Below are 72,089 nucleotides of genomic sequence, written 5' to 3'. Positions count from 1 at the left end.
TTCTCCACCTCCCAAATTAGAATAGAAGCTCATGAGAGAAGAGATTTTACATCGTTTGTTCACTGCAGTACCCCCAACAGAGACAATCCTGCCACATGGTGTATGTTTGGATAATATGGGGTGGATGAATAACAAATGAACCAAAATGCCTCTGATTTGAAAAATCAATAGTCCAAAATTTGATAGAAGACTAAAGGTCACTATTCAGTTTTTAGTTTCACATCAATCTGCTTTTCCAATCCGGAAAAAGAGGCACGTCTCATTCACCACATACTATAATTTCCTATCTGCCGGAAACCAAGCTTCAGACTTTCAGGTGCAAAAATATAAGAAAAAATAATCTTTAACATGATTATACATGACATAAAATCATACAAATGTAAAGACAAAATAAAATATACACTCTTAACCTGTCTCTGTGCAAATAAAACAGAGTAAAGGCAAACAATAAATCTTGGGTCTCAGTATTAACAACAAAGAAAACATTTTTGTCTGTAACATGGTAGAACTTGAAATGTGAAACCTGAACAAAAAAATTAGTGAAGAGACATTGGGAATACTTCCTCATACAGAAATTTTATCTGTGGCAGGTGGTCACCAATTTCTACTAAAATGTTTTAGTAAAGAAGAAATCACTACATTAATGATGAAGCCAACTTAATTATTAATTATGATTATCAGAAATATTTATAATTAAAATGGAATCTGCCTTTTTATTCCTTTCTTCCTGTGGTTTTTCTACCATTATTTTTTTTAAGGAAAAAAGTTTCAGATGTATGAATATCTAACATTTTAACTTTTTAAAGCAGACTTAAATCCTTCCTTTTCTTTTCACTTTAGGTATGAGCTCACAGACTTTTTAAAACTGTAACTCTGTTTTGAACCAACTAGAATCTTTAACATCTCTTTTGTACTAGGCTTTCCAGTATTCACTGCAATAAATTTGTCAATAAGCATTTGAATTCACTAATTCAAACTAGCAATTTTAGTGACCATAGAACTATAAAAATAGCAAACAGCTGTACCAGCATTGGAAATTAAATTCATATGCTATACACCATTCAGATGCTTGAATCAATTTTTTCTGAATGTAAAATAGGTGATACTAGATAAAAAGACGTTTTCATTTCCCGACTTGGAAATTCTACTTACTGAAAGAGACTGCACCACGTCAGGGAAACAGGTCCTGTCAGAATCACATCATTCTGCAGGAGAAAAGCTGCGATAAATGTAAGATAAGGAAAAGTTAGGAGGTCATTATTCCTGACTCTGACTGCTCATTTGAATAAGCACTATTTGTGTAGATATCCTAGAAGACCTTATATACATAAGATTGCGGATGTTAGGAAGGCATGGTAGTAGTACAGGACAGAACCTTTTCTAGGATGTAGTTGTCAGGCCAAACTGGACTCACTGCTTCATCTTTCTTCTCTTCGTAATGAGAAGAAACCACATTGAGCAGATACTCACTTCTATAGACTAACCATGATCCATTGGTTTCCCTTGCCATATACCAGGTTACTGGCTCATTGAACTTGAGTTATAAATCTATATCAACTGCCTTTCTTGGTTAAAGTTTTAAATTCTTAAGTAAGACAAGCCAACAGATAGTGAGGAGATTTAATAAAGCAAAAACTATCTCCATTATTGGGAGAATGATTGAAAAATGAACAGAGAAAAGAGCCAATCTAATAAACTCTTAGAAATATTTTGGGGAAAATTGCTCAAGAGCTACCTATAATAATTACATTATGCCTAGATGGTTTTATAGGTAAGATATATCAATATAGCAAAAGACCCATGATTGTCTAACTCTTTAAACAATTTCGGAATTAATAAGGGATGAAATCCGTCCAATAATTTTCCCATTTGAAATAATCACCAAATCCTTCACAGATAGCTTTCAAAAGCTAATTAAAGACTAATTTTATTTGTGCATAGGTGTGAAAGATATTAAATTGAATATTTCAAAATGAAATCTGTCAAAGTATTTTTTAAAATAATAGAAGATATAATGAATAAGTTGGGATTTTTCCAGAGATGGAAGGATCATTCAACATTAAGAAATCTATTAATTTAATTAACATCATTAACAGGACAAAGAAGAAAAAACTTGGTCTCGTGGTTATCAATATGGAAGAGGACATTACAAGTTTTTAGTATCCATTAGCATTTTGGAAAAGAAAAACACTATAGAAAGTTAATTCCTTAACTTTCTAATAATATTTATGTAAAACATACAACCAAAATCCCACTTAAGAGTGTAACACAAAGTACATTGTATCATTACAGTCAGGAAAATATATGTGTCTCAACTTATTTAAATTTGCATTATTTTGCATATTTTTGCCAAAAGTAATAAAATGATAAATAAGAGGAAGAAACAAAATATTTATTATTTTCAGATGACAACATTATTTACCTGTAAAACACAAATAAAACATCTATTAATCTACAAAAATCATCAAGACCGCTTAGTAAGATTTCTGGATACAAATCAATAGGCAGAAATCAATAATTTACAGTTAGCATATTTTTTAAAAAAGAAGCATTAACATTGGCAAAGATCAATACAAAGTGAAAAATTTTGAAAACCTCAGGTACAATATTTCTTTAAAAAGGCCACAGATCTTTATTGAGGGATAATAAAAATTTTGTATGAACAAATCCAATATCACTCAGATATAAAATATTTTCAAATTAAATAACTGACGTATTCTCAATAAAATCTCTAATTTTTAACTCTATAAAATTATAGTCATATAAAAAAACCAGCTAAAAAATGTATGCCGTGTTATGAACCTAAGAAGCAGCATAAAATAAATGAAAAGTAGTTGGCACTCAAATTATTAAGAATTATATGAGTAATATAGCTATATGATTGAAAGATAATTAAATATTAACAAGTATTAAGAATTTTTGAATATAACTATAGCATCACAATAAAAAAATAAAGTAAGGATTATTGAATGAGTGGCACTGAATTTCATGTCAAGAAGAGAATTGTTTATGACGTTAGGTAAAGATGTAAATGATGTACATTTCAATATTAACTAAGTTTAAAGGGAAACAACAGTCACTGGGAACTCTTGGGAGAGAGGGTGGTGGGGAGGAGAACATTAAGGAAAAGTGCTAATGCATGCTGGGCTTAGTATATAGGTGATGGGTCGTTAGGTGCAGCAAACCCCCATGGCACACACTTACCTATGTAAAAAACATACACAACCTGTACATGTTCCATAGAACTTAAAATAATTTTTTAAAAAAGATACTGGCTTACATTAAATAAAAATTGGTATCTGGGAAAAATAATTAGAAAAAATCATGTTGTAATATTGATATAATTTAGGACGATGAATGATATTTATTCAAATATGAACACAAAAGTGTGAAAACAAAGGCAAATCCCCAAAACTAAAATGTTATAAGACTTTCTACCAAATATTAAATTTATATTCAAAGATTATTTTAAAAATTAAAATATAAACACATTAATAAAAATATTTTCAGTCTATTTGATCACCACTGGTTATTCTATGGATTGTAAATAGTAGTTTAATTAATAAGGTAATTTTTTTTATTAGCAAAGGACATGAATAGGCAATTCACCAGTATGAAGAAAAATGTACAATAGACATTAAAATAGTTAAATTCAGTAGCAAATAAATGTAAGTTCTTCATATTAGTTAAAGTTTTAAGAAAATAATTAAAAGCAAAAAAGAACAAAGTAGCCAGTGATAATGGTAAGTGAAAATTGATATTTGCATTCATATTGGTTTTGTTGTATGTGTACAATCTGTCTATAACATGGTCATATTTTCAAATAACCTGAATAATAATTAGTTTTGAAAAAAAGTTTAAAAATAATTGGAAATTGATGTAAGGGTATTTTTACAGTGTTATTTAGAGTAGTAAAAACTTGGAAAGCCCATAACAACACTTGCTTTGTTGATTACAATGGAGTATATGCTATGGAATACATTTTGAAGAGAAAATATTTCTGGGCAAAAATGGTAGAGTGAAACTGTATTGCAGAGTCTCTTTATCTTCATATCTTACTCGAAACCAAAAAAAAAATAAAACAAACACATGTTCACATGTATGCACACACGCATGCACACACACACACAGTAGCAGGAGTCAAATAATAAAAGTAGCACAATTTCATTTGATAAGCATTGAAAAGTGTTGAATAAAAGAAACATTCTAACTCCTCATCACTCTCCACAAGCAGTTTGGGAGACTAAAATCAAAATATTATAAGGATTTATGAACAGAAATTGACCTCTGCTGTTTCACATACAGTAATCTCCATAACTTGCATTACTTCAAGAGGCAATATTGGAGATCATGAATGCTCTACTAGTGTGGATTCAAGAGTGTCTATAATGAGCAGATGTCAAGAATGTCCATAATGAGCAAATTGCCCCGATGTTAAACCATGACATCTACAGTAGAAACAAGACCTATATTGCTAGTGGTTCTCATTTTAAGCCACTGTTATTTTGGTGATGCATATTACAACATAGTATCTTGGCTTACCCTTTCTTCTATATGGGGGATTCAGGAAGCAAATGACATGTGACCATGTTCTTAACAACTGAATATGATCAGAAATAATTTGTGTAAATTCTCTGTCATTTGCTTAAAGAAATTGTTTGCCTCCCAGTTCTATGTCTTCATAATGTCCTGAAGCAGGATCCTAGATATGGACCTATCATATCATATGAGACATAGTTCACAGAATTTTGTAAAGTAGTAAAATAATAGAGATTTTCTTTAAAAACCACACCAGCAAAGATCACTCATGTTTTCACCTTATGTGATGGAGAAGTATTTTTTTATTTTATTTTGGGGTCTCTTTATCATGTCAGTTAAACTTATACCTTAAGTATCACTACCCTCCACTACATGCAAGGAGCAAAGATAATAAAAGTTAGTAGGAATGGGTTACTAGGAGATTTGATATCAGAGAGCAGGGTAACTACCTAAGGTGGGGTTATTACAAAGCCTTTAAACAAAGCAAAAGTAGCCTGTATGACAATTCTTTTTATTTATTTATTTATCTATCTATCTATCTATCTATCTATTTATTTATTATTATACTTTAAGTTCTAGGGTACATGTGCATAACGTGCAGGTTTGTTACATATGTATACTTGTGCCATATTGGTGTGCTGCACCCATCAACTCGTCTTCTTGATGTTATGTACCTTTCCCAAAACTCCTATACAGATGCATCTGTTGAGGTGACAAAAGGGACTTCGGAAAGAAAAACAATCTTTAGCTTTCTAGCCTCTAGAATGTACTGAGACATTCTAACAGTATTAAAATGAAGCAGACTCAGCAGATCTGAGTATAGGCCCCGTAGGTTTCTGGTTCGTTTATTGGAACTTTGAGAAAAACGAACATCTCTTCAGTCATTCTTGCAGAGGAAAATGAGATATGAAAGAAAAAAATTCAAGGTGGCTCACACTTCTGAGAAACATTAAAAGGCAGAATAAATATTTTTAAAGCATATTATATCCTGCAGGATAAATGAAACCAGAGGATATTATACTCAGAGAATATGGTGATCAAGTTTAGAAGCAACAAGCCAACACCTTTAAATGTGTGAATTTCAAAAAACACAATAAAATAAGCCTACAAATTGTAGCCCAAAATATGACTCTAGAACAAGTATAATGTTAAAGGGATACATGGTAAACACTGAATGCAATTAAGTACAACTAAAACTAACATTTGTGGGATTTATGGATTAGCATAGGGAATGGTTTTAACACTAATGATGATTATTTGAGATTTATGGATCCTTGTGCTTTTTCCCCTTCTTTGTAGTGCTGTTTGATTATTTTAACAATTATTATACTTCTCTTTAATAAACATCATAAAATTATTATTTCAAGATGAAAGAAGAAATCATTTCACAAGAATTATTAGTCAAATAAATCCATACTGGCATTCAGTAATTAAAATATTAAAATTTGAAATTTATATCATTTATTTAAAAATTTAATCAACCTGAAAATTTCTCTATACAGATGCTTATAAATAAAATGAAACTTATATATTTCTTAATATTTATCAAAGCTCATTAGTTTCAAACTTTGGGCCTTCTATTAGCATTCCTAATGTTTCATATCACTCTTTTGGATTTACTCTGGTTTAGTGTTCTGATTTCTATTGCTATGGTTTCCTTTTAATTTGATCTTGAGGTCTTTATCTTAAGAGTCTCGTTGCCTCTTGTAAAGCCCTGACCATAAAATTCAAGAAATTTGGTCATGGGTATTTAGAGTGTGCCTTTCATGTGATACTTCCTAATCCTGGAAGGTTGCCTAATGCAGAAGAATCCAACCCATGGCCAAGTATTCCTTTCACAGGCATTTTGTTTATACCGCCAGGTGCTTGTGGGACTCTCCTCTGACCCTTGGTCAGTTTATTCTTACCAAGACAGCCACTTTCTAAGATAGAGAGCTGGCCTGGAAAGGTCAGGATCAAGTTTGTGCATGTCAAGTGAGACATGTGAGGCAGTGAAACCAAAGTGCATGAAACAGAAGAAATGTATTACTTATAGGTCCTAGAGAGGTTGGGGTGCCAACAGGAGGCTGGCGAGAAGTCTGGAGGTATCCAGATGTTAACCAGTGAGTGGAAAGCAAGAGAGAGTGGACTTGTGTGACTCTTTCTTTCTTAAAGATCATGGGTGTTATTCCTTAGACTTTTCCACTGGAATTACAGATTGTTTAGTTTAAATAAAATTTGCATGCACTTTTTTACATGATTCTGTGTTGAGAACTTTTTTACATGATTCTGGTATTGACCTCTAGATTTTATCATATTTGGCAATGTGAGTGTGTCATATTGTGGGTCAGTAAGGTGAGAAACAAGATGTTTACTAGATTGTTACATTGTAAACAATCAGAGAGGTAATTTTTCAATAGACCTAAGGTGACAGAGTATACCTGGGTTTTAAACAATTTATGTCAAGCCTAAAAATGAATGCTGAGGCAGCAATTTCATTCACCAGTTATGACATCTAATATGCCTTTGGGGGAAAAATGTTTCCACACAGAAAAAGATTTATTGCTCTATATTGATGGTAAGAAGTAACTACCAGAAACTTAATCCTTGTTCAGCTAATCATTGACAACTTAGTTCAGCAGAAATCTTTCGTAAGCCAACCCTTCAGTGTCAAAATGTTGTTTATGAAAGTAAGCAATTAGGAGTCGACTTATTCCATGAAAACACTTCTGAGTGCCAACCAAACAATATCTTACCTGAGGAAGCTGACTTCTGCAGATGTCAACATGCATCTGAACACGTGTCAATCACCAATCCCTGTTTCCATGACTCCCAAAACCCTTTATAAGATGGTCATCCTTTCCTGTTCAGGCAGATGATATCTGATCATCACAATAAGAAATACATTTAGAATAGTTTTAATTTCACATATTGAAAAGTGGTCTCATGAGGACTTCCGGGGCTTCCACCAGATTTGTTTGGAATACACTCAGTGAATTCCAGGAGGCTCTCAGGCCAACAGTTGTGTTCATTGGAAGGCTTATGCCAAAACACCATTTTTTATTTAGATCCACTGTGTGAGACAGTCTCAATAAAGATCCATGCCCTGATTAGTTTTATTGATCTTTTGGTGCAAATTTTATTTCATTATTTTATAATTTGTAAGGTTTTCATATAAGTTAACCTATATTTTTATATAAAAATTTCAAGCATGGATCTGTGTATAAAGTTATTTTGGTTGAAAAGTGCATCACTTGACAAATTAGACCTAGATTTTTCAGGCAGATTCACTAAGCCTTTGGTTTGAAGGTTTACCACTGGAAGGTTGTTTTCTATTAAAATGCTTATCTTCTGTTATTTGCTGTGTTTTTGCTGTTGTTTTTCTATATGCACCAAGTTATAGGGCTTTGGTTTTATCCTTGCTGTTCTTGTTGAACACATATCAAGGAGTCTTTTGTACAGAATGGATGGAGACAGTATCCTAATAAGTCTCCAATCCAATCCAAGCTGACTCTGAGTAATCATAGTTGGAAGACCATTAGGCCAGTGACCAGTCATGAAAAGGTGTTAGTCAAACTGTATCCTAGGTCCCTTACAAAACCTTCATGAGGGCATTCTCTGTTCTATAGATTGGTAAAAGAACTGCAACAGCTGGCAGGTTGTTGATCATAATGACCCCTTTCTGGCATGTGCCGGTTTGGGGAACCCACGACAACATTCTTAAGCACACACACTGATCAAATGTAGTGCTCTGCTTTCTAGTTTTTCACGGGCTTGTCTTTACCCAACTCTCAACCTCCTTCTGAAAGGGACTCTAATTTCTATATAAAATCTCATTTTAATACTAAACCTGCACATTCCTCAATTAATGACCAGAAACTAAGTTGACATAGAACAATGTCCATTACGGAGAAACTTTTTACATGTAAAATGTATTAACTAGTCTGTTTAAAAGGGAATCTATAAAAATTAGAGGGCAGAACAACAAGAATTCAAAAGTTAGAGTTTTTAATTAGAATGCTGAAACCATAAAACAAAGTTTTATCTTCAAATAAACCTCTCTAAAAGATTTGTACCTTTTGAAATTTAACCTTTGTAAATCTCTCACACTTTCAACTCCATTTTACTTAGTCTTCTAAATGAGCTATTCTTTTTTTAGGCTTTCTTCGGGTAAAGAAAGATTGTATTGTAAAATTGCTAGATCAGAAGGCATTGTGAAATTGCAAGACCTTGGTGTACAGACAAGTTAAGAACTATCATCAGTGTTTCCCCAAATTTTAATAACACAGACAAAACATTTGCTCCAAATTTAGGATTGTATTATATATTCACTGCTATAGAGGATAGCTCTTTAGCAATTAGTTCTGTTAACTGTTAGCTGCATAAAGGAGGGAAAATGTTTCATAATAGAAGGATAGGGGAAAGAACATTTAAATGAACCTACTGAGATAAATTTTTTTAAGTTACCTTGAGAGGGTAAGAAAAAATATGTACTACGCAAGGCAATTTCAAAATCAATATGTAGAGTAGATTGAATAAAGATTCAAAATTATAAACTAAATTAAATCTAAATGAAGAATCCATTGCAGGAGAGTTGCTGCAACAGCAAACTTATTAAGACTGTGTGTCTGCAACAAGTTATGCTCTTGGTGTCCAATATGCTCCCTTTTCTATAAATCTGCATGTAAAGAAATATTCCACATTGCTTTGTATGTTTATGCCTCTAAGAACCTCAGAAATATTACCTGCCTATAACCAATCCTCAAGTTATTTTGGCTCAAAAATTCCTACATCAATATTAATTTGGATTATAAACCCACGATGGGGGAACACTGAAGTTTTAACTCACTACAGAAATTCTTTTTTTAAAAGAGCATCTTAACGCTGAGAGTGGCAGAGTATGATGGCCGAATAGAACCCTCCAGCGATTATTCCCATTGCAGGAACACCAAATTGAATAACTGTCCACACAAGAAAACACCTTCTCAAGAACCAAAAATCAGGAAGCGATCGCAACACCTGATTTACACATCATATCAAGGAAAGAGGCAAGAAGAGGGTGGGAAAGAAAGTCTTGATTGCTGACACCAGCCCTCCTCTATTGTAAAGTCCCAGCAAAGTGATTGTGGAACTTTACATTAGAACTCAGTGCTGCTCTGTCACAGTGCAAAGCAACACAGGGCAGAATTCGACCTGTGCCCACAGAGGAAGCATTTGGACTAGCCCTAGTCAGAGAGGAATTATCCATCCCGGCGGCTGGAACCTGAGTTCTGGCTAGCCCCACCGCTGTGGGTTAAATTGCTTTGTAGTCTTAAATAAACCTGAAAAGCAGTCTAGGCAACAAAGGCTGCAATTGCTGGGCTAGTCTTGGTGCTGTGCTGGACTCAGAGCCAGTGGACTTGGGGTACCTGCAATCCAGTGAGATACTACTTGGGGTGGCCAATGGAGTGGTCACGTCACCCCTCCTCCAGTTCCAGGCAGTGTAGCTTGTAGCTCTGGGAATAAAAAGAGTAGTAAAGAGGACTTTATCTTGCAACTTGGGTACCAGCTCAGCAACAGTTAAAAAAAGAACTAACAGTAAAGTAAAGCACCATTTTAGGTCATATCTCCCAGACAACATACATACATATATACATACATACATACATTTATATTTTACTTTAAGTTCCGGGATACATATGCAGAACATGTAGGTTTGTTACATAGGTATATATATGCCATGGTGGTCTGCTGCACCTATTGACCCACCATCTAAATTCTGTCCCCTCACTTCTCACCCCGCAACAGGCACTGAGGTGTGTTTCTCCCCTCCCTGTCCATGTGTTCACATTGTTCAACTCCCACTTACGAGTGAGAACATGTGTTTGGTTTTCTGTTACTGTGTTAGTTTGCTGAGCATAATGGCTTCCAGCTTCATTCATGTCTTTCTAAAGTACATGATTTCATTCCTTTTTATGGCTGTGTAATATTCCATGGTGTATATGTACCACATTTTCTTTATCCAGTCTATCATTGATGGGCGTTAGGGTTGGTTCTGTGACTTTGCTATTGCAAATAGTGCTGCAATAAACATACATGTGCTTGTGTCCCAGACAACATTTCTAGATATATAGAAGGAAATCCACTCTCCCGAATGGAAGGACCCAGCCCTGGCAGAATTCATGACTTGCTGACTGAAGTGCCCTTGGACCTTGAATAAACATCATCAGTAGCCAGGTCGCAGTTGGCACAGACCCTGGCCAAAACCTAGTACAATGCTGGCTTCACATGTGACCTAGCACATTCCAGCTGCGATGGCCACAAGGAGAGACTCCTGCTTGTGGGAAGGAGAGTGAAGGATAAACAGGACTTTGTCTTGCAACTTGGTTACATTTCAGCCACAGAAAAATAAAGCACCAAGCAGATTCCTAAAGCCCCTGATTCCAGGCTTTAGTTCCTGAAGGCATTTCCAGACTCACCCTGGGCTAGAAGGGAACCCACTGCCCTGAAGGAAGAGACCCAGGCCAGGCAGAACTCACCACATACTGGCTAAAGAGCACTTGGGCCTTGAATAAACATCAGCAATAGCCAGGAAATAGTCGCCGCAGGCCTTGGGAAAGACCCAACATGGTTCTGGCTTCAAGTGTGACCAAGCACAGTCCCAGCAGTGGTGGCCGTGGGAGTATTTCCATGATCCTTCCCCCAACTCCAGGCAGCTCAACACACTGAAAGACTCCATTTGTCTGGGGAAATAAGAGAAAATAAAAAGAAGCTCTGCCTAGTAACGCAGGGAATTCTTCTAGAACTTACCCAAGGCTACCAAGGCAGTACCTCTACAGGTCTGCAAGAGTCACAGTATTACTGGGCTTGCGGTGCCCCCTTAACATACATATGGCTGCAGTGACCACAGAGTTAGATTACAACACTTAATTCCCTTTGAATATGTGAAAAGCATTTTCAAGAAGGATGAGTACAGACAAGGCCAGACTGTGAAGATGAGAATGAATGCCTCACTCTTCAATTCTGAGACATCAATGAACATCCACAAGCATCAACACCATCCAGGAAGACAAGATGTCACTAAATGAACCAAATAAGGCACTGTGACCAATTCAGGAGTGACACAGATGTGTGACCTTTCAGACAGATAATTCAAAATAGTTGTTTTAGGGAAACTCAATAAAATCCAAGATAACACAGAGAAGGAAGTCAGAATCCTGTCAGATAAGTTTAACAAAGAGATTGAAATAATTAAAAGGAATCAAACAGAAACGTTGGCTCTGAAAAGTGCAATTGACAAACTGAAGAATGCACCAGAGTCTCTCAACAGCAGAACTGATCAAGCAGAAGAAGGACTTTGTGAGTTCAAAGACAGGCTGATTGAAATAACAGAACAGTCAAAATAAAAAAGCATTAAAAGAAATGAAGCACATCTTCAAGATCTAGGAAATATCCTCCAAAGAGCGAATCTAAGAGTCATTGGCCCTCAAGAGGAGGTAGAGAGAGAGGTAGGAGTAGGAAATTTGTTCAAATAAACAATAATAGAGATAATAGAGAACTTTCCAAACCTAGAGAAAGACGTTACTATTCAAGTACAAGATGTTTATAGAACACCAAGGATATTTAACCGAAATAAGACTACTGAAGGCATTTAGTAATCAAACTTCTAAAGTTCACTGATAAATAAATGATCCTAAAGGCAACAAGAGAAAAGAAAAAATAACCTATGAAGGAGCTGTGATACATCTTGCAGCAGGTTTCTCAGTGGGAACCTTACAGATCAGGAAAGAGTGGTATGATATTTAAAGTGCTGAAGGAAAAAGAAACTTTTTATTCTGAAATCTAATACTTAGCGAAAATACACTTCAGAGGTGAAGGAGAAATAAACACTTTTCCAGACAAGCAAAAGCTGAGAGATTTTCTCAACACCAGACCTGTCCTACAATAAATCCTAAAGGTAGTTCTTCAATCTGAAAGCAAAGGATGTTAACGAGCAATAAGAAGTCATCTGGCATATATGCCATGGAATATTATGCAGAATTAAAAAGGATGAGTTCATGTCCTTTATAGGGACATGGATGAAGGTGGAAATCATTCTAAGCAAACTGTCACAAGGACAGAAAACCAAACACCACATATTCTCACTCATAGGTGGGAACTGAACAATGAGAACACTTGGATACAGGGCACGGAACATCACACGTTGGGGTCTGTCATGGGGTGGGGAGATGGCAGAGGGATAGCTATTGGAGAAATACCTAATGTAAATGACGAGTTAATGGGTGCAGCAAGCCAACAGGGTACATATATACACATGTAACAAACCTGCATGCGGTGCACATGTACCCTAGACTTTTAAGTATAGTTTTAAAAAGTTAAAAAAATCATCTGAAGTTACAAAATTAACTGGTAAGAGTAAGTGTATAGACAAATACAGAATGTTATAAAACTGTAATTGTGGTGTGTTACCTACTCATGTCTTGAATAGAAAGGCTAAAAGATAAACCTATCAAAAATAATAACTACAACAACTTTTCAAGACATAGACAATTTAATAAGACATGAAAAGAAACAGCAAAAAGCTAACAAGTTAGGGGATGCAGACAAAGTAAAGAGTATTTATTAGTTTTCTCTTTGCTCATTTATTAATTTGTTTTTACAATAATACTTGTTGCCAGTTTAAAATAATGGGTTATAAAATGATGTTGTTAAGCCCTTGGTAAACTTAAAATACCTACAACAGATACATGAAAAATAAAAAGGAAGAAATTAAAATGTACTACCCAATAAAATTACTTTCACAGATAGGAAGACAGAAATAAAGGAAAGAAGGGAGGGAGGGAGGGAGGAAGGAAGGGAGGGAGGACCACAAAACTACCAGAAAACAAATAATAAAATGGCAGGAGTATGTCTCTACTTATTAATAATAACATTGAATTTAAATGGCCTAAACTCTCCAGTCAAAATATTAATACATAGATTGACTGAATAGATTTAAAAAACAAGACTTAATAATATATTGCCCACAAGAAACACACTTCACCTATAAAGACACACATAGACTGAAAATAAAGGGGTGGAAAAAGATATTTCATACAAACGGAAACCAGAGAAGAGCAGAAATAGCTATACTTGTATCAGATAAAACAGATTCAAGACAAAAGCTATAAAAAGAGACAAAGAAGTTTATTATGTAATGAAAATGGGATCAATTCAGTGAGAGGATGTAACAATTGTGTGTGTGTGTGTGTGTATATATATATATATACACACATACCCTCAGCACAGGAGCACCCAGCTACATAGTAGAAATATTATTAGAGATTAAGAGAGACCCCAATACAATAATAGTTGGAGCTTCAACATCCAACTTGCGGTATTGAGCAGATCATCCAGACAGAAAATCAACAAAGAAACTTTGGACCTAATCTGCACTATAGACCAAATAGTCCTAATAGATATTTACAGAACATTTCATTCAACAGATGGAGGATATGTATCCCTCTTCTCAGCACATGGATTATTCTCAAGGATAACTCATATGTTAGGCCACAAACAAGTCTTAAAAAAATTCAGGCCCGGCGTGGTGACTCACACCTGTAATCCCAGCACTTGGGGAGGCCGAGGCAGGCAGATCACAAGGTCAAGAGATCAAGACCATTCTGGCCAACATGGTGAAACCCTGTCTCTACTAAAAGTACAAAAATTAGCTGGCCGTGGTGCCACGTGCCTGTGGTCTCTGCTACTCAGGAGGCTGAGGCAGGAGAATGGCGGGAACCTGGGAGGCGGAAGTTGCAGTGAGTAGAGATCAAGCCACTGCACTCCAGCCTGGTGACAGAGTGAGACTCTGTCTTAAAAAAAATAAATAAATAAATAAAATTCAAAAACATTAAAATCATATCAAGTCTCTTCTCTGATCATGATAGAATAACACAGAAAGGCAATAATGAAAAAAACATATTAATAAAATTAAAACAATTGAACTCATGGAGATAGAGAGCTAAATGATGGTTACCAGAGATTGAGAAGGGTAGTGAAGTAGCGGATGGGAATGGGAATGAATAATGGGTAGAAAAATGTAGTCAGATACAATGAATAAGATCTAGATTGTTGGGGGGGGCGGAGCAAGATGGCCGAATAGGAGCAGCTCCAGTCTCCAACTCCCAGTGTGAGCGACACAGAAGACCGGTGATTTCTGCATTTTCAACTGAGGTACTGGGTTCATCTCACTGGGGAGTGCCGGACGATCGGTGCTGGTCACCTGCTGCAGCCTAACCAGCGAGAGCTGAAGCAGGGCGAGGCATTGCCTCACCTGGGAAGTGCAAGGGGGAACGGAGTCCCTTTTCCTAGCCAGGGGAACTGAGACACACAACACCTGGAAAATCGGGTAAATCCCACCCAATACTGCGCTTTAAGCAAACAGGCACACCAGGAGATCACATCCCACACCTGGCCTGGAGGGTCCCACACCCACGGAGCCTCCCTCATTGCTAGCACAGCAGTCTGTGATCTACCGGCAAGGCAGCAGCGAGGCTGGGGGAGGGGCGCCCGCCATTGCTGAGGCTTAAGTAGGTAAACAAAGCTGCTGGGAAGCTCGAACTGGGTGGAGCTCACAGCAGCTCAAGGAAACCTGCCTGTCTCTGTAGACTCCACCTCTGGGGACAGGGCAATAAGAAACGCAGCCGAAACCTGTGCAGAGGCAAACGACTCTGTCTGACAGCTTTGAAGAGAGCAGTGGATCTCCCAACACGGAGGTTGAGATCTGAGAAGGGACAGACTCCCTGCTCAAGTGGGTCCCTGACCCCTGAGTAGCCTAACTGGGAGACATCCCCCACTAGGGGCAGTCTGACACCCCACACCTCACAGGGAGGAGTACACCCCTGAGAAGAAGCTTCCAAAGCAAGAATCAGACAGGTACACTCGCTGTTCAGAAATATTCTATCTTCTGCAGCCTCTGCTGCTGATACCCAGGCAAACAGGGTCTGGAGTGGACCTCAAGCAATCTCCAACAGACCTACAGCTGAGGGTCCTGACTGTTAGAAGGAAAACTATCAAACAGGAAGGACACCTACACCAAAACCCCATCAGTACATCACCATCATCAAAGACCAGAGGCAGATAAAACCACAAAGATGGGGAAAAAGCAGGGCAGAAAAGCTGGAAATTCCAAAAATAAGAGCGCATCTCCCCCGGCAAAGGAGCGCAGCTCATCGCCAGCAACGGATCAAAGCTGGACGGAGAATGACTTTGACGAGATGAGAGAAGAGGGCTTCAGTCCATCAATTTCTCAGAGCTAAAGGAGGAATTACGTACCCAGCGCAAATAAACTAAAAATCTTGAAAAAAAAGTGGAAGAATTGATGGCTAGAGTAATTAATGCAGAGAAGGTCATAAACGAAATGAAAGAGATGAAAACCATGACACGAGAAATACGTGACAAATGCACAAGCTTCAGTAACCGACTTGATCAACTGGAAGAAAGAGTATCAGCGATTGAGGATCAAATGAATGAAATGAAGCGAGAAGAGAAACCAAAAGAAAAAAGAAGAAAAAGAAATGAACAAAGCCTGCAAGAAGTATGGGATTATGTAAAAAGACCAAATCTACGTCTGATTGGGGTGCCTGAAAGTGAGGGGGAAAATGGAACCAAGTTGGAAAACACTCTTCAGGATATCATCCAGGAGAACTTCCCCAACCTAGTAGGGCAGGCCAACATTCAAATCCAGGAAATACAGAGAACGCCACAAAGATACTCCTCGAGAAGAGCAACTCCAAGACACATAATTGCCAGATTCACCAAAGTTGAAATGAAGGAAAAAATCTTAAGGGCAGCCAGAGAGAAAGGTCGGGTTACCCACAAAGGGAAGCCCATCAGACTAACAGCAGATCTCTCGGCAGAAACTCTCCAAGCCAGAAGAGAGTGGGGGCCAATATTCAACATTCTTAAAGAAAAGAATTTTCAACCCAGAATTTCATATCCAGCCAAACTAAGTTTCATAAGTGAAGGAGAAATAAAATCCTTTACAGATAAGCAAATGCTTAGAGATTTTGTCACCACTAGGCCTGCCTTACAAGAGACCCTGAAGGAAGCACTCAACATGGAAAGGAACAACTGGTACCAGCCATTGCAAAAACATGCCAAAATGTAAAGACCATCGAGGCTAGGAAGAAACTGCATCAACTAACGAGCAAAATAACCAGTTAATATCATAATGGCAGGATCAAGTTCACACATAACAATCTTAACCTTAAATGTAAATGGACTAAATGCTCCAATTAAAAGACACAGACTGGCAAACTGGATACAGAGTCAAGACCCATCAGTCTGCTGTATTCAGGAGACCCATCTCACACGCAGAGACATACATAGGCTCAAAATAAAGGGATGGAGGAAGATTTACCAAGCAAATGGAGAACAAAAAAAAGCGGGGGTTGCAATACTAGTCTCTGATAAAACAGACTTTAAACCATCAAAGATCAAAAGAGACAAAGAAGGCCATTACATAATGGTAAAGGGATCAATTCAACAGGAAGAGCTAACTATCCTAAATATATATGCACCCAATACAGGAGCACCCAGATTCATAAAGCAAGTCCTTAGAGACTTACAAAGAGACTTAGACTCCCATACAATAATAATGGGAGACTTCAACACTCCACTGTCAACATTAGACAGATCAACGAGACAGAAAGTTAACAAGGATATCCAGGAACTGAACTCATCTCTGCAGCAAGCAGACCTAATAGACATCTATAGAACTCTCCACCCCAAATCAACAGAATATACATTCTTCTCAGCACCACATCATACTTACTCCAAAATTGACCACGTAATTGGAAGTAAAGCACTCCTCAGCAAATGTACAAGAACAGAAATTATAACAAACTGTCTCTCAGACCACAGTGCAATCAAACTAGAACTCAGGACTAAGAAACTCAATCAAAACCACTCAACTACATGGAAACTGAACAACCTGCTCCTGAATGACTACTGGGTACATAACGAAATGAAGGCAGAAATAAAGATGTTCTTTGAAACCAATGAGAACAAAGATACAACATACCAGAATCTCTGGGACACATTTAAAGCAGTGTGTAGAGGGAAATTTATAGCACTAAATGTCCACAAGAGAAAGCAGGAAAGATCTAAAATTGACACTCTAACATCGCAATTAAAAGAACTAGAGAAGCAAGAGCAAACACATTCAAAAGCTAGCAGAAGGCAAGAAATAACTAAGATCAGAGCAGAACTGAAGGAGATAGAGACACAAAAAACCCTCTAAAAAATCAATGAATCCAGGAGTTGGTTTTTTGAAAACATCAACAAAATTGACAGACCACTAGCCAGACTAATAAAGAAGAAAAGAGAGAAGAATCAAATCGACGCAATTAAAAATGATAAAGGGGATATCACCACCGACCCCACAGAAATACAAACTACCATCAGAGAATACTATACACACCTCTACGCAAATAAACTGGAAAATCTAGAAGAAATGGATAATTTCCTGGACTCTTACACTCTTCCAAGACTAAACCAGGAAGAAGTTGAATCCCTGAATAGACCAATAGCAGGCTCTGAAATTGAGGCAACAATTAATAGCCTACCAACCAAAAAAAGTCCAGGACCAGATGGATTCACAGCTGAATTCTACCAGAGGTACAAGGAGGAGTTGGTACCATTCCTTCTGAAACTATTCCAATCAATAGAAAAAGAGGGAAACCTCCCTAACTCATTTTATGAGGCCAACATCATCCTGATACCAAAGCCTGGCAGAGACACAACAAAAAAAGAGAATTTTAGACCAATATCCCTGATGAACATCGATGCAAAAATCCTCAATAAAATACTGGCAAACCGGATTCAGCAACACATCAAAAAGCTTATCCACCATGATCAAGTGGGCTTCATCCCTGGGATGCAAGGCTGGTTCAACATTTGCAAATCAATAAACATAATCCAGCATATAAACAGAACCAAAGACAAGAACCACATGATTATCTCAATAGATGCAGAAAAGGCTTTTGACAAAATTCAACAGCCCTTCATGCTAAAAATGCTCAATAAATTCGGTATTGATAGAACGTACCACAAATTAATAAGAGCTATTTATGACAAACCCACAGCCAATATCATACTGAATGGGCAAAAACTGGAAAAATTCCCTTTGAAAACTGGCACAAGACAGGGATGCCCTCTCTCACCACTCCTATTCAACATAGTGTTGGAAGTTCTGGCTAGGGCAATCAGGCAAGAGAAAGAAATCAAGGGTATTCAATTAGGAAAAGAAGAAGTCAAATTGTCCCTCTTTGCAGATGACATGATTGTATATTTAGAAAATCCCATTGTCTCAGCCCAAAATCTCCTTAAGCTGATAAGCAACTTCAGCAAAGTCTCAGGATACAAAATTAATGTGCAAAAATCACAAGCATTCTTATACACCAGTAACAGACAAACAGAGAGCCAAATCAGGAATGAACTTCCATTCACAATTGCTTCAAAGAGAATCAAATACCTAGGAATCCAACTGACAAGGGATGTAAAGGACCTCTTCAAGGAGAACTACAAACCACTGCTCAGTGAAATAAAAGAGGACACAAACAAATGGAAGAACATACCATGCTCATGGATAGGAAGAATCAATATCGTGAAAATGGCCATACTGCCCAAGGTAATTTATAGATTCAATGCCATCCCCATCAAGCTACCAATGAGTTTCTTCACAGAATTGGAAAAAACTGCTTTAAAGTTCATATGGAACCAAAAAAGACCCCGCATCTCCAAGACAATGCTAAGTCAAAAGAACAAAGCTGGAGGCATCACGCTACCTGACTTCAAACTATACTACAAGGCTACAGTAACCAAAACAGCATGGTACTGGTACCAAAACAGAGATATAGACCAATGGAACAGAACAGAGTCCTCAGAAATAATACCACACATCTACAGCCATTTGATCTTTGACAAACCTGAGAGAAACAAGAAATGGGGAAAGGACTCCCTATTTAATAAATGGTCCTGGGAAAATTGGCTAGCCATAAGTAGAAAGCTGAAACTGGATCCTTTCCTTACTCCTTATACGAAAATTAATTCAAGATGGATTAGAGACTTAAATGGTAGACCTAATACCATAAAAATCCTAGAGGAAAACCTAGGTAGTACCATTCAGGACATAGGCATGGGCAAAGACTTCATGTCTAAAACACCAAAAGCAACGGCAGCAAAAGTCAAAATTGACAAATGGGATCTCATTAAACTAAAGAGCTTCTGCACAGCAAAAGAAACTACCATCAGAGTGAACAGGCAACCTACAGAATGGGAGAAAATTTTTGCAATCTACTCATCTGACAAAGGGCTAATATCCAGAACCTACAAAGAACTCAAACAAATTTACAAGAAAAAAACAAACAACCCCATCAAAAAGTGGGCAAAGGATATGAACAGACATTTCTCAAAAGAAGACATTCATACAGCCAACAGACACATGTAAAAATGCTCATCATCACTGGCCATCAGAGAAATGCAAATCAAAACCACAATGAGATACCATCTCACACCAGTTAGAATGGCAATCATTAAAAAGTCAGGAAACAAAAGGTGCTGGAGAGGATGTGGAGAAATAGGAACACTTTTACACTGTTGGTGGGATTGTAAACTAGTTCAACCATTATGGAAAACAGTATGGCCATTCCTCAAGGATCTAGAACTAGATGTACCATATGACCCAGCCATCCCATTACTGGGTATATACCCAAAGGATTATAAATTATGCTGCTATAAAGACACATGCACACGTATGTTTATTGCGACACTATTCACAATAGCAAAGACTTGGAATCAACCCAAATGTCCATCAGTGACAGATTGGATTAAGAAAATGTGGCACATATATACCATGGAATACTATGTAGCCATAAAAAAGGATGAGTTTGAGTCCTTTGTAGGGACTTGGATGCAGCTGGAATCCATCATTCTTAGCAAACTATCACAAGAACAGAAAACCAAACACCGCATGTTCTCACTCATAGGTGGGAACTGAACAATGAGATCACTCGGACTCAGGAAGGGGAACATCACACACCGGGGCCTATCATGGGGAGGGGGGAGGGGGGAGGGATTGCATTGGGAGTTATACCTGATGTAAATGACGAGTTGATGGGTGCAGCACAGCAACATGGCTCAAGTATACATATGTAAAAAACCTGCACGTTATGCACATGTACCCTACAACTTAAAGTATAATAATAATAAATAAATTAAAAAAAAATACAAAATAAAAAATACAAAAAAAAAATAAAAAAAAAGATCTAGATTTGGCAGAACAAAAGAGTGACTGCAGTCAGTAATAGTTTGTTGTACATTTTAGAATTACTGAGGGAGTACAGTTGGAACGTTCATTAACACAAGGAAATGATGAATGCTTGAGGTGATGGAAACCCCATTTATCCTGATGTGATTATTACATATTGTATCTCTGTATCAAAATATCTCATGTATCTCATATATATAATTAGTATATACCCACAATATTCAAGTATTTTTTTTTAAAACAGTATCTTTGCTATCTGCCTGAGCTAGGGCACATTTTTGCCAACCCCTATTGTGCAAATGTAGCAGTGTGAAGGTTGCCACATCCTGCAGGTGATCTCGTTGCCAAATTCCTGCCTCCTATGGATAAGGCCAACATCTCAAATTCTGTTAACATGTAGTGTTCAAACCCAGACCGCTTACACGGTCTTATATTGATTATAATGATTATATTGATTATAATTTCTTATAATGATTATAAGAAATTACACTCCCTTACACACTCCAGATCCAGAATTTACAAGAACTCTCTAAAAACGAAAAAATACTTTGTATAAACACTTAATCATGTGTTATACACTGATATCCTTGCCAATTCCTTCCGTGGTGGGAATGTATTCTAGAGGGGAATTAAGGACGACAACTTAAAATGTAAAGTAATGAAGAATTTCTCTGCAAAACCATAAACTACTTCAATTCGTTCAAATTCATACAATATAATTAAGGATTTGAACATGCACATGTCAGTTTTTTGTATTCCAGAAGTTATATTAATATAAAGTTTCATTATTATATAATGTGCAGCATAGCATAACCAGCATAATAGAATATAACATAACATGAAATGAAATGTTGTAATTATTAGGTACATAAGTATGTCTTCAGATCTCAGCTACATAGCATCCTTTTCGGATGAATTTGGACAAGTTATTTAACTTTACTAAATTTCTATTACCTCATACATACAATGGAAAAATAATGATATCTAATTTATATTAAAGCTGTTAGGATTACATATAAAATATTTACAAAATTTTCTGTCATCCATTAAGGATAATTTTTTAAAGACTTTTAATCACCCCCATAAATATTATTGGTCACAATATTTTAATGTTATTGTAATCTAGCTGATATAGTACTAAATAATAAATATGAAAAGTTATATAAATATTAATGTAAACATCAATCTATAAACGATTAAAAAACGGACATCTAATTTATAGGTCAGTTTTTTTCTGCTTAATTTTGTCTTTATAAAATCAAGTATTTTTACTGTAACATTTTAATTTGATAAAACTTTATTTTTATATTTGATCTAAATCCTCTAACATTCTTAACTGTATAGACACAAGAATTGAACAACAAACAATAAATGCCTGTGTTGTTTTAAAAAAGTGAAGAAGCTTGTATTTGTGAAGTTTACATTTCAGGATACTAGCATTTTTTTTTGTTTCCAGCAACCCTACCCATTTCACGTGGGAAAAAAAAAAGTCAAATTTTACATTTCGCAATCCCAACTCTACATTTTAAAAGCCTAAGTTGTTTGACTATATTGCAAAATTACAACATGTAGAAGGAAATGAAAGTTGATTTAATGGAAAATTTTTTAAATTCAGGGGTTATTTTTAAGGTGCCAAATAAATGTTTACTTCGGCATTTTTTTTTCCTTCCCAAATCTTCATTGTTTTCCCAACTCTTCATGGTGTCAAATGGCTATCAGAGGCCATTGTGTTCCAAGGTAGTCAAGCAGAAGTAAAGTGTATTCTGCTATGCTCTAGCGGCCAAAAATCTATCTTCTTAACTTCTTACTTTTCTTGATTCGATCTTCCCCTCCCATAAGAAAAAGTGGACACTTGAATTTTGAATTTGCATCATTGTAACACTTACGGTGAGGAAAGTTGTGGTAAGGAAAATCCAGGCTATTGACTAAAAAACAAAATTACCGGCCGGGCGCGGTGGCTCAAGCCTGTAATCCCAGCACTTTGGGAGGCCGAGACGGGCGGATCACGAGCTCAGGAGATCGAGACCATCCTGGCTAACACGGTGAAACCCCGTCTCTACTAAAAATACAAAAAATTAGCCGGGCGAGGTGGCGGCGCCTGTAGTCCCAGCTACTCGGGAGACTGAGGCAGGAGAATGGCGTGAACCCGGGAGGCGGAGCTTTCAGTGAGCTGAGATCCGGCCACTGTACTCCAACCTGGGCGGCAGAGCGAGACTCCGTCTCAAAAAAAAAAAAAAAAAAAAAAAAAAAAAAATTACCACCTACATATTCTTGTATCTTTTCCTGTTTGACTCTTGGGCATAGAACACAGTTTGAAACCATCTTTGCAAAACTTGCCACAGTGAGAAAAATCTGACCTGACTGACTCCATCTTGCTTCAAATCTCCAAGCTGCCCTTGTTCATTCCTGAGCATAGGCTGAGCTAACTATGGGACGAATTAATTTACAGTTTAACTTTCAAATAAAGATAGTAACAGCGCTTTCCTGAAACAAACCCCCTCCTTTTATGGGGACCAGACTGCCTTTGTAAAGCTAACAAATTAGCCACAAGATTTGAAATTATGGCTCAGGAGTCATGCAGCCAGCTAGACATCATAAGATTCCTAACATCCCTTATTACTCCTATGGATAACATTACTATTGTAAAACCTAAAACTGGTGTTTGAGATACTTTTCAGACCCTGCAGTCTGATGGATCAGCTGGCACCATTTACATCTGTAAACTGGCTCCACTAGTTCTGCCAGCCCACCCAGGGACTGAAGGCAGCAAAAACTCACTCTAACCTCCTATCTTTTCATTGCTGACTCAGCCAGTCAGCACTCCCTAGCCCCATGTCTGCCAAATTACCCTTAAAAAAAAGCCCTAATCTCCAAATTTTGGGGGAGATGGATTTGAGTAATAAATTCATGTCTTTTGTTAGCTGGCTGTATAGTTATTTAACCCTTTCTCTATTGCAAATCTGCTGTCTTGTTAAATCAGCTCTATCTGGGCAGTGAGCAAGAAGAACCCATCAGGTGATTACAGGGTCAGTATAGTTTAAAAATAAGAAAAATTGATCTCAGTTATACTATGAGGATGGAAATATAGTAAGGATACATACATAATAGTGTAGCAAATTATTTTCAGATAAGATGAAATATGTATTACAGAACTACTGCATGTGTAAATTTTGAAACATCTTGGTATTCTGAAGCACATATGTCAATGGAAGCGTTTATTGAATTACATTCATGTTTCCTCTCAAATAATAAAAAAGAGCAAAATGACTACACTAAACCTATAACATTGCATACCATAAAAAATCATTAGTAATATTTAAGGAATCAAAAGTAAAAGCTAAAATTCTGTTCTTTTATTTAGGCTCTATGACCTATTTTTTAAAAGTCCTTCATCATCAGTGTCACCCTTTCCTTTGCCTCATCATTTGGGAAGAAAACCTCTCTACAGAACTCCTCTCCATCTTTGTCATTTGAGTACACACTCTTCTTCATTACTTTCAATTTCTTGAGCAGAAATGTATTAAAGCCACCTGCGCCTCTGTTTTTGATGGATCGTTTCTCAGTGAATCTGAGAATTTGTTGATTTAAAGAGGCCTCTATCAGGTCACCTAGTTTATCTCTCTTCACATAGCTATTTATTTTATGATATTTTCCCTTAATAATTTATAAAATACAATTAGTTTTATTTTGTAACTCCCTTTTGTCACTGATTTCCTCTACTTGTTGAAACATATGTTTTGTGTGACTACATTTTTACTTAATGTTAATATGCTTTTGTTCTATTACACACCACAATAAAAACAATAAATTGTATTAGACATCGATAGTTATTCAACAACCACTATAATTTATTAATTCTTATAATCCAAAATTTAATACTTCTCACCTAAGTAGTCTTTCTTTATTTCATTAAGAATCATATTAAAAAACTGCAAATGTATGAACATACAGTACTAAAAGAAAAATATGTATCTATGTGATTTGTAACCTATACAACATTTTTATATAATATGTTGGAAGTATTAACAGTTAAAACAATTATTAAAATATCTAAAAATAGGATACTTATTACAGTATAAGTTACTATAGTACAAGTGTTTATAAGGCAATTTACAAGATTTCAAAACAAGCTTCCTGTTCCAATAATATTGCAGTGCACATTAGAAAATTATACTTTGGAAATCATAAATAGAAAATTTTTAGAAGAAATCTCTGAATAAGTAGGCTTAGAGATAATATGTAGAAAGGAGGGGGAAAGATGGATAGAGTAAAAGAGTTAGAAAGAGAAGGAGGAAAAGAGAAAGATAGAAGGTTAGTAGGTGATAACACACATATCCAAATTGATGTTAGGGGTAAAAAAAGAACAAGAAAAGAGTGAGCAAACTGGTTAAGAGTGTGTTCACATAATTTGTGTTCATTTTGTCCCGTACATTCCTCTTTTTGTGCGTGACACAGGGAAAATATATTTAAGGATCAAGAGGTCCTCTGCCTAGAACAAATTAATGAGTTGCTTTTAGGATCTCTGCTTCTCATTTCTGTGACCTTTTTTCCTCTAAATTCAATCTTACTCAATCATTGAACTAAGCCATGTTTTAAAAGATCACAGCAAGGGGTTCTGACAATGTGTCATTATTTACCTGAGAGTTTGAATTTTTAAATATGACAGTAATTTTCACTGTCTTGGGAGATATTAAAATAAATGTCATATTCCCTATCCTTGAAAGCTTGTAATTTACTAAATGTAGAAGACTAAAAGATGATTCAAAAATGTCTAAAATAAGGTATAACACTAAGGAATGGATCCTAAGCCCAGAAAAATAGAGGTCTCAGCAGGACTATCAACTCAAATCACAACAAATTCTCCTCTAAAATAAAAATGTGTACCTTGGATAAGCTGCAATAAAATTTGGGGACCACTGGATATATCTTTAAACCTTAGAAGAAATTCACAGACCAGGACAATTATGGAGTGATATATTAGGGAGTGATGACTATTTTAGCTTGATAACAGAGGCTATTTAAAGTTGTTTTTATGAAGTAGTGTTCTTTAGCATGTTTCTTGGGAGAATCATTTTAAAATTTCTCTTGGATTCCTTTCTTTCTTGGCAGTTGGTTCAGAAAACCGCGCCTGTAGATACCTCCCACTTGGAAAGCAGCTTCAGTTTAGGAAATGGGTTCTCATCTAGGTCATTTTTACCTGTGTATTCTAGGAAAATCAGCACTTGTGACTCATTTATACTTGGGCTCAGTTCTCCAGGGTCCATCATTCAAGTTTGGTGATAACTGCAAAGGGTGATTTTGTCCACAGTCTTCACTTATGTGAATATGACATTTATTTTAATATCTCCCAAGACAGTGAAAATTACTGTCATATTTAAAAATTCAAACTCTCAGGTAAATAACGACAAGTTGACCACAGCCATTGCAGACAAATAGAGCTCTATTCTGAAAACATAAACAGCTAACTACAATGAACTTTGAAACTTATTGTGTAGACTTCTAAATTGACTCAATCTATTAAAATTAAATATGTTCACATATCTGAAAAATTTAGTCATCTTGGTAAAGGAAGCTAGTGAAACTCCAAGAGACAGAAATGAGGTAAAACATAGATAAAAGGCAGTTCAGTCAATTGCAAAACACTAATTTGAGTCAAGAAAATATCCAAGTATGTAGGTTCAGATTATTAACTGATAATTTAATTAAATAACAAATAATTATTTTCTTTACATTTTGGTTTAATTAAATGTAAATCAAGATTAAAATATACTCCACAAATACTCATGTATACCCATAGAAAAGGCAAATGTTACTTATAAGAAGCATTTTTGATGAACAGCAGCTAATTATTTTCCTAAAATACCATTAGTGAAAATTTAGTATTTAATCTCACAGACACATTCTGACAACATTGAAAAATTACATCCATACTACTTTATAGTAGTTTATTTTTCCCTAAGTGCAAGTTTACAGAATAGTCAGATTAGTTATGTGTGTGTTTTATATATATATATATATATATATATATATATATATAATTTGTACAAAATAAAAGATATATCAAATATATATCTAAACAGTTACATTACCTTTTGTTAATGCTATTGGATTGAAAGTTTTGAATCTGAATATAACTACTAAACCCTATGTACAATATTGGAGTTTGACATTCAATCAAACTTCAACATTCATATAAAGAAAACAAAAATCTTGATATGGTTTCCCTGTGTCCTCACCCAAATCTCATCTTGAATTGTAGTTCCCATAATCCCCAAGTGTGGTGGTAGGGACCCCCGTGGGAGGTTACTGAATCATGGGGGTGGTTTCCTCCATGCTGTTCTCGTGCTACCGAGTAAGATCTCACGACATCTGATGGTTTTTATAAGGGGCTTCCGACTTGGCTTGGTTCTCATTCTCTCTCCTGCCACCCTGTAAAGATATGCCTTTTGCCATGATTGTAAGTTCCCTGAGGCCTCCCCAGACATGTAAAACTGTGAGTCAATTAAACCTCTTTTCTTTATAAATTCCCCAGACTCAGGTATTTCTTCATAGCAGCGTGAGAAGAGACTAATAAAAATGTCTTAGCTAATTACCAGCTGATTTACCATAAAACCCCAAGCTAGCATGACTATTAATATGTAGCAATTACCAATTTTCTCTGAGTTTTGCAGCTTGTGCTTAACATTGCCTTGCAATTGAAGAAACTAAACTATTAAAGAAACCAAAGAAGACAGAATGCCTAGCTTCAAGGGTCAAAGGATTTAAAATCAAGAATATTTAAAAGAAATGGAAAACTATAGCTTTCTAGATTTTGCCTTTTGACTCAACATGAACTGGCAAGAATTTAATTACATTGCACTCTTCCCAGAACATTGAAAAGCCAATTGTACAGTTCTACTCTATATCTCGAATCTTTGCTTCACTGACTTTCAAAGAATCAGAGTTATGATAGTAAAATGATACCAAGAGGTTACAATATATATTCATTTCCATGTGGTTATCTAAGTGGCAGAAATCCTATCTACAAAGTTAAAAAATGTCAGGATATCTTACCACTAGAGAATCTAATAATATTCCAGTAGACCTCTGGAAAAATAGAGTGTTAATTATAGAGAAATTGAAAGATCTATTATTGGTTCATTTGGAATCATTTTCAAGCAAAGGAACAAAATTGAATGTTAATAAAAGGAAACAAAAATTATAACAAGGTATATAATAAGAACTTTTTCATTTTTAGAAAATCATATGGTCAAAGATTACTTTTAAAATATGAGATTTCTTCAAAACTCTCTCTAATAAATAACTTAAAGAATATACAACCTGACATGATATTCATGAAAAACATAGGGATTCACAGAATGACAAAACTTTACAACTGGAGTGAATGTCTTAGTATATTTAATCTGCCAACCCATTGCTGTAGCAAGATTTTGTTGTTGCTATTGTTGAATAAATTATTTTAATTTTTTCCCACTTTTATTTTAGATTCAAGGAGTATGTGTACAGGTTTGTTACATGAGGAAACTGTGTTGTTCAGGCTTGGTATATGAATGATCCCATCACCAAGGCAGTGAGCAGAGCACCCAGTAATTAGCCTTCCACTAAACAGTTTCTGCAGAGCCGAAGACAGTATCAACAGAGTAAACAGACAATCTACAGAATGAGAGGAAACATTTGCAAACTACGCTTCCAACAAAGGCCTAATATCTCATCTATAAGAATTTTCTAGACAGACACCAGAAAGGTGATCTCTCATCTCTATCTCCATGCCCCTGGAGTGGAGTAGATTCCTTTCAAGAAACCCATACAAATTCTGGACAAGTCTCACTTACAAATATGTTAATGCTGTGTTAAATTTTATGTTCGTGGAACTTCTTCCAACCAGCATTTGCTTTGCCTTGAATACTCAAATTCTTTTTCAAACAAATCATAATTTACTGTACAATATATTCCTAGAATTCATTAACCTCCCAGTTCAAGAACAGACCTCATTTAAACAATTATTTATTGGTCCGCTGTTTGTAACTGGCCTCTTGTCCATAAAACAATGAGATATACAGTGACCACATGCTCACTTTAAGTCCCCATACATAATCCATCCGTACATATACAAATACATGCATGTATACATTTATATGTTACTAAATGAAACAATATTTGGAAGCTAGTTCTGTAGAATTTAAAAATTTATTTACTTATTGACTAAATATTTTAGTCCTTTATGTATGCAAGCCATAATGTCAGAAGTTGATAACAATAAAATTTATAAATTTCTCACCTGAAAGAAAGTGCATTTCAATGAATAGGTATTATGTCTGTGAGGGAAAAGGCTTTTTTGTGGGTGCTAACGTAATCTCCTCAACAATGTGGCTAAGATAGCAAATAAGAAGAAGGACTAGAAATGTTTTAGTAAGAGCGGGAGCAGTTGCACTGAGTAATTCTACAAAGCAGTCACATTGTTGTCTAGGTATAACACACCCACCACTTGTGCAGTGTAAATCCAATATGGTCACACACAGCAGCCCTGAAGAGTATATCAAAGGATCACGAAGAAAAATGGGGATATCTAAAGGTGAAGTCCACCTGAGGAAGAAGCATAGAATCTGGAATTAGACACATCTTTTTCTAAATCTTGGCAATAGTACTTATTGACTGTATGAAACCTAATATGGTAATTAACAGTTCAAGAATTCTTACTTTTAAATTAGGTATGCAGTGAAACCCCCCTTGGAGTAGCTTTGGAGATAGTATAAATTAACTAAGAATGTTCTAAGTAGAACTGCTCCTGTCAATCTACAGAAGATGAAGGCAACAACCACTTTGACATTGTAATATTTCAAGAAGAGGAGTACATTGGTTGTTGGAATTTTAGATATTTGACTTTCATTTATTTTTCCTATCAATAATTCATAATATTACAGCTACCTTTTTCTCTGTTCTCTAAATCTCTTCATCAATTATTTCAAAAATATATTCCAAATTAGTTAAAGCAATTCATTTAAATAAAATGAGTTTACAAAAAAGTTTGTTAATTCAAGCTAGTGAATCTAAATTTAGCCTTCTAGTAAATTTGGATTTTTATTTAATTACTTTATGGTGTGTAGACTTGTAATTAGTAACAGCTGTGAATTTTCCATTTGTAAATGTGGGGAGGATAAGTTATCAGATTAACCACATTTGGACAAATATCAAGTTTTTAAAAGAGGAAAGATCTGGGTAGATTCTTGGCAACATTTGGGAAATTTTATTAAAAGTAACAAACATTTTAGCTAACCTTGTTTTAAAGGCAAAATACGAACAAATATCTTTCCTCCCAACCCCAAGTTAATTATGTCATTCAACTCTTTACCTCCTAAGGAGATTCTTCATTCTCTGGAACTATTCTAAACATTTGTTTTATCACCTCTGTATGTCTTTAGATGCATACTCGCTCTTGCAAGGGATACTTTAATCAGATAATCTATTGTCTGCAGAGAGCTGGGATTTCAGATGAGCCCTGGAAAATCATTTTATCATTAGCCTGTAAGCAATTTTGAAAATGGAAAGTCGAGCATATTTACTACACCTGGTGAGTCTCTAATTACAATAGTCTATATTCATCACTTACACACATTTGTCATTTTAATTAATTACTCAGGGCCTAATGAAATCCCTTTTCTGCATTATCAAATGCCCATTGATTTTAAAGAGATACAATTTTTTGCTGTAAAGTAGCCGACTTTTGAAATCAGTGGTTTTTATACAAATAAGGACTATTCTATAAAATGCATCCCATCTGGGGATCAGGTTTTTGCTATTTATAATCATTTTGCCTTTTTTGACTGTGAATATAAAGGATCTATTTTGAGTAATTTAGAAGCTAATTTTTAAAATTCTGTCTTCAGTCACAATTCCAGTGTTTAACATCATTATAAGTACTCGAAAGGTATTATTATAATATATTATTAATAATTGCTTTAAGTACATATCAAAGGCTTATTTAGTAAGCAGCATATTTGCCTGCAGGCAAATTTATTCACAGCCATATCAAGATTAATGCTCAAATACAGTACAAACATTCTCAATTATTTATACAATGCCTTTTCTCTTGATTTTCATTTTTTTCAGTTTCATTATAAGGTACGTTCTCGGTTTTTAATGTATTCAGTAACTTTAAAATAGAGATTTAACCAATATCATGGAAGAAGTCATTCACAACCCCCTGACAGAATTCCTCAGGCTTGGAGTAAAATGAAATTCTGGAGGGAGAAACCTGAATCTTTGCTGGCCTGAATTAACTAAATCAGTAGCCTACGCTAAAATCAAATGGATTTAAATTGATTAAATGTGTGCTTCCCTCATGCATTGCTGTTCTTTAAGCAAGGCATGTGCGATTTCTAATGATAATTGTGTTTATTGTGTACTTAGACTATAACAGGTGCCCTTCTAAGTGCTTTATGTGGAAAAACTGAGATTATGACCTGAGGATTTCTTCCAAAGTTAATGTGCTGGAAACTGAATCCCCACTGTAACGGTGTTGAGAGGTAGGTCCTTTAAGAGATGATGAGGTCATGCAGACTCTGCCCCCGTGAGTGATGCTGTTTTCACGAGAGCAGGTGAGTTATAAAAGCGAGTTTGGCTCCTCTTGCTCTCTCTCCTGGGTTGTCTTGCATGTGGTACCTTTCACCAAACACCAAATGGACTAAGACAACTACTTAATCATCACAACAAACTTATTGAGAAACCGTATTTTTACCTCCGTTTATAAAATGAGAAAACTGAAACACAGGGGGATATGCAGTCGCCGGAATTCACACGGTAAGTGGCACAGGCTTGATTTGACCTCAGGGTCTATATAGCAACTTAAGAGGTAGATAGTTCTTGCAAACTGTGACTTTAAACAGCAAAAGGACTATAATGAAACCAATTTTCCCTTAGGCTAGTTGATACAAACTAGAGTTAAATTCTTAGGGTCTATTTCCGGTCACAAAAGCATCCTCAAAATTCTAAATGATGACCCTAAACACTTTTAATATAAAACATTGTATCATGAGTGGCATGAGGTCAGACATAACGAAGTTCATGCACCTTTATGTTTTTCCACAATGTCAGACTTTTAATGATGCTATTTCAATCACGAAAGTCCCAAGCTACGCGGAACTCCCAAGGGGGCGGTTCCCCGTCGTACTTCCGCTTCCGCCTGCAGTCGGGCTGTTCTCCATCGTACTTCCGTTCACTCTGTAGTGGGAGCCACAGGCACACAGGCTGAAACCACTCCACAAGTCAGTCAATATAGCACACCATACGTACTAGTGTACTCAATATAAAAATGTTATAGGTTAAACATTTCACAACAAAGTAACATTTAACATTGAGAGAGAATAAGAAAAAGGGTTATCTGTTCAGGGAGAGACGTGGACAAAATGAATGGCCTGTGCTGGTCTGGATGGTCCATCAGTCAAAAGTCTTTGATGTGGGCACAGCCTTCAGCAGCAGATGCTGGGTGCTTATCACAAATGACAGTGAGACATTGTCTGTTAAGACAGAGGCTCAAGCTGATGAAGTCCTGCTATTTTTATGGCCACAGAGCCCTCTGGTGAGGACTGATAGTGGAGGAGTATGCCCGGTTATGTCCTTATCTGGTTGGATGCAGTCTTTATCAGCACGGTGACCCATCTTGTCCCTGTTGGCATGATGCCTTTTGAAATGTAAGATGGTGTCATCTTCTAAGATGGAGTTACTTATGTCTAGGGTGCTCTAAACAATCCACCTCATGATTTTAGTAATCACAATGCAAACAATATTTGAGGAAGGGGTTACAAAAATAAAAAATTACAAGTGACCTTGGTAATTAATTTTCTCTTGGCAGCTTGTTTACAAACTGTTTTACAAAGGCTGGCAATGCAGGTTTTCAGTTTATAGTTGGCAAAGAAGATGACTGCAATGAAGATAACAAAGTTCTATAAATGGTCTCAAAGATTTTAGACCAGTTCTGGAATCCAGTTTTTAATATATTTATTAGATTTCAAGCTAACCATGACCTATTACAAAAAGTGTGGCTAAAGGTCTTTTTGATCGTTTGCAAGAAGGTACATCTTCTGTGTAAGCCATCTAGGTATTTTTCAAATGTGATTTTATGTGTTTAGTATTGCTATTCTATGTGTTATTGTCTCAGTGGTGCATTTTAATTGTGCTAATTCTATGTGGAATTTATCATGAGCCTGTTCAAGTTCCTTTGAATTTTCTTGTTTGTCTTTGTCTGTGCAGTGTCTTCCCAAGGCGCTTCTTATTATGTTGGAGTGCCGTGAGAATGAAAAAAAATCTCTACTTTTTATTTCTTCCATATAGTTGTAAGTTTTGAAGTGTTTGTGAGGGTGGTGTTTATGACATACATCAATTTGATACATTCTAATTGCAAGTGTATGTTGTGATGTTTTCGACTTGTGTGGTTATAATCAGGTTATGATTTTTCTCTGAGCACACTATCCAAGTGAAGTTTCCTAAGACTAGAGCCATTGTGGGTATTTTCGTAATGCTGATAGGTTAAGTAATCTAGTTTAGGTACTAAGTCCTGAAAGATATAGTATATAGTGTTTGACTGTTGGAATAGTAATTATCTTTATATTAAAAAGCCATCAATAAATAGTGGCTTTTCTAAGGAAGTTAGTTGGAAATTATGTCTTTTATTTGTCTATGGATTTGCCATTGTGCCAATATGCCGATAGTGAGTCTTCTCCTCTTAATTCACAAAGGTTTAATATACATTGCCCTGAATAGTCACATCCTAATGGTTTGGATGTGTTCAGTTGAACTACAGCTGCTTTGTCCCAATTTTCTGTGAATGATTTTCCGATTGTATTATGTTTCTTATATTGTTTCAAGTCTGAGTTACTAAAGTACTTATCCTAGTCCACTGTGTTTGCCCTAGTTTTTCACCAGAAGGTTTCTTAATGTAAATACGTTGACTTTTAGATGTCTACCTTGTGATCAGTATTGTAATTGAATTCCTTTTGATATTCTGTAAGAACATTGATATGAGTTATCATTGATTTATTTCATTGAGTGCTTGTGAAATTGATGACAGTGTAGATGTGGTAGTTGACATATCGGAATTAAGTTTATGTTTAAAATTAAATAAGTCTGTTTTAACTTCTGAATCTCTGCTTTTTGTGTTTCTGCAATGACTAAGTTTGAAATAATTCCAATTGTTGCAAATATTTATAGCAGTTTTCTAAAGTACATTTTTCTAGTGTAAGTTTGGTAAAATGAACTGTATGTTATATCCTTGTCCCTCAAATTGTATACACTGTGGTTAGATATTTGTGACTTTAAATTGTTAGTTTTCGGCCAGGCACAGTGGCTCATGCCTGTAATCCCAGCACTTTCGGAGGCCAAGGCAGGTGGATCACCTGAGATCAGGAGTTTGAGACTAGCCTGGCTAACATGATGAAACCCCATCTCTACTAAAAATACAAAATTAGCTGCGTGGTGGTGTGCACCTGTAATCCCAGCTACTTGGGAGGCTGCAGCAGGAGAATTGCGTGAACCCAGGAGGTGGAGGTTGCAGTGAGTTGAGATCACACCATTACACTCATTGCACTCCAGCCTGGGTAACACAGTGAGACTCTGTCTCCAAAAAAAACAAAACAAAAAAAATTTTGAAAAATATTTTCACTCTCGTACGTATTGATTTGTAAATTAATCTTAGGGGTTAATTAGGACGGGTTCAAATAAATTTCATTTTAGTAATTTAGGTGGAGGGTTTATTGTCCCTTTGGTCCACTATGGTTTCTAGTGATGTGTCTCTTAGCAACACATGTCATTCCAGCATCATGTCTCAATTATGCATGGTTCAGTGTCCCAAGGTTTACCATAGCTTTTCCAAAAGAGCTAACTTTAGATATAAATTTACATAAACGGGAGTCTAGTCTGGTTATATTTTTGTAAATAGGGTGTTGGGCCGACCATGTAACGTTATTCTATGATTCATGGGATAGTTGGATAATAGAGAAAATGTAATTTGACATACCTGAATCTGTTTTTGTGAATTTTCCCACATTTATTTTGGTTCCTACTGTTTCTCACCAGTCAATTAATTGAAACTGTATGTTATCTCTATCTACATCTTCAAAGTAAAAGGTTAGATCATCCTGATTTTCAGTGGGCACAATAGAAAAATAACTTTATCTCGTACGTATTTGGTTTTATAGGTAAATTTGTCTAGTATGATCATGTTTCTTGGATCATCTTGTGTAAAGAATGTGCTAATAATCTGTTTTGTGTGTTGGTGTGAATGGTCCAAGTACTAGTGGTGAGTTAGATAATAGCAGATTGTAGGTATCTGGTCTGTGAGTACATGTAAATATTATCCCATTTTATTTGTTGTCCTTTATCAAAAATACTTATCTCCAGTGGTATCCAGGACCATAACGGGTTTCTGGAAGATGTTGAAATCCAGCAATCAATAGATTTAATAGGGATTTTGTGTAATTGTGACTCTTCTCTTTTTCCTGTAGTCCAATATGTATTTTGTGTCTGTTGGCCAGAATGTACTATTGAGGGATAGTGTTGTGAATTAGTCTAGTACTCACCTTGTAAGGTATAATATTTGCATAATATTCTTCCTTATCTTTTATGACCATTAAAGTCGGTTGATTAAGATAAGACCAGGGGTTGCTCTTATAGAGTCTGTCCCTTTGATTTAAATGAAAGCATACCAGGGTAAGAGTTTGTTGGAATATACTCATTTTGTCTAAGGTTTTTAATCCTCTTTTTATAGTCCATTAAGTCTCTCTAGATTTCCTGCCATGGGATTATAGGTAGGTGGAAATTGCACTGTATTTTATCTCATTGATCTGTCAAAGCTTATGTAGCCTTTGATGCAAAATAATTTCCCTGATCACTTTCAATTATTTTAGGTGTTTTGTAGTGAACCACCCAATTTCTATGGCTGAGATGGTATATTTGGCAGATAGATGTCTAGCTACTATTGCTATGACAATCTGTGTACATATACATTCACAATTGTTACTGCGTATTTTTATTGGTAGCGGTGCTTTAATGATCCTATAAATTCTGTTGGCAAAAGGCATTGGATTTTTATGTATCTTTTTGTTTAGTATTTCTATATTCATCTAGATAGTTTTACATTGCTCACAATTAGCTATAGGTTTTTTAACTTGGTGCCATGTCACATGTTGATTTCTGTCTGATAGCCACCTGAACAGTGAGTATATGCCCAATTGTTCTTTTTGCTTACATAATTGTAGGAGTATTTGAATACAAGCTGCTTCTGGGATCTGTTTAAAGTCATCTCCCTGTTTTATTAAAGCTACTGGGGGTACTTCTAGTATCTCCCATTTATTGTCTGATCTTCTCCTGAATTGTAGAGATGGTAATGAATGTCTCCATGAGTTGTCTGAATTTCCCTGTAGTTTTAATTCGGGTATGTTTTGTTTGTCAGTGGTTACGTTCCTTATTAATGCATCTACCTATTATATTTTGTCATCTCTGAATAATCTTTTTGGTGTGCTGATACATGTTTCACAAATATCTTAATTCTGTTTGATAATTCAGATATTTCCTCCCAGTAATATCTGTACCATATATCTTTAGTATTAATTTGAAATTATTTTGTTTCCATTTATGTGACCATAGGGCTAAGCCACTTGCAACTACCCATGAATCTATAAAATGTAAATTTTCTTTTGATTTTCTGATACTGAGTGTGTGACTTCGAACAACTGCAATCAGTTCTGTATGCTGTGCAGAGGGTGATTTGCCTGATGTCTTCAGGATTTTTTGGTCCTCGGGTCTGAGTGCTGCTGCCATCTGTTGGGTCCGGCCTTGGGTCATGGCAGCTGATCCATCTGTAAACAAGGTATTATTCTAGACATTAGACCAGACTGGGCCTATTTACCTGGATTGGCATGGATTGTTCATATCCTCAGAATAAATTCCGGCAAGTCTATTTCGGCCTTGTGAATCTCCTTGGTGAGGAGGCCTGGTTGACCCTTAAAGCCTGTGTCTTGACCCTGGATTTACCATTACCATGTGAGCAGCTTTGGATCAATTTGGATACCTGTCAGTTCTTCAGAACTCAATTTTATCCTGTGAAGACGAGGCTTATGGCATCTTATTGTAATGTTGCTGCCAGTCAGAGGCTCAGTATTTTCAAGGCTTCCTATGTAAGCCATATGTGTTTTTCAAATGGGTTGTATTTGTTATTAGAGTATGGAAATTTTATTGTTGAAAATTCTACAAGGTGGATGGATTTAGTATCTGGTTTATCTGTCCATATTGACCATGTTCCATATTTATCATTCATTAGAATTTGCACCTAATTTGTGAATCTGGAGATGGATAATGCACTATCTAGGACATAGTGATGTACCTTTGAGTATTTGAAGTGCTTGTTTTTGTTCTTGTCCAAATGTGAAGTTATGTTATCTATTGGTTTCAGGATGATGTTTAAGGCATATGCTGTCTCCAGTATCCAGATAAACCTACTAGTCTTTGTGCTTCCTGTTTTTTGATGCTTTAAGGGTTTTTCTTTTATCTATCACTGTGGTTGGGATTTTTCTCCCTTCTCATGAACATTCTACTCCTGAAAGTTTACAGTTGGTGTCCGGGCCTATAGGTTTTATCTATATTAATAGTTCATCCCAGTGATCTTAAGTGTGTTATTAAGGGAGGTTTTTAAAAATGTTTTTCTTGGTTCTTGTTTATCATTATAATGTCATCTATGTAATGATACTATTAAAGATGTATATTTGGAGTGGTCTATGTTTGATAATAAAATAGAAGAGCTGACCAGGTGCGTGGCTCACACCTGTAATCCCAGCACTTGGGAGGCTGAGGCAGGCGGATCATGAGATCAGGAGATCGAGACCATCCTGGCTAACATGGTGAAACCCTGTCTCTACTAAAAATACAAAAAATTAGCCAGGCACACGCCTGTAGTCCCAACTACTTGGGAGGATGAGGCGGGAGAATCGCTTGAACCCAGCAAGCGGAGGTTGCAGTGAGCTGAGATCATGCCACTGCACTCCAGCCTGAGCAACAGAGCGAGACTCCCTCTCAAAAAAAAAAAAAAAAAAAAAAAAAAAAAGGAAGAGCTATTCCTGAATGATTCAGATATCCGTGATGTAAACTTTTCAATTGATATTGTTTGCCTTCCCAAGTAAAGGTGGTATATTCTTGACTTGGTCTATTGGTACGCAAAGAACATGTCCAACAGGTTTATAAGTACATAGTATTTGCCATTATAGTTCATGATCTTATTAATGACGTCTACATCTGGTAATACATGGCATTTTAGGTGAGACTTTTAAATTTCTATAGCCAATCATTAATTGATAGCCCCATTTGGTTTTAGAACAGGCCATACTAAACTATTAAAGTTATTTGAAATTCCAATTTTAATATCTTCCTTGAGAAATTCTAGATTTTTGCTGTTGTTTCTTTATGCCCTCCCTTTAATAATTAATGTTCAGTAGGGTATAAGCAGTATTATGGGTTTCACTTTAATTTGTGCGAGATTAGAGAATTTTAGTTCCTTTAAGTTTTTTAATAGGCCACCACTGATTTCTAGGTATAGGTTTAGAGTTACAGAGAAGTATAAAAGCAGAGATTGGGAAGCCTTTAGTTAATTTTCCTCCAAGTCCTTCTATGTGGACATTTGTGCCAGAATGTCAGGAAGTATATCTAGGAAGGCTTACTTGTGATATGGTTTCTAAAAGAAATGTGTGTACATATTTGTCAATTTGTATAGCTAATTGCATATATGGTTGGTTATCCCTAGATTTGATTGCTATAGCTTGTACCCAAGGGGTTTCCAGTTTTTCTGACAAAAATTTTCTTGTAAAATTTCCTTATTGTTGCTGTTACTGTTTTTGAAATTGTGGGTTTGGTCCTGGACCTCAAGAATGTCTCCACCCATACATTTTAGTATCTAGTTGGTGGCCTGGGACAGCCTTGTTGTCAGTTTTGTCCTTTTGTCCTTGGTTGCTAATTATTTTGCTTAGATTGCTAATTGTTTTATCTGGGTTGCTGATTCATCTGCCTTGGTTTATTTTGCCAAAATGGCTTAGGTCCATTTTGAGTGAACTTTGGGACTTGCTTGAAATATATATATATATATATATATATATATATATATATATATATATATATATATATAAATATAATGGTGACTTCCTGAATTTATCTTTTGGTGTTTATTTCAGGATTGTCATAGATATTACCTTATGGGTTCCTAATTCTACAGAAAGTTTAAAAGTTTCTAGTATAATATATCTTGTAGGGTTGTGCATGCTTGAGAGAGCATTCATGTAGGAGACCTTCAGGTTTGTGGTGCTCCTAATAGAAGTGCTCTTTTAATTTCATTTGTAGCTGGAATTTCAAGTGGAGTCACATATTGGTCATGTCTATCATATACCATCCCTAGGATAGCTGATTTTTTTTTTTTTTTGTCGTTGTATTCTTCTGTGCCTGTGTTAGATCATTCCACTGGAATCTGTCTCCTAATTTTGTTGGGTCTAAATACTAGTGGGCAGATTTCCAGGCTAATTGATTTAATCCCAGAGGGATAGGATGCTTCTTGGGTAATTTGTTTTTAGTTCTAATAGTCGATGATCTGGTAATGTGTTTTCTACTAATGTGGGGATCTGATGCCTTTCTGTGCCTGATAGTTCTATGATGTTTGCTCCATAATCCCATAGGTGGAGGAGCCAGTCTGCATATGTAGTCTGTCTTTAGCAAAAATCTGTTCTTACGTTTTGTAATTGTGCTCTGGCATATTCTGCATCCTCACTGATGTTCTGAGGTCTGCCATTTCCACGGTTATAATCTGTGACTGTTTCTAGTTGCTATAGGTCTTGACACATATACCTCCACTCCACGGTCATCATAATATACTAGATCCTCTCAACTGGGACCCAGGTCCCCATTTGGCCCCAAGGGTCCTCCCTTAAAGTTACATCTGAAAAGGATTTTCTTTTCCTTAAAATTTTGTGAGCTATCTATTTGCCTTTCTTTGGATCCCTGTCTATCTATGAGATACTTTACATTATGAGTACAGACATTTCTTCTTTAGGGACTCTGGTAATTAAGGGCTTAATATTTTTGGGGTCCCTCAAGTATGACCATATATCCTCATGGCATTCATCATACAGGAAGCCTTTTTTGACTTCCAATTCTGTTGGGTGCCTCAACACTACGTACTGTATTTGGACAGTGAGCCCTCTAGCATACCATTCTTTCCTAGGGCCGACACATTATGCAATATTAGTGGCTACTCTGTTTAGTTTCTTAATAATAAATATTTCAATTTCCCACCTTAACCAACCGTACGAGTGGAGGTTATGCGATAATTCACTTTCCTTTCTTTCAGCCAAATGAAAAATTTGTTTTGACAGCCACCATCTCATTGTTGAGACCCTGCTTAGTATCTGCCTTTCTGGCTCCACCAGTCTCTTAGCTTGGCACCACCCAAGACCTTGGCAGCCTTCAATCTACATGGCATGGGTACAGAAATCCTATCACCTAAGATTTCACTAAGGAGCCGGGCTTTCAAGGTGAAGCAAGATTATGTATCTTTTTAGAGAGAGTGGCAAGTTGTTTTGCAAAACAGCTTGGTTTCTAATTTAAGTCTTAGTAGAGGTTTTGGCCTTAGGAATTTTCTTAATTTGATTTTTATAGTTATGTGATTATAAATGCCAATTAAGTTTAGTTTCGAAAATTTGTCTGTGGAGCAAAAGCACTGACTATAACTATTATTGTGAGTGACAGAAGGTCAGAGATAACTAGGCCCATGCATGTTTGTGTCTTTCCACAATGGTCAGATTTTATTAATGCTGTTTAAATCACGAAAGCTACAAGTTCCATGGAGTTACCAAGGAAGCAATTCTCCTTAATCCATCCTGTTCACTCAGTAGTCAGAGCGACAGGCACACAGGCTCAAGCCACTCCACAAGTCAGTCAACATTGCAAACCATAAATAAATAGTATACTTAATCAATATGTAAATGTCATAGACTAAACATATCACAACAAACGAAGTAACATTTAACATTAAGCAAAAGGGGACAGAAGAACAGTTAATCAACCAGTTCCAGGAGAGACGTGGACAAAAAGAGTATCCTGTCCTGGGTCCGGCGCATCCATCGGTCCATCAAGAGTCTGTGACGTAGGCAGAGCCTTCAGCAGCAGACGCTAGGTGCTTATCACAAGTGACAGCAATATGGTGTCTGTTAACACCAGTGGTTTTGAACTGGTGACGTCCCACTCTTTTGAAGGTTGCAGAGTCTTCTGGTGAGGACTGATAGTGGAAGAGTGTACCTGGTTGCATCCTTATCTGGCTGGATGCAGTCTTTATTGATTAGGTGAACCATCTTGTCGCTGTTGACATGATGCCTTTAGAAATGTAAGACGGAGTCTTTTTTGAAGATGTATTATATTTACTTATCTCAAAGGTGCTCTATACAATAGGTTATTGGAAACTGCAACTAAAAGCGAAACAACTATAAGAAACCAATTTTCCTTTAGGCTAATTTACATAAACCAGAGTTAAATCCATAAAGTGTATTTGTGGTCACAAAAATATCACCAAATAATAATGACCTAAAATAGTTGTCATAATAAACATTATAATAAATGTTAGCTATACATACATTAAGAAAGATAAATCAAAACACATAAAATAAGTATTTACCTGCTTATTGCAGTTCAGGCCCTTAGGGAACCAGGCAGGACCCACACTACCAGGACGCCAAAGCATAGCAGGACGGCTCACACACATCCTAACTCACTCACATGGGGATCATGGAGACTTGCTAGTTCACTAACGGACACAGCTTTGGGCCATGGGAGGAACCCAGAGTCCCCAAAGAAAACCCACACAGATGTGGGGAGAACATGCAGACTCGAGACAGACAATAGCTCCTGGAGAGTGATGTTTTTCTCTCATCGATGTGACAGCAAAATGAGCACCTGCTGTACAACCGGAGTCTGTGCTTCTAACCACTACACCCCTGCTGCCACCATCTTGATTTCTTTATTATGTTATAGCATAAAATGCTTGAAAATTAAAGCCTATTCTTAGCCCTCTTTATCTCTCTCAAAAGGTCATTTAAAAACAAGTGACAAATGTTTTCTTTTTCTTTTTTATTGACATGACACATCTTATTAAAAACCAGGCACAATTAGTGGCTAATTTACTATATAAACTGGGTCTCTTCCTAAATCTACAGCTTGCTGGGTTTGTTTTTTCTTCTGCTTTGTTTTTCAACAGCTTTATTGAGGTATATGTTACGTCCAATAAATGTCACTTACTTTAAATGAACAATCTGAAAAGTGTTGAGGTATGTAAAATGTTGTCACAAGTGACAGCAATATGATGTCTGTTAACACAGTGGTTTTGAACCGGTGACGTCCTGTTCTTCATATGAGGTATGATCATATGTTATATGTTCGTGTAACAATGACCACAATGAAGATAGAGAATTTTACCAATACCTTGAACATTTCCCTCAAGCTTCTTTCCCAGAACTCTAGCTGTAATCGATCTGCTTTGATATCATTTGCTTTTTCCAGAATGTCATCTAAATAAAACCAGGTAGTATGTGTTATCTGAGTTCTTTCACTTAGCATGATGTTTTGCAGTTGGTCCAGATTGTTACCTGTGTCAGTTGTTTGCTTCTTTTAATTGTGTGTGAAGTCCATATTATGCTTATATCAACATTTTATTAGCCATTCGTCTGTTGATAGACATTTGGATTCTTTTCAATTTCTGGCTACTGTGAATAATGGTAGTAGCAACTTTTTTATATAGGGCTTTTTGTAGATACGTATTTTCATCGCTCTTAAGTAAACCTCTAAAATTGGACTTGTTAGGTCATAAGGAACTTTAGCTTTAATTTTACAGGTGACTGCTAATCTGTTTTCCAAAATGACTGTACAATTTTGCACGCCACTGAGGAAAGTATGAGAGTTTCAGTTACTCTATATCCTCATGAACAGATGCCTTTTTAATTTTAGCTAAAGTGGGTATATAGTGTTATGATATTGTAGTGTTATTTTGTATCTCTCTGATGACTAGTGATTTTGAGCTTATTGGCCATCCATATATCTTCTTCTGTAAAGTATTTGTTAAACATTTTGACCCATTTATGGATTTTGTGTCTTTTACTTTTTGGATAACTTGCTATTTCATTGTTTGGGTTTTTTGATTTGCTTTTTGTTTTTGTTGGTTTATTGTCTTTTTTAACTTAGATCACTGAATTATGATATTTTATCTTTCCTGACATAATGATTTAAAGTCATAAAATGTCTTTAAGAACTAGGTTTAGTTTTATCCAATACCTTTTAATTTGTTGTGTTGACATTTCCATTTAATTCAAAATGTATTCTCATTTGCTCTGATTTTTTTTTTTTTTTTGACCTAGGAATTATTGGGATCATTTTTGTTTAATTTCAAAGTATTTGGAAAAGTTTTGATATGCTTGCTTTATTAATTTTCATTGTAATTATGGTGGAGAGTTTTAATGCATCTTGTTTTGTTAATACTTATGTCTCAGTGTATTGTCTATCATGGTGAATATATGCCACCCACTTGAAAAGAATGTGGGCCTGTGGAGTGCCCCAAAATATTAAATAGGTCATGTGATTAATAGTGCTGTTCAGCTGTTACATGTTTTTGCTGATATTTTAAATCTGGTTGTTATATGAATTTCCAAAACAGGGGGGTTAAGACGTTCCAGCTATTTTGTGGGCTTGTGTAATTTATCCTTTAATTGTGTCCGTTTTTCTACATGTATTTTAAAACTCTCTTATTAGATCACATACACATTTACAATTGATGCCATTTTAGGGTGAATTGACAATTTTTTCATTAGGAAATGTCTCACTTAAGGTAATAACTATTTTTATACTAAAATCTATTTAACAAAAGTTACACTACTTTTCTTAAGATTTCTTTGATTGTATAGCATATATTTCTGAGACATTTGTTTTCAACTTATGTCTATCATTGTACTTAAGACATGTCTTCTTTTTATCCATTACGATAATCGGTGGCTTTTTATGAGAGTCTATTATAGCTTCATGTAACAATTAGTATGGTAGCATGTTAGTATATATTACTCTATCTGATGTTTCCTCTTATTTATTGACACATTTTGATGTTCATGTAAGCTTATTTTTATTGTGTCACTTAGCAGTTGTTCAAGTGATTCCATAGCCAATTTTGAGTTTATTCTATGCCACTTTTCATAAAATGTAGAAAGTTTTAAATCAGAAAGGTAAACTTATCTTCACCCTCATGTTTTATATCCTGGTAAAAATCAGTAATTTCACATCTCTCCTTAATTTTTTTTTAAATAATAGGCCTTTAGGTTTTCAAATACTTTTGCTGTCATTTTCTCTTTTCTGTCTGAATGCATTTGCTAGGCTGCCATAGCAAAATATCACAAAAAGGATATGAGGATCATAAATAACAGAAATTTAGTTTCTCATAGTTTTGAAGGCTAGAAATCTGTGATTATGAGATGAGCAGAACTGGTTTCTTCTCAAGACTTTGACAAATAATCTGTTCCATGTCACTACTTTAGCTTTTGGTGATTTCTGTTAATCTTTGATATTCGTTGAATAGTAGAAGCATCACTGTATCTCAGCCTTTATCTTCACATACAATCTTCCTTTGTGGGTGTGAGTGTCCAACTTTCCCCTTCTGATAAGGACACCAGCTGTATGGAATTAAGAGTTCATCCTATTATAACACTACCTCTTCTTAACTAATTACATTTGCAACAATACTATCTCCAAATAGGGTCACATTCTGAGGTACTAGGCGTTAGGACTTCAGCATACAGGTTTTGAAGGGACAAAATTCAATTCATAAAACTCTCCATCCAGAAATCAAATCATGTGTGTATTAAACTATTTGATATTATCTGATAGTTATCTGAGCCTCTATTCACTTACTAAGTTGTTTTCTAAGTAATAGTTGTAATTGCTGTATCTTCTAGTTCACTGCCTCCTTTATGGGCTTTCCTTGAGGTAACAGTTATATGTTTAAATTTTCAGTTATTGTTTATCTTTATCTCTGTAATTTCCATTTGTTAATTTTTATTCTTTCTATCCCTCTATTAATGTTTCCTATATTTTTGATCTTCGGAAACTTTTTTTTTTTTACATGAGAATCTTCTTATTAGCAGTTTTTAAATCCTCATCTGCTAATGTTATCTGGTTTATCTCTGGAGTTTTGTCTTAGTTAATTTTTTATTATTGAAAATGGATCCCACATTATAAATTATTTGCATATTAGATAATTGTTGCAGTGTATCACAGACATTATTCATGTTACATTGTGGAGAATATGCATTTACTCATTAACTTTCTGATGTGTCATTTCTTTTGCTCTAGCAAACAAGTTGTTTGGATGCAAAATATGCACTCTTTTTTTGGGTAACCACTCGTGATTTTTGTTTTGATCTTTTAATTTTAGCTGAATGCATTCATTCTGGTCTGTAAGTGAATGGTTGAGGTGTCAGCCAGTTATGCAAGAAGTCGATACCCATCCCTTTTCTGGCTCTTTAGTTGCCTGGACTTGGCATTTTCTGTTCAGTGGTCATAGTTGCCTGACGCTCAATTTCTTGGTTTCTCAGGCTAACAATACTGAGTTGCCCACTGATATTCACTGTTTGGTGCTGACTGTTCCTGCCTCTAGTCTAAACATGGCAAAAATGGGTGCAATCACTCTGTTATGCCCTCCTCTGAGTATGAATGTCCTACCAAAATCTATTCCTTTTGTCCACTCTCCGTTGCCTTCAAGTATTTGCTTTTTAAATTAATAATTATAGAGTTTATAGTTGTGTGTGGGCCATCCAGCAGTGTTTTGATCCACCATTACCTAAAGCAAAAGTCCTGTCTGATTGTTCTTGTTATACTATACAGCCATTTCTTCACATTAGTGACCGTTAGGCATGTGAGGATTCCTAAAAGTTTACCATGTGGATTGTAGTTTTAGAGTAATAATTAGAGAAGGAGGATTAGAAATATTATAGTAATTATAGTAGCAACAGCAGTAATATCAGTAATCATAAAGTAGTGATCATATAATCTTTGGGAAAGGCACTGTGCTAAATGTTGTTCATACACTCTTTCACTTAATCCTCACATTAATGTGGTAAGTTAAATATTATTCTGGTAACTTACCCAAGGTCATGCCGCTTCTAAGATACAGCCTTTGAAACCAAATCAGTCTGACTCAAAAACCCGTGCACTTTACTTCTGTATTCTGTGATTGCTTTTTACTTACATTTGTATCAATGTTAATAATATATCTACAATTATTACATGGCATGTGATAAGACAGTGACTGGAAATGTTACATAAATCAAAGGCTCTCATCTATGTCTCATTTATAATAAAAAAAAAAGTAAAGAATTTCAGAAGTGGTAAGAGAGAACTCTCCAGTGTTGACTAAAAGGAAAAAAAAAATATTACTCTAGGCAAGTAGCTTTTCTTGAAATAGCTGAGTTTGGGATCTGAGTGAAGACTGGAATGATTTCAAAAGGAGCTCTCACTTGGTTACACATTTTGAAGCAGGGTTCAGAAAGTGAATTTTAATTTTAATACCACATAGATAAGCATTTTCTTTCAACTTTTCTCTTTGAACATTTCTTTCAACTTTTTTTCTAATGTATTCCCCAAAATTCCAGAAAAAATATTCAAAATAAACTATTATAAAATATTTATCAGTAAGTAATCAAGTTTTAAACTGAATGATGTTCTTTTCTCTTTAGCAAAGACACACACAAAGATTAAATGTTGAAGTTAACAATTAAACTTTCGTAAAGAAATAGAATTCTAAACTTTGAAACGTTTCTACACACATATACAAAACTTGAAATATATTTTTGAAGATGGAGGTATTATTTATATAATGTATAAATCTCTGATTTGACTTACTTTTCCTTTTCTTAATAGACTCAAGTTTATTTTTGAAACTATGTATTTAGAAGAGCCACGTTAATGGATAGGATCCTGTGGCAAACATTTTTCCTACCCATTGGTGCTTATGCCTTTTTATAATCCCTTTCCTTGAGTGTTGGAAAGATAGGATTTGCTTCTAACCACTAAATATGGTAAAAGTGCTGAGATGTCACTCCCATCATTATATGACTTCATCTGACATACTGTCTTTCTAGCAGATTCACGATGGTGCTCTCCAGCTGGCCTTGAGGAAGCAAGCTGCCACGTTGCACACTGCTCATGGAGAGGATCACACGTGGAGGAACTGTGCATAGCCTCCAGGAGCTGAGTGCAGCTTCCAGGTGACAGTCAGGAAAAATCTAGAGCTCTGAGTCGTACTACCGAGGTAAGGAAATAAATTTTGCCGACAACCTGACCAAGTCTGCAAGTGGATTCTTCTCCAGGTAAGCCTCCAGATACAAATGTGGCCTGGCTGATTCCAGAAGGCACCCTTCCTAGACCCTGAGTGGAAGAATGAAATAAACCGTGATGAGGTGTTTGTTCAATAGAAATAGGTGAGAGAATAAAGATATGTCTGTTTTTTAAAGTCACTGTTTTTGTAGTGAAGTTTTTTTTTTTTTTTTTTTTTTTTTTTTTTTTTTTTTTTTGAGGAGTCTTGCTCTGTCGCCCAGGCTGGAGTGCAGTGGTGCAATCTCGGCTCACTGCAAGCTCCGCCTCCTGGGTTCATGCCATTCTCCTGCCTCAGCCTCCTGAGTAGCTGGGAGTACAGGCCAGGCCCACCGCACCCGGCTAATTTTTGTATTTTTGGTAGAGACACGGTTTTACCGTGTTAGCCAGGATGGTCTCGATTTCCTGACCTCGTGATCTGCCCGCCTCGGCCTCCCAAAGTGCTAGGATTACAGGTGTGAGCCACCACGCCTGGCCTTTTGTAGTGTATTTTACAGATAATTTATATAGCACTATCTTAAAATCATAAAAATTTCTATTCTTAAAAAAATGCATTCTTTTTAACAATTTTACTAATTGCCAAGCAATTTGGAAAATGTGCTAATTTATTATTCGATTGTTTGCCCTAAAATTACTAGCAATCACTACTGAATTAATTAAAGTGTTTTAAAACTTAATTTTGTATCTATAACTTGGTTTCTATGAATATTTAACATCTTAATTTGATTCAGATATCAGAAATTGGTCTATGCAGCCAAAAAAGTTTTCATTTAATTTATAGTTATGTGTTTTTTATATATATATATGTATATATGTGTATATATATGTGTGTGTATATATGTGTGTGTATATATATACACACAAAAAAAACTATATAGTTATCTATATATTTGATGGCAAGAGGCAATAATGAATACTGGAAAGGGAGTTAAATTTGTAAATATATATAAATATTGACTACTTAAAACATTAGTGTTTTGTGGAGTTTTAAATGTATTGAGAGAGGAAATTTTGCAGACGGCAGAAGCATCTGAAGGAGCAATGTGTTCTGAAGTTCCCATGTAGATTTACTATGGAAATATTTTTATTACACTGAAAGATGTAAGAATATGTAATGTAATCTGTAACATAATTAAATTTTTAGAAATGGAATAACATCACATTATTAAATGGAATTATGGAACAATTAAAAGTATTAATTTAAAAGAAGACAACATAGGAGGGAAGGTAGGATCTTAAAACAAGTGAGTCAAATAGAAAACACATAATAAAATTATAGGTAAAACTCAGCAATTTCAGTTATATGGAATATGTGGTAAATTCTCAAAATTAGACACTAATATTGTAGAGCTGGATTTTATTCTCAACCTAAATCTATCAAAAGTTTTGTTGCAAAGATAAAAGATACAATAGGGTTGAAAGAAAATCTTGGAAAATGATATGCCGTGGAAATCCTAAATAAATTGACTTAAAGCAGTTTACTAGCTAAAAGATAAAAATTTTGTAATAATGAATTATAATTATTTTGTAATCTCAAACTTCTATGTACTTAGTAACATAGCTATTACATAGATATAGCAAAAATTAATCAAATTGATGGGAAAAAGTAACCTTCAATATTAAAAACTACTTTAACACCTCCTCCAGTAGCTGATAGAAGGAATGGAAAAGTGAGCAAGGAATCGCTTTCTTTTCTTTTTCGTTGATATATGAGAGTCGTACGTATTTTGAAGGTATGTGATATTTTGATACGTGTATGCAATGTGAAATAATGAAGTCAGGGCAATTGAGTATTTACCACCTCAAACATTTATCTTTTCCTTCTGTTAGAAACATTACAAATATATTTTGAGAGATATAATAAATTATTGTTAACTATAATTTGCCTGCTGTACTATTGAATAACAGAACTTACTCTTTTTTTATCTAACTGTATCTTTGACACTTGATTACCTTTTTCTCATCCTCCTTCCCTTCTCTTCTCAGCCTCTTTAATTCAAATATAATTTAAATATTTTTATTCCTATAGGAAGAACCTGGCATCAAAAAAACAACAAAAAATAAGTTTTATTCTCAGTTGCCATGAAACATTTGCCAAATTTTATAGCTGAGTCAAGGGAAATCCTCAAGATGTTTAAAATATTTGAATGTTTTTATTTCTCTAACAAATGATAACTGGAAAATTCCTAAGTGTGAAAACATCAAACCACATATCTCAGAAAATCCCAGAATTCAAAAGAGAAACAATGAAAACTAGAAAATATTTAGCTGAATACTAAACATATAAATTCTTGCAGGGTATAATTAAAGCATGGTTGGAATAAAATGTACCGGCTTAGATGAATAGATCAAAAGAATATGAGTAACAAAAGATTTGAAATGTTTTCTAATTCAAATTACGGGAAAATGCAAATTAAACTTAGTATGTAAAATGTTGTAATAAAGATATGGGTAGAAATCTAAAAAATAAAAAATATATAATAGAAAAGTTAGACAAAGCCAAAAGTTGATTTTTTGAAAAGATTGATAAACCTGATAAACACCTCATATCACTTATTGATTAAAAATAAGAAAATAAAAATAACTATATGGCAACATTTAAAAGGGGACATTACAACACCATTAATATTATCATAATAAAGTATGTCAATATATTTGAAAATTAGGATAAACATGCTAAAGCTGACAGAATAATAAAAGATTTGCATGTTCTATCTATTGAAGAAATTTGAATGCATTATTAAAAACCATCACAAAAGGAAAATCACTAGTTCATATGACTCCACCTACAAATTTCTCAAAACACTCAAGGAATAACATCAGTTGTATACAAAGTCTTGAACACATGGTAAAAAAAAAAAAAAGAAAATATTTACCCAGTCTTTTAATAAAGCTAGCATAATCTTGGCATTAAATTTGAAGATAATTAAAAAAATGAAATTTCCAAAATAATTTCTGGAAATAAATTTCCAGAATACTCTCTCTTGTAAAAATAGATGGAAAAAAAAGAACATAAATCAGTCTGGGATTATGTACAAGATAATCTACCCCAGCTATTTGTAGGAAGACAGGGGTCATTTAGCATGTGATATATTAATGTATGAATCCTTTAATATGTTCTGCCACAATAACAAAACAGGAGAAATCAATGTGACTATCTCAAAAGATGGAGAAAAATACTTGTCTTCAATAGATACAGAAAAGACATCTGATAAAATTTGTCAGTCATTTAGATTTTAAAATTCATAGTATCTGTGTCTAATAAAAACATGTGTAAAATCTCCACTAAATACCATACTCCATGGTGAATTTTTAAAGCCATGCCTCTAAAATTTGGGAAAAGACAAGGATATTTAAAATCATGCCTTTCTATTCAACGTTGCACTTGTCATTCTAGCCAAAATGAAATGCAGAATAAATATTTTAAATGTGGATACAATTTGGAAAGGAAGGAAAAAAGGCACTATTAGACATAAACACAGAAAATATAAAAGAATGTAGATAGCATGACATAAAAAACGGCAATCATTTACAAAATAAAGGGCAATGAACATATGAAAAGATTATTAAATGTATTTTTTATCTGGGTGATAAAAATTCATTCCATGGATTATTACAATTATTAAAATTATAATTGTAATAATTATGATTATTACAATAATCATAATTATATATATATATAGAGAGAGAGATGTCATGTTGAAATCAACAAGCTAACTCAAATGTATATGGAACTATATATGACCAAAAACAAACAAGATTGTATTGTGCAAAAAGTACAACACTGGAAGACTTAGGATCTATTATAATGCTAGTTTAATTAAATTTGTTGTCTGAAAATTATATTAAATGACCAGAAAAACAGTCCTGAAATACTTCTACACAAATAGAGTCACCTGGTTTATGGCAACAGTGGCACTGCAGTTTAAAGGGGAAATATGAACTTTCTTTTTTTTTTTTTTTTTTTATTTTCACTGAATTTTTTATTTTTTTTTTATTTTTTTATTTTTTTAAATTTATTTATTATTATTATACTCTAAGTTGTAGGGTACATGTGCATAACGTGCAGGTTTGTTACATATGTATACTTGTGCATGTCGGTGTGCTGCACCCATCAACTCGTCATTTACATCAGGTATAACTCCCAAGGCAATCCCTCCCCCCTCCCCCCTCCCCCCTCCCCATGATAGGCCCCTGTGTGTGATGTTCCCCTTCCTGAGTCCAAGTGATCTCATTGTTCAGTTCCCACCTATGAGTGAGAACATGCGGTGTTTGGTTTTCTGTTCTTGTGATAGTTTGCTAGGAATGATGGTTTCCAGCTGCATCCATGTCCCTACAAAGGACACAAACTCATCCTTTTTGATGGCTGCATAGTATTCCATGGTGTATATGTGCCACATTTTCTTAATCCAATCTGTCACTGATGGACATTTGGGTTGATTCCAAGTCTTTGCTATTGTGAATAGTGCTGCAATAAACATACGTGTGCATGTGTCTCTATAGCAGCATAATTTATAATCCTTTGGGTATATACCCAGTAATGGAATGGCTGGGTCATATGGTACATCTAGTTCTAGATCCTTGAGGAATCGCCATACTGTTTTCCATAATGGTTGAACTAGTTTACAATCCCACCAACAGTGTAGAAATGTTCCTATTTCTCCACATCCTCTCCAGCACCTGTTGTTTCCTGACTTTTTAATGATCGCCATTCTAACTGGTGTGAGATGGTATCTCATTGTGGTTTTGATTTGCATTTCTCTGATGGCCAGTGATGATGAGCATTTTTTCATGTGTCTGTTGGCTGTATGAATGTCTTCTTTTGAGAAATGTCTGTTCATATCCTTTGCCCACTTTTTGATGGGGTTGTTTGTTTTTTTCTTGTAAATTTGTTTGAGTTCTTTGTAGGTTCTGGATATTAGCCCTTTGTCAGATGAGTAGATTGCAAAAATGTTCTCCCATTCTGTAGGTTGCCTGTTCACTCTGATGGTAGTTTCTTTTGCTGTGCAGAAGCTCTTTAGTTTAATGAGATCCCATTTGTCAATTTTGGCTTTTGCTGCCGTTGCTTTTGGTGTTTTAGACATGAAGTCTTTGCCCATGCCTATGTCCTGAATGGTACTACCTAGGTTTTCCTCTAGGATTTTTATGGTATTAGGTCTAACATTTAAGTCTCTAATCCATCTTGAATTAATTTTTGTATAAGGAGTAAGGAAAGGATCCAGTTTCAGCTTTCTACTTATGGCTAGCCAATTTTCCCAGCACCATTTATTAAATAGGGAATCCTTTCCCCATTTCTTGTTTCTCTCAGGTTTGTCAAAGATCAAATGGCTGTAGATGTGTGGTATTATTTCTGAGGACTCTGTTCTGTTCCATTGGTCTATATCTCTGTTTTGGTACCAGTACCATGCTGTTTTGGTTACTGTAGCCTTGTAGTATAGTTTGAAGTCAGGTAGCATGATGCCTCCAGCTTTGTTCTTTTGACTTAGGATTGTCTTGGAGATGCGGGCTCTTTTTTGGTTCCATATGAACTTTAAAGCAGTTTTTTCCAATTCTGTGAAGAAACTCATTGGTAGCTTGATGGGGATGGCATTGAATCTATAAATTACCTTGGGCAGTATGGCCATTTTCACGATATTGATTCTTCCTATCCATGAGCATGGTATGTTCTTCCATTTGTTTGTGTCCTCTTTGATTTTACTGAGCAGTGGTTTGTAGTTCTCCTTGAAGAGGTCCTTTACATCCCTTGTCAGTTGGATTCCTAGGTATTTGATTCTCTTTGAAGCAATTGTGAATGGAAGTTCATTCCTGATTTGGCTCTCTGTTTGTCTGTTACTGGTGTATAAGAATGCTTGTGATTTTTGCACATTAATTTTGTATCCTCAGACTTTGCTGAAGTTGCTTATCAGCTTAAGGAGATTTTGGGCTGAGACAATGGGGTTTTCTAAATATACAATCATGTCATCTGCAAACAGGGACAGTTTGACTTCTTCTTTTCCTAACTGAATACCCTTGATTTCTTTCTCTTGCCTATTGCCCTAGCCAGAACTTCCAACACTATGTTGAATAGGAGTGGTGAGAGAGGGCATCCCTGTCTTGTGCCAGTTTTCAAAGGGAATTTTTCCAGTTTTTGCCCATTCAGTATGATATTGGCTGTGGGTTTGTCATAAATAGCTCTTATTATTTTGAGGTACGTTCCATCAATACCGAATTTATTGAGCGTTTTTAGCATGAAGGGCTGTTGAATTTTGTCAAAAGCCTTTTCTGCATCAATTGAGATAATCATGTGGTTCTTGTCTTTGGTTCTGTTTATATGCTGGATTATATTTATTGATTTGCGAATGTTGAACCAGCCTTGCATCCCAGGGATGAAGCCCACTTGATCATGGTGGATAAGCTTTTTGATGTGTTGCTGAATCCGGTTTGCCAGTATTTTATTGAGGATTTTTGCATCGATGTTCATCAGGGATATTGTTCTAAAATTCTCTTTTTTTGTTGTGTCTCTGCCAGGCTTTGGTATCAGGATGATGTTGGCCTCATACAATGAGTTAGGGAGGATTCCCTCTTTTTCTATTAATTGGAATAGTTTCAGAAGGAATGGTACCAGCTCCTCCTTGTACCTCTGGTAGAATTCAGCTGTGAATCCATCTGGTCCTGGACTTTTTTTGGTTGGTAGGCTATTAATTATTGCCTCAATTTCAGAGCCTGCTATTGGTCTATTCAGGGATTCAGCGTCTTCCTGGTTTAGTCTTGGAAGAGTGTAAGTGTCCAGGAAATTATCCATTTCTTCTAGATTTTCCAGTTTATTTGCGTAGAGGTGTTTATAGTATTCTCTGATGGTAGTTTGTATTTCTGTGGGGTCGGTGGTGATATCCCCTTTATCATTTTTTATTGCATCTATTTGATTCTTCTCTCTTTTCTTCTTTATTAGTCTTACTAGTGGTCTGTCAATTTTGTTGATCTTTTCAAAAAACCAACTCCTGGATTCATTGATTTTTTGGAGAGTTTTTTGTGTCTCTATCTCCTTCAGTTCTGCTCTGATCTTAGTTATTTCTAGCCTTCTGCTAGCTTTCAAATGTGTTTGCTCTTGCTTCTCTAGTTCTTTTAATTGCGATGTTAGAGTGTCAATTTTAGATCTTTCCTGCTTTCTCTTGTGGGCATTTAGTGCTATAAATTTCCCTCTACACACTGCTTTAAATGTGTCCCAGAGATTCTGGTATGTTGTATCTTTGTTCTCATTGGTTTCAAAGAACATCTTTATTTCTGCCTTCATTTCGTTATGTACCCAGTAGTCATTCAGGAGCAGGTTGTTCAGTTTCCATGTAGTTGAGCGGTTTTGGTTGAGTTTCTTAGTCCTGAGTTCTAGTTTGATTGCACTGTGGTCTGAGAGACAGTTTGTTATAATTTCTGTTCTTGTACATTTGCTGAGGAGTGCTTTACTTCCAATTACGTGGTCGATTTTGGAGTAAGTACGATGTGGTGCTGAGAAGAATGTATATTCTGTTGATTTGGGGTGGAGAGTTCTATAGATGTCTATTAGGTCTGCTTGCTGCAGAGATGACTTCAATTCCTGGATATCCTTGTTAACTTTCTGTCTTGTTGATCTGTCTAATGTTGACAGTGGAGTGTTGAAGTCTCCCATTATTATTGTATGGGAGTCTAAGTCTCTTTGTAAGTCTCTAAGGACTTGCTTTATGAATCTGGGTGCTCCTGTATTGGGTGCATATATATTTAGGATAGTTAGCTCTTCCTGTTGAATGGATCCTTTTACCATTATGTAATGGCCTTCTTTGTCTCTTTTGATCTTTGATGGTTTAAAGTCTGTTTTATCAGAGACTAGTATTGCAACCCCCACTTTTTTTTGTTCTCCATTTGCTTGGTAAATCTTCCTCCATCCCTTTATTTTGAGCCTATGTATGTCTCTGCGTGTGAGATGGGTCTCCTGAATACAGCAGACTGATGGGTCTTGACTCTTTATCCAGTTTGCCAGTCTGTGTCTTTTAATTGGAGCATTTAGTCCATTTACATTTAAGGTTAAGATTGTTATGTGTGAACTTGATCCTGCCATTATGATATTAACTGGTTATTTTGCTCGTTAGTTGATGCAGTTTCTTCCTAGCCTCGATGGTCTTTACATTTTGGCATGTTTTTGCAATGGCTGGTACCAGTTGTTCCTTTCCATGTTGAGTGCTTCCTTCAGGGTCTCTTGTAAGGCAGGCCTAGTGGTGACAAAATCTCTAAGCATTTGCTTATCTGTAAAGGATTTTATTTCTCCTTCACTTATGAAACTTAGTTTGGCTGGATATGAAATTCTGGGTTGAAAATTCTTTTCTTTAAGAATGTTGAATATTGGCCCCCACTCTCTTCTGGCTTGGAGAGTTTCTGCCGAGAGATCTGCTGTTAGTCTGATGGGCTTCCCTTTGTGGGTAACCTGACCTTTCTCTCTGGCTGCCCTTAAGATTTTTTCCTTCATTTCAACTTTGGTGAATCTGGCAATTATGTGTCTTGGAGTTGCTCTTCTCGAGGAGTATCTTTGTGGCGTTCTCTGTATTTCCTGGATTTGAATGTTGGCCTGCCCTACTAGGTTGGGGAAGTTCTCCTGGATGATATCCTGAAGAGTGTTTTCCAACTTGGTTCCATTTTCCCCCTCACTTTCAGGCACCCCAATCAGACGTAGATTTGGTCTTTTTACATAATCCCATACTTCTTGCAGGCTTTGTTCATTTCTTTTTCTTCTTTTTTCTTTTGGTTTCTCTTCTCGCTTCATTTCATTCATTTGATCCTCAATCGTTGATACTCTTTCTTCCAGTTGATCGAGTAGGTTACTGAAGCTTGTGCATTTGTCACGTATTTCTCGTGTCATGGTTTTCATCTCTTTCATTTCGTTTATGACCTTCTCTGCATTAATTACTCTAGCCATCAATTCTTCCACTTTTTTTTCAAGATTTTTAGTTTCTTTGCACTGGGTACGTAATTCCTCCTTTAGCTCTGAGAAATTTGATGGTCTGAAGCCTTCTTCTCTCATCTCGCCAAAGTCATTCTCCGTCCAGCTTTGATCCGTTGCTGGCGATGACCTGCGCTCCTTTGCTGGGGGAGATGCGCTCTTATTTTTGGAATTTCCAACTTTTCTGCCCTGCTTTTTCCCCATCTTTGTGGTTTTATCTGCCTCTGGTCTTTGATGATGGTGATGTACTGATGGGGTTTTGGTGTAGGTGTCCTTCCTGTTTGATAGTTTTCCTTCTAACAGTCAGGACCCTCAGCTGTAGGTCTGTTGGAGATTGCTTGAGGTCCACTCCAGACCCTGTTTGCCTGGGTATCAGAAGCAGAGGCTGCAAAAGATAGAATATTTCTGAACAGCGAGTGTACCTGTCTGATTCTTGCTTTGGAAGCTTCCTCTCAGGGGTGTACTCCACCCTGTGAGGTGTGGGGTGTCAGACTGCCCCTAGTGGGGGATGTCTCCCAGTTAGGCTACTCAGGGGTCAGGGACCCACTTGAGCAGGGAGTCTGTCCCTTCTCAGATCTCAACCTCCGTGTTGGGAGATCCACTGCTCTCTTCAAAGCTGTCAGACAGAGTCGTTTGCCTCTGCACAGGTTTCGGCTGCGTTTCTTATTGCCCTGTCCCCAGAGGTGGAGTCTACAGAGACAGGCAGGTTTCCTTGAGCTGCTGTGAGCTCCACCCAGTTCGAGCTTCCCAGCAGCTTTGTTTACCTACTTAAGCCTCAGCAATGGCGGGCGCCCCTCCCCCAGCCTCGTTGCTGCCTTGCCGGTAGATCACAGACTGCTGTGCTAGCAATGAGGGAGGCTCCGTGGGCGTGGGACCCTCCCAGCCAGGTGTGGGATATGATCTCCTGGTGTTCCTGTTTGCTTAAAGCGCAATATTGGGGTGGGAGTTACCCGATTTTCCAGGTGTTGTGTGTCTCAGTTCCCCTGGCTAGGAAAAGGGATTCCCTTCCCCCTTGCGCTTCCCAGGTGAGGCGATGCCTCGCCCTGCTTCAGCTCTCGCTGGTCGGGCTGCAGCAGCCGACCAGCACCGATCGTCGGGCACTCCCTAGTGAGATGAACCCAGTACCTCAGTTGAAAATGCAGAAATCACCGGTCTTCTGTGTTGCTCACGCTGGGAGTTGGAGACTGGAGCTGTTCCTATTCGGCCATCTTGCTCCGCCCCTTCCGAAATATGAACTTTCAACTAAGGGTGCTAATTCAATGGAATGTCCTAAAGTAATGCCTACTTGATATTGTGCACAAAATTCTATTCTAAATGCATTAAAGTTTTTCTTGCCTTTTAAATTTGAAATCCAACAAATGCCAAAACTTAGAGGAGCATCTTTGTGATGTTAGTGTAGGCATAGGTGTCTTGAAGAGGATCCAAAGGCATTAATCCTGCAACAATATATTGATGAATTGCGTTAGATTAAAATTAAGAATTTCTATTTTTCAAAAGGCAGCTTTAAGAGAATGAAAAAGCAACCTGCAAACAGACAATCTGAATAGGCATGCCCACTTAAAAAAATTGAATCAATAATGAATAACCTTCCAAAACAGAAAGCCTTAGGCCCACATGTGTTCACTAGTGAATTCTACCATAAATTTAATAAAAAATGTATACAAATTCTCTGTAATCTCCTCTAAAAGACAAAATCAGAGGGAGTGCTTTCTAATTAATTCCATGAGACCAGAGTTAGCTTCATATAAAAATTAAGCAGATTATAAGAAAATAAAACAATATCTCTCATGAACATGGATGCAAAAATCCTCAGAAAAAATTAACAAATTGAAATGAATAATTTATGAAAAGAATTATACACCAGAACTAAGTGGACTTCATCCCATGTAGGTGAGATTGGTTCAAAGTTCAAAATTAATATAATCCATCACATCAATAAACATACAAAGAAAAATCACATGATTACATCAATAGACAGAGAAAAGTCATTTGACAAAACAATACTTACTCCTGATTTTTTAAAGAAACACAACTCTCAGCAAATTAGAGTACTGGGGAATATCTTCAGTTTAATAAAGAGTATCTACAAAAAAACCTACAGCTAACATCAGACTTAGTTTTTTAAAAACAAGTATTTCCACTTAGATCAGGTAAAAGACAAGAATGTCCCCTCACATCATTCCTTTCCAACATCATACTGAAAGTGCTATGCAGTAAGACATGAAAAGGAAATTAAATTATAGATATTGAGAAGGAAAAAATGAAACTGCTTTTGTTTGCAGATGATAGGACTGTCTATGTAGAAGATCTAAATGAACTTCAAAAAAAAAAAAAAAAAAAAAAACTGGAGTCAGTAAGAATTTATAGCAAGGTTGCAAGATACAAAGTTATTATACAAAAGTCAATTGCTTTCTTGACTTACTATACCCGTAATGAACAACTGAAATTTAAAATTAAAAACACAATGCCATTTACACTAACACCCCAAAAGATGAAATACTTAAGTATAAATCTGACAAAATATGTACATGTGTCTATGTGAGGAAAAACTACCAAACACTGGTGAAAGTCATCAGAAAAGAACTCAATAAATGGAGAGATTCTATGTTCATGGATAAGAATATTCAGTATTGTTAAGATGTCAGTTCTTCCCAATTTTACTATAGAATCAGTGTAATCCCAATCAAAATCTCAATGAAAGTTATTGTGTGGATATTAAAAAATAATTCTAAAGTTCATATAGAGAGTTAAAAGATCCCCAAATAGCCAACACAATATTGATGGAAAAGAATAAAGTTAGAGGACTGACCCTACCCAACTTCCAACCAACTATAAAGCTACAGTAATCAAGATAGTGTGATATTGGTGAAAGAATACAAACAAACAGATTAACGGAACAGAATAGAGAATCCATGAAAAGACCCACTCAAATGAAGTCAACCGACTTCTGACAAAGAAGCAAAAGCAGTTCAGTGGAGAAAAGATAATCTTTTCAGCAAGTAGTGCTTGAACAACCAAACATCCACATGCAAAACAAAATGAATCTAGACATAGTTCTTACATCCTTCCCCAAAACCAAGTCAAAATAATCTAAATGTAAAAGGTACAACCATATATCTTCTAGAAGATAATATAGGAGAAAATCTAGATAACTTTGGGTATGGTGATAACTTTTCAGATTTAGCACCAAAGGTATGATCTGTAAATAAAAGAATTGATAAGCTGGACTTCATGAAAATTAAAAATTTCTGTCCTATAAAAAACAGTGTCAAGAGAATGAGACTACAAGCCACAGACTAGAAGAAAATATGTGCTAAAGACATATTTGATAAAGGACTGTTAACTAATACAAAAATAATTAAAACCCAGCAATAAGGGAACAACCCAATTAAAAATGGGCAATAGACCCAAACAAACACTTTATCAAAGAAAATACACAAATGGCATATAAGCCTGTGAAAAGGTGCTTGATATCAGGTCTTGGGCAATGGCAAATTAAAACAACAATGAGATACTCCTACACACCTATTAAAATGGTGAAAATCCAAAACACTGACAACACCAAATGCTAGTGAGGATGTGAAACAACAGAACTCATTCACTGCTAGTGGTCATGCAAAATAGTAAAGTCACTTTGGAAGTTTGATAGCTTCTTACAAAACTAGACATACTCTTACCAAATGATCCAGCAATGACACTCCTTGGTGATTATCCAGAGGAACTGGAATTTATGTCTTCACAAAAACCTGAAAAGGGATGCTTATAGCACATTTTTTTTAAAAAAATCAACTTTTATTTTAGATACAGGGGGTACATGTGCAGGTTTGTTACAAGGGTATATTGTATCCAAGTAGTAAGCATAATATACCCAGTAGGTAGTTTTTTAACCCACGTCCCCTTTCTTCCCTTCCCCCTCTATTAGTCCACAGTACCTATCATTCACATGTGTATGTCCATGTGAACTATTCAGTATTTCATTTTCTGTTCCTGCATTAGTTTGCTTAGGATTATGACCTCCAGCTTTATCCATGTTGCTGCAAAGAACATTTTATTCTTTTTTATGGCTGCATAGTGTTGCATGTTGTATATATACCACATTTCCTTTGTCCGGGCCACTGTTGATGGGCACCTACTTTGACTCTATGTCTTTGCTATTGTGAATAGCATGGTAATGAACACACAAGTGCATACTTTTTTTGATATAGTAATCTGTTTTCCTTTGGGTATATACCCAGTAATAGGATTGCTGGGTCAAATGATAGCTCTGTTTGAAGTTCTTTGAGAAAATCCAAACTGCTTTCCATAGTAGCTGGACTAACTTACATTCCCATCAACATGGTGTACACTTTCCCTTTTCTCTGCAGCCTTGCTAGCATCTGTTGTCTTTTGACATTTTAATAAAAGTGACTGGTGTGTGATGGTATCTCATTGTGGTTTTAATTTGCATTTCTCAGATGATTAGTGATTTCATATGTTTGGCCACATGTACGTATTATTTTGAAAAGTGTCTATACATGTCCTTTGCTCATTTTTAAATGGGATTGTTTGTTTTTTATTTGTTGATTTGTTTATGATCCTATTCTGGATATTAGATCTTTAATGTATAGTTTGCTAATATTTTCTCTCATTCTGTAGGTTGTCTGTTTACTCTGTTGATAGTTTATTTTGCTGTACAGAAGCTCTTTAATTCTCAATTGTCAATTTTTATTTTTGTTGCAATTGCTTTTGGGGACTTAATCATAAATTCTTTCCCAAGGCCGATGTCATGAAGGTTTACTTCTGAGATTTTTGCACTTTGAGGTCTTACTTTTAAATCTTTAATCCATTGTGAGTCAATTTTTGTATATGGTAAAAGGTAGCAATCTAGTTTTTTGTTTGTTTGTTTTTTGGAGATGAAGTCTCACCCTGTCTCCAGGCTGGAGTGCAATGGCATAATCTTGGCTCACTGTGGTTTTATTCTGGGTTCTGTCTTCTGTTTCATTGGTCTAGGTGTCTGTTTTTATACCGGTACCATGCTGTTTTGCTTACAGTGTCCTTATAATATAATATGAAGTTGGATAGTATGATGTCTCCAACTTTGCACTTTTTGCTTAGGACTGCTTTGATATTCAGGCACTTTTCTGGCTCCAGATAAATTTTAGAGTAGTTTTTTTTTTTTTTTAAATTCTGTGAAGAATGACATCTGGAGTTTCCTAGAAATAACATTGAATATGTAAATTGCTATAGGCAGTATGGCCATTTTAATGACATTAGTTCTTTCAATAGATGAGCATGGAATGTTTTTCCATTTATTTTTGTCATTTCTGATTTCTTTTAGGAGTGTCTTGTAGTTCTCCTTGTGTATCATTTTCTTTATGGCTATTGTAAATGGGATTGTATTCTTGAATTGACTCTCAGCCTGGAAGTTACTGGTGGAGAGAAATGCTATTGATTTTTGTAATTTTCTTTTGTATCCTGAAATATTATTAAAATCATTTATTGGTTCCAGTAGCCTATGGGCAGAGACTTTAAGGTTTTCAAAGTACAAAATTATATCATAAGAGAGATAGGTTGACTTATTTTCCCATGTGAATGCCTTTTATTTATTTTTCTTGCCTGATTGCTCTGGCTTAGACATAAAATACTGTATTGAATAGGAGAAGTGAGAGTGGGCATCCTTGTCTTATTACAGCTCTTAGGAAGAATGTTTCCAGCTTTTGCCCATTCAGTATGATATTGGTGGTAGGTTTGTCATAGATGGCTCTTATTATTTTGAGGCATGTCCTTTTGATGCCTGTTCTATTGAGGGTTTTTATCAAGAAGGGATGTTTCATTTTATCGAAAGTTTTCCTGCATCCATTGAGATGATTATGTTTTTTGTTTGTTTGTTTGTTTTTTAACTTTACCTCTGTTTATGTGGTGAATCACATTTGTTGACTGGTATATGTTGAACCAACCTTGTATTCCAGGAGTAAAACCTACTTGATCATGGGGAATGAACTTCTTGGTGTGCTACTGGGTTCAATTTGCTAGTAATTTGCTAAGAATTTTTGCATCTGTGTTCATCAAGGATATTGGCCTGAAGTTTTTGTTGTTGTTGTTGTGTCTCTGCCAGATTTTGGTATCAGGATAAGGCTGAATTTTAGAATGAGTTAGGGAGGAGCCCCTCCTCAATTTTTATTGGAATAGTTTTAATAGTATTGTTTCCAGCTCTTCTTTGTATGACTCATAGATACTGACTGCATCCATGCGGTCTAGGGCTTTTTTTGGTTGGTAGTTTAATTACTGATTCAACTTCAGAGCTTGCCATTTGTCTATACAGGATTTTGTTTTCTTCCTGGTCCAATTTTGGGAGATTGTATGTTTCCAGAAATTGATCCATTTCCTCTAGAGTTTCTAATTTGTATGTATAGAGTTGTTCTTAATAATCTCTGAGAATCTTTTGGTATTTCTGTGGGATCAGTTATAATGTCATCTTTGTTACCTCGTATTGCACTTAAGCTTATTTGGGTCTTCTCATTTTTCTTTGTTAATCTAACTAGTGTTCTATCAACCTTGTTTATTCTTTGGAAGAAACAACTCTTGTTTTCACTGATCTCTTGTATGGACTTTTGCATCTCAAATTCATTCAGTTCTTTTCTGGTTTTAGTTATAGCTTTTCTTCTGCTAGCCTAGGGGTTGGTTTTATGTTGTTGTTGTTGTTGTTGTTCTACTTCCTGTTGGTGTGTGATATGGTTTGGCTCTGTGTTCCCACCCAAATCTCATGTTAAATTGTGATCCTGAGTATTGGAGTTAGGTGGAAGGTGATTGGATCATAGGGTCAAATTTCTCCCTTGATGTTCTCATGATAGTGAGTGAGTTCTCATGAGATCTGGTTGTTTAAAAGTGTGTAGCACCTTCCCCTTTCTTCACCCTCTCCTGCCACAATGCGAAGACTTGCTTGCTTCCCCTTTGACCTTCCACCATGATTGTTTCCTGAGGCCTCCCAGCCTTGCTTCTTGTATAGCCTGCAGAACTGTAAGTCAACTAAACCTCTTTTCTTTAAAAAACGTTGAAGATAGTTCTTTATAGCAATGGGAGAGCGAACTAATACGGTGTGATGTTAGATCATTAATTGGAGGTCTTTCTAACTTCTTGATAAATATGTTTAACACTATAATCTTTTCTCTTAACATTGCTTTAACTGCATCCCAAAGATTTTGGTAAGTTGTGTCTCTATTTTCATTAGTTTCAAATAATGTTTTTGATTTTTGCCTTAATTTCATTGTTTACCCACGAGTTATTCAGAAGCAAGTTGTTCAGTTTTCATTGGTTTTGATTTTACTTTTATTGCCCTGTAATCTGAACATACACTTGGTATGATTTTGAGTTTTTTGAACGTATTGAAAGTTGCTTTATAGCCAAGCATGTAGTCAATCTTAGAATACGTTCTGGGTGTGGGTGAGAAGAATGTTTATTTTGTGGTTGTTGGGTGGAGTATCCTGTAGATGTCTATGAAGTCCAAATGGTCAAGTAGCTGCTTTGTTCATAATTGCCAAAACTTGAAAGCAACCAAGATGCTCTTTAGTAGGTGAATGAATAAAGAAACTAGATACAACAGCAGACAATGGAATATTATTCAGTACAAAAAAGAAATTTAAGCTGTCAATCCATGAACAGACATGAAGAAACCTTAAATGCATATTATAAAGTGAAAGAAACCAATGTGAAATTGTGGCATATTTAATGATTCCAACTAACCACAGTACAAATATCTAATAAGAGTTTATAAGAGAAAGATGTGATAGTAACTTCCCTAATGAATATATTCTAATGACTAACACATGAAATAGGCTACTCAACTATATCATCTTACACATTTTTTAAAACTCTGGAAACATAGGCTATTTGTTTTGAGTAAATATTTGAAAGGAGCAGATCTTACTGGAGGCTTGGAAAATGTAAGATTCAGGGATAACGTAAGAAGCAGTGATAAAGGGGGTTTTTACACAGTATTTTATAAGTTAAACAAAAGTGAAATCTTTCAAGTTGTAACATGAAAAACCTTCACTCAAATACAAAGTTCAAAATACATTGGTAGAGTGTAACACAACATGTTCAGCAGTCAAAGATGCATAAATCATTAAAAAATAGTCCCTAGATTTTTTAAAAACACAGAAGAAATGAAACTAAATTTTAGTAATAAACCAGAACAGTGCACAACAGTTAATTACAAACATTATGTCAAAATATACTATTCTGCTGGAATTATTACTTATTGGAAATTCAAATTCATATTATAAGCCAATACCATTACACTATTTATCGGAAAATGCAAATTCATATTATAAGCTAATACCGTTATATCCCAACCAGAATGTCTAAAATAGAAAGATGTAAAAAATAATGTTGGTGAGAAAGAGAAGCAATCCACACTCTCATCTATTGATAAAAGGAATATAAATTTTTTAAATCACTGTGGTAACTGTGAGAGCACTTTATCAAACTGAGAATATTAATATCCTCTAATCCAGCAATTCTACTCATTGGCGTATGTCAACAAGAGCATGTTTGTATGAGAGCCAAAAGACATGTTCTAGAATTTTTATAGAAGCATCATTTGTAACACTTAAAACCTAGACACAATCCAAAGGTCCATTAACACTATAATGGACATAAAATGTGTGGTATAATTGTTAATTTGATCACCATCTTGGAAGTGACTCATCTTTGTTAGAAATGAGATCAGTGATGACCAATACTAGAAAAGGATGCTAATTGACAAGTGTCCTGTTTCTGCTAATATTTCCTGACGTGGGAGCTTATTGAGTGTGCAGAGTTGGTTAAAATGTACTGAACTGTGCACACACACACACATACACATGATTTGTGCACAATTTTGTAGGTATTCTATACTTAAATAAAATTCCACTAAGGGAAACACTATCTTGTTAGTATTTTAAGTTTGGATAGGCAAGGAATTGGCCAAAATTGATTATATAAGTTTTAAGAATCACATAGTATGTTCTACACTATTTTATTCAGGTGTAATAACTAATCAAAAATGAATTTAAATTATAGGCTAGCTTATCCATTGGTAGAATGTAACATAACAACATGGTCAGCAGTCAAAGATGCATAAATCATTAAAAAATAGTCCTTAGATTTTTTAAAAACACAGAAGAAATGAAACTAAATTTTAGTAATAAACCTGAACAGTGCACAACAGTTAATTACAAACATTATGTCCAAGTATACTATTCTATTGGTAACTTTCTTGAAATGTAGCAAGCTTCCTCTTGATTTAAAAGTAAACTAAATGTTGCAACACTCTGTAACTCACATTATTATTTCCAATGGGACATATTAAAGAATAGTCAATAGAATATGTTTCTCTTCAGATTTACACTCTTTAAAAAATAAACATTTATCTCTAACAAACGAGGTATTTGCTTTTCTTACTTATAAATGAAATAATAAGTAGAAAGAGAAATATCTGAATTAACATTGTATAATAGTGCGTTTTTTAAATATGAGGATATTTTCTGGAACCTGTCTTTTAAAATGAATTTTGATATAATTTTTCTTGGGATGAAAAATGGGTAGGCTTCTCTTTTCATTGAGATCTCATGGCTCTTTTAAAAATTGATCCCTTAAATTATACATAGTGAATCATTTCTCCACTTTTTATTTTGAAAAATAATAGAGAGATGAAGTAAAATTATAGAATAATGAAAAACTCTAAACAACTCACCTGGATTCACAAGTGATTTAAAAATAATTTACACATTTGTTTATCTTTCTCTCCATACAATACTTTTTTTTTTTGTCTAAAAGAAAGTAACTGCAGATATCCTAATACTTCACACCTAAATTTTATTACACTTACGTCCCAATTACAAATACATTGCTCTCAGAACTACAGTAATAGTAAAAACCACATGCTTTGTTTCATTTAAAGTATCAACTAAATAGTCCATATCCAAATTTACCATTGTTTCCAAAAATGTCCTCTGCAGGTTTTATTTCTCAATCTGGGTTCCAATGAAAGGTCATGCAATTAATTACAATATCTCATAAATCTCTTTTAATCTCAAAATCTGAGGCTTTTTTTTAAATGTCTATGATCTTGACATGTTATTAATATTTTTTACAGTCCAAATCAGTTGTAAGGTTCACAGTTGTACTTTATCACACAATGTGTATATTTCTGATTTTTTCTTCTCATAATTAGATTCAGGGTAAAGATTTTGAGCAAGAATACTCTATAGGTGTGTAGCGCTATTACTATCACATCACATCAAGTAATAAGCAGTGTCTGTTATTTATCATTATTGATGATACTAACTCAGTGAATGAACCTATTTTCTCTAAGCAATCTGTAGAAGATACTCTGAGATTGTGTGACTATCCTTTTTCTCAGTGTGTTTTCTCTCAGAGGATGCTGCCTGAATCGAATATTGCATTGTTGATTTGTTAATTCTGTTTACCTCTCTACATTCCTTAGCTGGTACTTCCTTCAAGAGAACGTTCTTTTTCTCTTTCTATTTTTGTGAGTGCTATTATAGATTCATGAATTATTTTTCTAATTCAATGGGTAATAATTCAACACTGTTATGTTTTTTTAACCCTCCAAGTGTCCCAAATGTGGCCAATGAGAATTCCTTCCAGCTGGTTGCTGTGCTTTACCATAACTTCTCTAATGTATTAGCACTCTTGCCTCGGTTCAACTTATAATTTCCCTACACTAGTCCAGAGGCCCGCATTTCTCTTAGAAACAATGGTTAGGTATAGTGGGGAATATTATTTATAAGACTAAACTTGAGTAATAGGTGTGCTCATCGCTACTGCAGAATTAGGTTCTGTTTTCTACTAAAAATATGAATCATACTTTTATATCTCTATTTCAAAACAAGGTCAAGGACATATTCTTATTTCCTCTCATTCCATATGTTTTCTGGCTTTCTTTCAGAGTGAGAACTTTAGATATCAACAATGAGAACATATTTACTCATTTGTCTTATCCTGAATCCATACAAAATAGTTTCAGAATTACAAATATTTCTAAACTAAAGGAAACATTGCATCAAACACATATTTCCTTGGAGACTTTACTCACTAAAGGTCTACATTCAGGTTACTGAATTCAAAGGTTTTATGAATTAATTATTCATGTATAATTATATAAAATATTAATTACCAGTTGAGTTAAATTGTTTCTGGTATTTAATTTTAAGGTTTTCTTTTTCCTTATTTGTCGTACAAGGTTTGTCTTGACTTACAAATATTTTCATGGTTCAAAAGTTCTGTTTCTCTCTGAAAATATTCCTTTATCTTAAGTTAGCTTTGTCTGACGGTAATAGGTACCTACCAGCTTTAGTGAAATTAATATTTCCAGATAAATATTTTCAGTGATTTCCATTTAACCTATTTATGCTTTATTTTTAAAGTGCTATGGGCTATATCAAAATAATGACAGTACACAGAAAACACAATTTTACTGTAACTTTCTGTCAATCTAATAATGGACAAACATTCTAAAACATTTTATATGTGGATCAAAAATGCATCCATATGCAATTCACAAACTTCGTTTGTGAAGTGAAGACCTATCAGTGGGGCAATTGATTCTCTTTATTTTACCATAATTCTTTTTCACCCCTGTCCTTCATAATCTTGTGGAAAACTGTTTTCTTTTACCAGGGCTTTGCAAAAGGTTTTTTCTGCAGTAACCTATTTTTTGGTAATTTGTGAAGAAATATAAATTTTTACAAAACTGCACTGGGAGCTTTGAAATGTCATTATATTTCACTATTAGAATATTGCCTATCTCTACTAAATTACATTGAAATCTTTAATTACAATACAACCTCTCATTTTTATTTTCAGAATACCTTATTCTAATGCTTATGGGAGGAAAAGTATAGTGCTTGAAGTGATTTGAAAATATGCTCATTTGAATTCAAACCCGAATGTTGTTGAGAGTCTGCAAAGCCATTCAGCTTGTCACCAATTAATCAAAATTTAAATATAACATGCTACTTTTTCTACATTACAGACAATGAACAGCATCTTAAGTCTTCCTAGGGAATAGGCATATCTGATTACTTTCAATACAATTTGAGCACAGTAAAAAATACTAAGATATCAATGTTTCCTACCTTTTAATCATTCAGATTTAACCAACTATAATAATAATAATAATAGAATGACTGCTAAAGAAGGGGGAGAAGAAATAAAAGTAAATATTTACAATAAAGAGAAAAAGAATGAATTTCTAAAATGAGAAAGACAAGCCAAATAAGCCACATGAGAAACAATAATCTTAAAAGAAATAACACAATCTGTGCCTGTGGTAGGTCAGTGACTGTGGGCGGTTCATAGTGAGTGTCGCCTTGATTGGATTGAAGGATGCAAAGTATTAATCCTGAGTGTGTCTAAGGGGGTGTTGCCAAAGGAAATTCACATTTCAGTCAGTGGGCTGGGGAAGGCAGACCCACCCTTAACCTGGGATCACCATCTAATCAGCTGCCAGTGAATATAAACAGACAGAAAAATGTAACAAGGCAAGACTGACCTAGCCTCACAGACTTCATCTTTCTCCAGCGCTGGATGCTTCCTGCCTTCAAACATTGGACTCCAAGTTCTTCAATTTTGAGACTCACACTGGCTCTTCTTGCTCCTCAAGCTTGCATCATGGCCTTGTGATCCCGTAAATTAATACTTAATAAACTCCCCTTTATATATGTATAAATCCTATACATCGTCTATCTGTCTGTACACACACACACACAAACACACACACACACACATCCTGTTAGATCTCTGTCTCTAGGGAACCCTGACGACGTGGCTTGTTTTTGTATTATACATGAGTACCTGCACACATGGGCAGTATGTCTAAACTTCTGTTTGGTTATTTGGTTCTGAATAGAAAGTAGATGAATCAACAGAAAAAGATCAATGGCCGACTTCTTTCTATTGGTCTCCTAATTGCAATGCTGTGACTCTTTATCAAATTGTTTTTGTATCCCCACTTTATTATAATTTGGTAAAAGGCCCCAAACTGAAAGCAAGAGATGATTACACTTTAGACATTAGAAAGAGATACGCACCCTACACTAGACAGATAAGTTGTTGCTAAACACTTCTTCCAAGGCTTCTTAAAGGGGAAAAGAAAAGAAAAAAATCATTTCTATGGTGGACACTCGCATTCTCCCAGTCTATATTTTAAAGACTAGAAATCTAGAGTTTGTGCAAGTTCTTGAATAAAATTGAAAAGCGTTGGACAGAGCACTGAGGTTTTAGCCTAGTGCTCCTGGGGAGAATTTGGGATGAGGTGGCTTCTTCAGACAAAAGAAGGTGATATTCAAAGGAAATGCTCAGAGACCTCTACAAAAGGAAAGACTTGGAGCCCAGCTTTTTGGGTGGATGTGCGCCAAGTTGCATAAACTAGGTACAGCCTGGAGCAGCAGTGGGAATGCTGTGAAAGGTGTTTTCAAAGAATGGAGCATTTTATTTTCCCCCAGGACATTGAAACGGGCATGTATGGACATAGAAACCAGTGCTGATCCTTTCCTGTAGAATGCTGAGGGCAGAACAGTAGCCAGAGAGGCAGAGGGCAGCAGTCAGACAGACGGAATGCCCTTTGTGGACACATGAAGGATGAGTGGGTCAAATGGACACTATGGAAGACAGACAAGATGGAGCTGTCCTGAAAATAACCAGCCAAGGGGACAAACTTTTCAAGCAATAAAATCTTAGTAATTAGGTTCTCTATGCAGGATTTGCAGGAGAGTCGCAAGAGTTCAAATTAAAGAGAAAGAAATGAATCCTAAAGGAGACAGAGCATCTGAATGTCTGCCTCGAAAAGGTTATTGAAAGCAGAGTAATAATAGCCCCAGTTAGAAAGCACTTTGTTTCCTTTTCTCTGTTCCAATTTACCTGACCTCCCTCCTGAAGATTCTACCAGCATGACATGGAAGACATAAAAGAAAAAGTGAAGAAAAGACCACAACCCTCGTCCCTACCGCAGGCACCTGAACTGAGAGGAGAGGACAAATAATAATTTTATATGACACTTAAGTTTTAAATTCCATATTAAGATTTTTCGTTATTTATCTTTGATACTTGCTTTAATTCTCGAAGTGAGACTTCTTTTGACTCAAAGTGGCTGGAAATCTGTGAGCTATACATGAGATTCCAAAAAGAAGTTGAGACAAGAGATCCTAAACAGCATACTGGAAGACAATAGTTTAAACAACTTGTTCCAATTCCTCTTTGCATTCAACACATTCAAAATTCATGATAAACTAGTTTTAATTCAAACAAAAATATACATGCTTGCCTTATTTCATTTCGTTATAAAATATAAATGTGCATGTTTTCCAATCCTTATAAATTCATGGTTTTTAATATAACTGGTATTTTCTACATACAAATTTTAAGTAAACATTTTAATCAACAAATAAGAGAGACAAAGAGAGAGAGAGAGATAAGAAACATTGTTTTTTGTAGATGTATACATTACAAAATGGCTAGTTAATATGAATTACCTTACATAATTTTTTGTAGTGAAAATACTTAAAATCTACTCTCAACAATTTTCCAGGATACAATACATTGTTATTAACTATAGTCACTATGCGGTACAATAGATTTCTTGAACTTATTCATCTCGTGTTCCTGAAATTTTATACCCTTAAACTAACATCTCCCCCACATCCCCACCTGCCATCCCCTGGTATTTCACCATTCTACCCTCTGCTTCTGTGCGTTTCATTGTTTTTGTTCCCACATATGAGTGAGAACGTGCTGTATTTGTCTTTCTGTGCCTAGATTATTTCACTTAATATAATGTCCTTCGAATTCATTCATGTAGTCACAAGTGACAATTTAAGGCAGAATGGTATTCCATTGTGTATGTATATGACATTTTTTTCTTTCTTTTCTTTTTTTTTTTTTTAAGGTGGGGGTGGGTCTTGCTTTGTCACCCAGGCTGGAGTGCAGTGGTAACATCATGGTTCACTGCAGCCTCAACTTCCTAGGCTCAAGGGATCCTCCTGAGTCATGTAACTGGTATTTTCTACATACAAATTTTAGAATTTGTACAGTAGTTCTTGAAACTGTAGGTGCATACCACCATGCTCAGCTAATTTTTTTTAGCTGAAAAAAAATGAGTAGTATACACGTGTATACCACCATGCTCAGCTAATTTTTTACAAATTTTGTATAGATGGGTTCTCACTGTGTTGCCTAGGCTGGTCTCGGACTCCTGGCCTCAAGCAACCTTGTGCTTCACTCTCCCAAAGTGCTTGGATCACAGGCATGAGTCACTGTACCCAGCCTGTATATCACATTTTCTTTATCCATTTATCCATTGACGGATACTTAGGTTGACTCCATAACTTAACTATTGTGAATAATGCTGCAGGGAACACAGCAGTACAGATATCTCTTGGATATACTGATCACCTTTTCTTTTAGATATATATCAAGCATTGGGATTGCTGGATCATATGCTGGTTTTGTTTTTAATTTTTGTAGGAATTTCCGTATTTTTCCCATAATGGCTGAGTTAATTTGCATTCTCACCAACAGTGTTTAAGGATTTCCTTTTCTCCACGTCCTCACCAACACTTCTCTTTCATCTTTCGGAAAATAGCTATTCTAATAGATATGAGGTGATTCTCATCGTGCTTTCCATTTGCATTTCCCTCATGATTAGTGATAATGAGCATTTTTAATATATCTTTTGGCCACTGTATGTCTTCTTTAAAAAAAATCTTTATTCAGGTCCTTTGCTCGTTTTTTTAAATGGGTTATTTATTTTCTTGCTATCATGTTTTTGAGTTCCTGATATATTTTGGATATTAACCCCTTATCCAAATATACAATGTACACATATTTTATCCTGTTTTGTAGGTTGCCTCTTTATTGATTGTTTCTTTTGCGGTGCAAAAT

This window comes from Macaca mulatta, chromosome 5, assembly GCF_049350105.2.
Source record: "Macaca mulatta isolate MMU2019108-1 chromosome 5, T2T-MMU8v2.0, whole genome shotgun sequence".
NCBI lineage: Eukaryota > Metazoa > Chordata > Mammalia > Primates > Cercopithecidae > Macaca > Macaca mulatta.
The sequence above is the reverse complement of the archived record's forward strand: the minus strand, read 5'-3'. Positions refer to the sequence as shown.